The following is a 72,089-nucleotide window of genomic DNA, read 5'->3' as shown; positions in this document are numbered from 1 at the left end:
ATCGCCTACGCCAGCCGAAGTCTACACCCTACCGAACAAAATGATGCAAATTATAGCTCCTTTAAATTAGAACTCTTGGCACTTAAATGGGCAGTGACCGAAAAATTTAAAGATTACTTAACTGGCGCTCATTTTACGATTTATACAGATAACAATCCTGTTGCGCATCTTCAAACAGCTCGACTAGGCGCGGTGGAACAGCGCTGGGCAGCCCAGCTAGCATCATTCACCTATGATATAAAGTACCGACCTGGAAAAAGCAATGCGAACGCAGATGCCCTGTCTAGGTTCCCTGTTCAACCTGTAGGAGTGGCCGTAGTGGAGTTGGCACCGGTGGAGAGAGAGGACGGGTGGGCTGGAGCTGAGTGGCGGGGAACACAGGATCGAGATCCGGACATCCAGATGGTGAAGAGTTGCGTAGAGCGGAGGAAACTGCCTACCCTTATGGAGAAGAGGAGTTGGTCACGGGAAGCCAGGCAAATGTTACGACAGTGGGACCGGTTGCGCATCAGAGACAATGTGTTGTATAGGCAAGTGATTGATCAGCATACACAAGAATGTTACTTACAGCTTGTTTGTCCAGGGGCGCGACGAGAGGAGGTGTGGAAAGGACTCCATGAGGCCTCGGCACACGCCGGAGTGGACCGGACTTTGGCGCAGCTTCGGCGCCGGTTCTACTGGCCGGGCATGGAGGGGGCGGTGCGACAGTTCCAGCGAGGTTGTGTTGCCTGCAGCCTACTGAAAGACAGGATAGAGCCCAGGGCCCCCTTACAGCCATTCGAAGTATCGTATCCTATGGAGGTAGTGGCTATTGATTTTCTCACATTAGGTAGGCCGAATGACGCATGGCAGAATATTCTTGTAGCAACCGATTTATTCACCAGGTACAGTTGGGCTATTCCAACGCGTGACCAAACTGCGCCCACGACTGTCCGTGCGCTTTGGACACATATTATTCAGCCATTCGGTTGCCCGGCTCGTTTCCATTCGGACCGAGGCCCGAATTTTGAATCCGAATTAATGCAGCAATTGTGTCATACATACGGTATTACTAAGAGTCGCACCACCCCTTACCACCCAGCTGGTAATGGGGGGGTGGAGAGGTTTAATCAAACACTGTTAAACATGTTGCGCTCTCTAGATACTGATCGCCAAGGCAGATGGAATGAACACTTACCTGAGTTAGTACACGCTTATAACAATACTGAACATGGTGCGACAGGTTATGCGCCTGCGTACTTAATGTTTGGTCGCCACCTGAGGCGTCCGGTAGATGTAGCATTAGGAGTACCGTTGTCACAAAATCGAATGGGAGTGGGAGATTGGGTGCAAGATCACCAGAAACGAATGGCCACAGCGTATAGGACAGCCGAGAAAAAAATGGTGCATATAGCAGGACAGCGTAAACAGGTCTATGACCGCCGAGCCGGTATGCCACCATTGTTACCTGGAGAGAGGGTGTGGGTACGAAACCGGAACCGACAGGGACAAGGTAAACTGGGCCCATGGTGGGACCCAGAACCTTTTGTGGTATTGGAGAGGGTGGGGGATGCGGGCCTAGTATACAGGATCCGACCTGAAAAAGGAGGGCGAGATAGAACGATCCATAGGAATGCATTAAAAGTGTGTATAGCCCCCAGGTCACCGATGGAGAGCCCCGAACCTGCCCCAGTAGCCGAACCGGTGGGACCAATATGGCCGCCTTATGTAGGGTTTTTCCCCGGTCCTAGGGAACCTGAAGGTCCGCGGCGCTCTGGAAGAGCGAACCAAGGACAGCCACCTGAGAGGTACGGGCATGACGTTTAGAACCAGTTGCCAGGGACTGCCAACGAAAAAGTAGGGGGGAATGTGACAAGGGTGAAATGAGGGGTTCTTAAAACTTTTGTAATTTGTTTTTATTGGTGCTTAATGTGTATAATTGCCTCATTTAACCCCACCATCTTATTATTTTTGTACCAATTATTATTACGCACTGTATTGTTTATAATTGTTTTCCCCATGATCCCCTGGTCACATGTATTGAGAGACATTGAGTGGCAGAGCGGCAGTCACGCGGTCACGCCCAAGGCCACGGTCATGGCCAATGTCCCCAGACAGACTGTCACCACGGACAAATGAAAGAAGAGGGAGGTGTGGTTTGGCAGGTACAAAAGCGGAGGCGGGACCGGTTGAAAGAGAGAACAGAGCACCCAAGTGACAGAGGCGTCAGTGAGGAGAAGGACAGCAGAGGGGAAGGTTGTGCCGAGACACGGAGTAGAGGAGTGCATAGATGAAGTAGACATACCAGCCACCTAGGAGTTTGGAAGCCGAGGTGTGCCTACATTCAAAGGAGAAACCAAGAGGAGAAAGCGATCGAACCGAAGGGGAGGAAGAGGCGAGTGAGACCAGACCATATGAGAGACGAGTGAGACCAGACCATATAAGGAGCGCTGAGACTGGGAAGTGGCGATAACGTTGCATACGCAACCAACTCAGCGCCAGGTGTAAAAACCTGGCTGGCGAGTGAGTATTCGAACAAGCAACGTTGAATCCCTGTATAACCACTGCCTGAGACAACGCAAATGTATCGTGTAAATGCACAGTGAACTGGTCTAGATCTCTATAATTGCAGGCGGAGAGGAAGAAGAGAGAAGACGAAGACGACTGGCCTCAAACCCTTTCCCATCTTACCCCCATATATGGACATGCAGCATTACCCCTGAACAAACCGTGTTGAGTATCTTGAAGCACTTTATTGGCACAGCACTTTACTTGAAAAGTATTTGTTGCACAGAAACCCCCCATGCTAAGGAACCCTTGTGATTAAGCCCTGCGTAATTTGCACAACTTTATAATTTATTTTATAGTTGTTGTGTAGATTAATTGTGTTTTGTATGTTTATATAGGTTTTATTAGTATAGTGTTTATTTGATTGTTTTTAAGGCACAGAAGCCAATGTATTAGGGACCCAATAAATATGACTTACCTTTTTTGATACACTGTATTCGTGTCCAGTTTCTTAAAGGGATATTCTCATGCCAGTGTATTCTCAAAACCAAAAGTATTGAAACTTACCAGTTAACCTCGAACCTGTGAAAGCCTGAAGAAGAAGTTAAAGTGTATTCAAAGGGGACTTCCCTCTATAACAAAAGTGGCGTAGTCGACAAACAATTAGTTCAGATAGGACTCACAGTAATTACGCACCCAGCACTTTATTGTGCATTTATATTTTATTGTTGTGAGTTTTATTCTGGATTATTTATTAAAGGAGAAGAGTGCAATAGTACAAACAAATTGCAAGTCAAATGTGATACAATTTCGGCCCTGTTCACATCAGTGAACTGGATGAGATCCTACCTGGAAGGGAGGGAGCAAGTGGTGGAAGTAAACGGCACCCAGTCCCCCCCCCTCCCAGTGACTTGTGGTGTTCCCCAAGGAAGTATACTAGGACCCTTACTGTTCCTGATATATGTGAATGACATGTCTTCAGCCTGCGACTGCAACCTGTTCCTGTTCGCAGATGACTCGGCCCTGCTAGTCTCGGACAGGGACAGGCTGCAGGTTGAGAAAACTCTCAGCTCTGAACTCAACAAGATCTGCATCTGGCTCTCCGACAACAAGCTCTCATTACACCTGGGCAAAACGGAATGCATCCTCTTTGGGTCCACTCCTAACCTCAGAAAGGCAGAGAGCTTCACGATCAAAGCGGGTGATGAAATCATCAAAAGAAAAAACGAAATTACCTACCTGGGCGCTATCTTGGAGGCTGACCTCTCTGGTGACAAAAATGCTGAAAAAACGATCAAAACGGTCCACAAAAAAACACGCTATTTGCGGAGTATTGATCGTAAAGTCAGTAAGAATACCCTGAAGACTCTTGCAGTGGCCCTCATACAAGGTCATTACGATTATGCATGTACTTCATGGTATCACAACACCTCCAAGGCCTTAAAAACAAGGCTCCAAACATCCCAAAACAAACTTGTAAGGCTACTTCTTGGCCTCAATTACAAAACCCATCTAACCCCTGATCATTTTGATAGGATTGGATGGCTTAGGGTTGAGGACAGAGTACAGCAACTTGCTATGGGCCTGGTCTTCAAGATATACCACAACATTGGGATCCCCCTGTATTTGTCAAAATACTTCCAAAATGTTAATGATGTCCATGATCACAATACCAGAGGCAGTTCCACAAACCTTGTCCAACCCTTTTTTGGCTCAACAAAGGGAAGTAACTCGTTCTCATGCTATTCCTCAAAAATGTGGAACGCCCTACCAAAAGGAGTAAAGGAGTGTAAAACCCTACTCTCCTTCAAAACTGCCCTAAAGATACACCTTCAGGAGGCTATGGCAAGCCGTTTTAACATTTAATCGCTAGACTGGATGTGTATAGTAGATATCTATAATTCAGTTCTTCCTAGTCAAAACTAACGTTTCGGATATCCATAATGACATTCCTCCTAGGAGGAACTGTCATTTGAGATATCCGAAACGTCATTCTTCCTAGGAGGAATGACGTCACTTTTCCCATTCATGTGTATTGGGCTTTTAGTTTTGGATATCCGTAACTGCATTTTGGATATCTAAAACAAACATTCTGGATATCTGCAATAGAATTCTTACTAGGAGGATCTACTCTTTCAGATATCTACAATGCAGTTCTTACTAGGACAAACTACCATTTTAGATATCCAAAATTAAAAAATCATTCCAGACCTCCGTAATTACCTTTAGTATATCCATTAATTCATTGTTACTAGGACAAATGGAATTATGGATATCCACAATTCATATTATTACTAGTAAAAATGTAATTTCAGATATCTGCAATTAGTATTATGACTAGGAACAATACAATTACAGATATACATAAATATGTTATGGATATCTGGTGACAGGTAGATAAGACGCCATTTTAACATAAAAGGGTTGATTGACTATCTACAATTATATTTTAGATATCTCAAATAGCATTTCTCCTAGTAAAAACTGTATTCTTACTAGTCATAATGGTAATTAAATATATCCAAAAGACATTCTTACTAGTAGAAATTGTATTTCACGATATCTAAAGCTGTATTTGTCCTAGTCAAAATTAATCTTGAAATCCTTAAAAAAAAATAAGTAGCCGGTTTAACATTTAATAGCTAGACTGAATATGTATAATAGATATCTATAATTCAGCATGTGTATTGGGCTTTGAGTTTCGGATATCCATAATTGCATTCTGGATATCTAAAACCAACATTCTGGATATCTACAATTGAATTCTTACTAGGAGGATCTACTCTTTCAGATATCTACAATGCAGTTTTTACTAGGACAAACTACCATTTTAGATATCCGAAATTAAAAAATCGTTCCAGCCCTCCATAATTACATTTTGTATATCCAAAATGTAATTAAATATAACCACAATTCATATTATGACTAGTACTAATCGAATTATGGATATCCACAACTGCAATTGTGCTAGGAACAATACAGTTCAATATATCTGTATTTATATTATCGATATCCGTAATTGTAATTCTTCCTATCCATAATGCAGTTTCAGATATCTATAACTGCAATATGATCGCTTTCCTTCCACCTGCAGAGGGCGCTGTTTTCCTTTTTTTTTATGGGTTCCCAAGATCGAATACTCATTGATGCTTCAGTATAATCCTATACGAGCAAATTACCACGCTGATTGTCAAATACATTTATTATGTTAATGTCGCCATTGTCTGAAATTAGTCCAATCCTCACCTTTGTTTAGGGTTACACATGTCCTCTCCATATCCAGATCACACTGGAGCCATGTTGGTTAATTATATCAACTAGACCATACCCGGTCGGCGCATCGCAGCCGTGGGGGGATATGCGCACATGATCTGGCAACCCGGGAGGCAGTTCATCCCATAGCTGGGCAGCCCCGTAACCATGGCGACAGTGTTTGACACAAAAACGCTAATAAGAAGCTGAGATTTGATGAAATTGAAAAACGGGCTTCACAGTTGTGTTCAGATGGTAATGGTCAATGGCTGTGTGCAAAATCAGAGCAATTGGTCCAGCCAGTGAGGAGAACCGGGTATCTTCACATACTCACCTACTCACCACTACAGAGGTTACTAGAATTATAGTAGGATAGTAGGATAGTAGGATTATAGTAGGATGTCAGTTGTTGCCTAGGTCAGTGGTTCTCAACATGAGGTCCGGGGACCGACAAGGGCCATTAAGGGGCTCCCCAGCAAATTGATAATTAAACATGCCAAAATATCATAAATTAACACAATTAGACAATTTAGCCTAGATTAGGAAAAAGGCTCTTCTGATCATACACTGTAAAAATTGAGGCTTTGGATCAAAGTAAAAAAATTGCTTCAACTTGTTACAAGTAAATATGTTACTTTTTCTCAACTTGAAAATTACCCTTCTCCAAAGCAAATATATCCACTTACTTTAAATTAAATAAGTTATCACAACCAATGAATATTTGTTATTATAAATAAATCATTTTTTTAAATTAAAGCAATTTACTCTTTTTACATGAATTAGTTTTTTCACTTTAGTTTAAGCTTATATCTTAAGTTACCGTAAGTTAAGAAACTCCTTCCAACCAATGAACATTTTTTATTTGAACCAAACCATAAATTCTCTTTGAATTAACCTGTATTTTCGTTTTTTTTTTTAAGCTTATATTTTAAGTAACTACAAAGCAAAATTATGTATAAAACAGTATTTTTTAAAGTATTTTTTTCACTTTAACAAAACCTAATGCGTTTTTGTCAACCTGTTACAAGTAAACTAATTACTTTACTCCAAGTTGAAAATTACACTTGAAATTACGAAGAGACACAAATTTATATTCAACATTTATTATGGCGTCTTCCTGAGAACAAATACCATGAATACAAAAATCGGAATTATTTTAACAAAGTGCCACGTGCATGTGCACGATATACATTCACTTCTGAGCCTGGAAAACCCAAAAGAATCTCAGATCCAATAAAACAAAGTGCCACGAGCATGTGCACGATACATTCACTTCCGAGTCTGGCAAACCCAACAAATCTCCAATAAAACAACACTTGCACACAAAGACAGAGAGACTGAGAGAAAGTGAGGTAGAGGCAGAGAGACGGGGTGAGATGGAGAGAGGCAAAGAGATACAGAAATCTTTTGAGGCAAAAGTGCTTTGGTAAAATATTAGCCCTAAACATGGCAACAGTACATTTTCTAAGTGGCAAAGTCATACAGTGCTAGATTAAGACAATACAAAAATATTACACCAAAATCCACATGTCTGTAATTTAACATATAATATCTGCAGTGATAAGACACATTTCAAGGAAAACATTCACAATTGTCATGAGGTCCAGGCAAGGTATTTTACACCTTCACAAATTGCCTGCCAATAACATGAACAAATCTTTGCCATTTGCTAGCTGCCAATGAGTGTTACCTCTACCTTAAAAATAGCAGAGCCTTAAGGCTATATTAGACTAACCCAGTCTGTCTCACAATCAGTCAGTCAGTAATCCTATCAGTCTGTAACAGTAAACAGTCATTAAACCAGTCTCAGAAAATATTGGGAAGCAAAAAAAGCTTGTAAACAGGGACTGAAACCAACAAATACTGTAGCTCCTGCAAGAAGTCAACAGCCACACCAGAGACAAGAAAATCATGCTCCAACTTAACACATTTGTTGTATGTACAGTATATAGCAACATACATTTGTTGTAACGTTTGAAGTTTTTCAGAAAACTTAGGTCAGGACTTAGGTCAGGACTTAGAATCGGCCTCAGGTCTAAATGGGTTAAATAAAACTGAGGCAAATTTACACAATTTTGCATTTCATGGACAGAAGCACTTGACTGACTCATCATCTGAAATATTCTCCTGCAATTCATTGCTTGAATCTTGAGAGGGAAACTCTAAGCAATGCCAGGCTTTAAATTAAATCATTTATAGAAGATGCCTTGTGGCTTCTGGACTTCTGAGTCCTGAAGGCTCCATAAATATTTGTCTTATATGGGCACCCTTGAAAAATACATGTAACAGTTTCAAAATTAGCAAGTCTTTCAAAGTTGTGCTTTGTTTGTATGCACACAAAAGGCATGTAAAAGTTGTCAGTTCAGCCTTTTCAGTGGCAAGTTGAGGGTGGCTCCTTGACAAATGACTCTTAAGGGCATTCCAGGTCTTAAACGAACAAGGGCAGGTTACATATGTGCATGGGTAGGCATGACAGTAGTATAGTAGGGTAAGATTCTAATACCCATTTCTACCGCTAGGGTATGGTATGAAGGCCCTAGGGATACATACAGTATATGGTGCTCCTCGCAAGGGCTTTGTTCACACCTAAGGTGTTTGAGCTATTGTTTTCTCCGCCCACAGCTGCAACCAGGCCTGGAACCCTAAAATAGCCTAGTCTCTAGAAGTAACCAAATGGACCCATGGGTCTTTAATCATGTATGCTCTCAAGAGTTAAATTATTGTCAAAAATCTGCATTACTTAATTAAAGAATTGTTATTTTGATCAATGTTTGCCTATTATCACTCCTATTGGTACCAACTCTCCATCATTTACATTATTGTAGCTAAGTACCCCCTCACTGATTTACATGGTGTTTCTAAAGGGTTAGGGTTTAGGGTTAGGGCCTGCATACAATAAATGTATTGTTCATTAATATTATATATTACGGTTGACCGAGTATCTGCCATTAACCACTTCAGGCCCTTATACATTCAGAACATCTGAAAAATAGCTTATCTAAGGTTTAGTGGTTAGGGGATCGTAAAATAGTGGTCCACTGGTAGTGGGTAACGGGGGATGGTAACATATGGTGATTTTGGGGATCTATCTATCTATCTGTCTATCTATCTGTCTATCTATCTGTCTATCGGACTGTCTATCTGTCTATCGGACTGTCTATCGGACTGTCTATCTGTCTATCGGACTGTCTATCTGTCTATCGGACTGTCTATCTGTCTATCGTTCTGTCTATCTGTCTGTCGGACTGTCTATCGGACTGTCTATCTGTCTATCGGACTGTCTATCGGACTGTCTATCGGACTGTCTATCGGACTGTCCTTGACAGACAGACAGACAGACAGATCCCCAAAATCACCATATGTTACCATCCCCCGTTGCCCACTACCCACTGTCTTTGGAAAAAGACAGAGACCCAGAGATAGAGACAGAGGGAATTAGAATGATAAATGGGTCTTATTGCTAAACCAAGGATGAATTAAATAATGAAACAAATTAAATAATCAATCTGAAATTATTAATTATGGATTAATAATTATGGAATGTCAAAAATGTCAAAATTCTACCTAGCGGTAGAAATGGGTATTAGAACCTTACCCTACTATACTACTCATGACGACGTCCAAAATGTCCATGATCGATTCTGTAATTCTTGAGAAGAATCTATCAAAGTTGTGCTTGTTTGTATTCACACAAAAGGCATGTCATTCTTTTACAAATAAAAACAAATTCAGGGACAGAATGTTTTAACCGATTTAGACCGGAGGTCGATTCTAATAGTGCCTTCTAAATCCTGTCCTGAAAAGTATAGTTACAAATAGGGGTTCACGCCCTAAATGGGTTAAACGAAGTGTGTGTGATTTGTAAGGCTCACATTTAACCTTGCTCCAAGTAAATAGTTTACACTCTTGCAAGGTTCTGTACCCTTTGGACATCTTTTTGCTCTCTGTCCATTTAAAATCTAAAGAACATAACAAAATAATTTGTCCCATTTTGGCTGAGGTTTTACAGGTTGGCTCAAAGGCTCCATCTCTATCCATATAATTCTTTTACAAATAAAAACAAAATTTAGGGACAATGTTTTAAACAGAATGTGTGATTTGTAAGGCTCACATTAACCTTGCTCCAAGTAAATATGTGATTTATAAGGCTCACATTAACCTTTCTCCAAGTAAAGATGTGATTTTTAAGGCTCACATTAACCTTTCTCCAAGTAAAGAGTTTACACAGGATCTTGCAGCTTTGCTGCAAGGTTCTGTACCCTTTTTGACATCTTTTTGCGCTCTATGTCCATGATGATTTTCTGAAAGGCCTCAAAACTATACTTGAGCCCTTCTGGATACTTTAAGTCCAGGGCATAGATAAGGCCAAACAGCATGGCACACGCAGAAGCAACTGAGGACAGCCCACTGAGTACCTCAACACCATCAATAATGATGCCAATTTCCACCGGTTCGCAGAGAGGACCTTGATTTTCACCCAGGACAAACACCCCCATGGTGGTGTTCGCAAGCTCCGTCTCAGCCTCATCCTTCTGGACAACCTGAAGACAGACAAGGAGGGAGAAAGAGAGAACATTAGCATTTGTCACAGTTCATCATCATAACCTTTATTTCAGCTTGGAGTACAGTTGAGGGGCAGGCCCTCATTTTCAATGTAGCCGAGATACAGAACACAGTAATCAACAGGAATAGACATTCACATACAGCAATAAAATACATGAATCAGAATACAGAAAGAACTCAAAAACTAAAATAGTCAAAGAACTAGAACAGATATATCATAATCAAATAATTAAATAAAGCAGTTACAATCCTGAACAAAAATTTTGGAAATCATTTCCCTGAAACTACCTAAAGATGGAAGTGATTTGATTTTCAAGGACCTCTGGAGCTCATTCCAGGCAGATGGAGCACTGACAGAAAATGCTGTCTTGCCTAACACCATCTGCGCAAAAGGAACCTTGAGCGTCAGGAGATCACTCGAGCGGGTCTGGTATGTAATAGGGTTCTGAACCAACAAAGAACAAGGGGAGCATTCCTGATATGGCTTTAAAAATAAATAGAAACCAGTGTTTATCACGCCTCTCAGTTAAAGAGGATAAGCCTGCATTCCCGTATAGTGTACTGTGATGGGTACCATAGGTGTCACCAGAGACCCATCTTAGGGCAGAATGGTACACAGTGTCAAGGCGTTTTAAAATTGATGGAGCAGCAGTTCTATAAATAATGTCTCCATAGTCTAAAACCGAGAGAAAAGTGGCTTCAATAATTGTTTTCCTACTGGATGCAGGAAAGCATGATTTATTTCTATAGAAAAAACATTTTTTTTGTCTCAAGGTTATCAATGTGAAATTTAAAATACAATTTCTCATCTAGCCAGATGCCCAGGTAATTGTATTCCGAGACCCTTTCTATTGTAGCACCACTTGAAGAGGTTATGACTATGTCGCTAAGGTTGGTGGTTTTAACTCTAGTGAACAGCATTAATTTGGTTTTGCTTGCATTTAAAACCAGTCTAAGCTCAACCAGGGCAGCCTGGAGAGCATTGAAAGCAAGCTGCAGCTTCTTGGTGGCAAGATGAGCTGAGTCAGCGACACAGTATATGACCGTGTCATCTGCATAAAGGTGGGCCTTACAGTCATTAAGAGTAGAGATAATATTGTTAATATATAAAGTAAAAAGTACTGGGCCTAAGACTGAGCCCTGTGGGACGCCCACGGAGATTGGCCGAAACCCAGATTGAGAGCTTCCGGACTTCACAGCTTGGTGTCTATTTGTTAAGTAAGTTTGAAACCATTCCGAGGTTTCATTATTATTAATGGTATTTGTAACTAAGGTGACTGCAGTGATTGTACTATGTTTGGCTCTGAAACCGGATTGATTTTCATTTAACGCTGAGAAGGATGAGAGGAATAATTTGAGTTGTGAGTTTATGAGTGATTCCAAAATTTTGGCAAGGCAACTTTGAAATCGGTGTGTAATTATTTAGCTCTTGTCTATCACCACCTTTGTGAAGTGGGAGGACGTGCGCAAGTTTCCAAATACGAGGGAAAATATTTAATGAAATAGAGAGATTAAAAATATGAGCTATGTGCTCTGCAATAAGAGGTGCAACTGTCTTTAAAAATAAAGGATCTAAGTGATCCTCACCAGTCGAGGTCTTATGGTTTATTGTAAGCAAAGCTTCCAGAACAATAGAGGTAGAGAGGTGCTGTATGGAGAACTGAGCAGTTGGGCTAATTCTAAAATTGCTGTAATCCGTTGAAAGTGGGGGTCCACTATAAGTATTACTAAATAAGTGCCCTGCATCTGTAAAATGCAGATTAAAAGCAGAGCATACCTCCAAAGGATCTGAAATTACGCCATTACTACCATTTATTTGAGATGGTAGGGCAGAGGTGGAATTATTATTAAGGGCGTTCACTACTTTCCAGAATTTAACTGTATTTCCCTGAGAGTAAGTTATTAAATTTAAAAAATAATTAGATTTAGCCTTTCTGAGAAAAGACGTGCAATGATTACGAATTTGCCGAAAGCAAGCCCAATGAGCAGGGTCTCCAGAACGCCTAGCAAGCGACCAAGCTCTTTTCCTCTTGTTGAATAGGGTAGCTAATGTCGGTGAAAACCAAGGGGTAACTCTATCCCTGATTCTCAGTTTTTTCACTGGAGCATGTGTGTCTACAATAGCAACAAAGGTTTCTATAAAAAACTCTAGCGCCATATCAACATCAGTAAATTCAGAAATTAAGAACAAGTTACTATTAAAAATGTCACGTAAGAACTCTTGTTCGTTAAAGTGCTTAAAGCGTCTCTTAGAAATCACCTTAGAATCACCTTAGAAATGCCCGATTTTGTAATCGAGCATTTTTTATGCACCCAACCGGGCAATGGTCACTAACACCTAACTCAAAAACACCACAAGCAGAGATCTTGTCAGCCCTGTTAGAGAAGATAAGGTCTATCAGGGTGGATCTTGAATTATCCATTAAATTTGGCCTAGTAGTTTCCAGGACCATTTGTGATAAATTCAAGTAATTTGTAACTTCCTTGAGGTGTTCAGAACCAGCAACCAGTTCTGGTTCCAATCACCTAAAACCAAAAGCTCCCCATCCGAGCGCATGGAGAGCATACTAGCTAAAGTGTCTATAGAACCTGGGTCTGCAGATGGGGGTCTGTAGATACCCACTACAACCAATGATGTTGGTTGTAGTGGAGTGGCTCTCACTGAACCTTCAGTGAGAGCTACTCAAAGCGCTTAGGGTGTGAGACAGCATTTAAAAGTGTAGTGGAAAGATTGGATTTGGTATAAATTCATACCCCACCACATCTACCTGATCTGTCGGCTCTAAATAAATTATAGTTTAAAAGAGACACTTTAGAGTCCTTGATACTTTTTTTGAGCCATGTCTCACCTAACACCAGAATGTCCGGATTAGTCTGCTTAACAAGTAACACTATAAAATCAAAATTAAGGACTAGACTCCTAATATTGTAGTGAATAATCCCCAGCCCTTTCCGATTCGTAAATGTCAATTTGGAAAATGCTGTGTCAGAATTTGGAGTAGGAATGATGACTGATGGCTGAATGGTAATATTGATTAGGTTGAAGTCATCAACAGTATGGACACAGTGCATGGTGTAACTTGAGAATGTAATAGACAGGGGGGTTTTGGGGGAACAGATATATGACACAAAGCGGCTTGATCCACATGGCTAGAGCTAAAAACTGAAGAAGGGGTTAAAACAATTGGAACGCGCCGCGCTTCATATCAAGGATTAATAGCAATGTATTTAATACAATTGTCCCGTAGAGTTGAAGTGCCCCTACTATTTGGGTGCACACCATCTTTCCTGTACATACTATGGATACGCCAAAAGTAATCAAAGTTAGAAACTAGAAGATGTGCTCCTCGGAGCACAGGTCTCCGCCAGTACTGTTCCTGATTAATCCTGTCTTAAGTGTTACTTGATTAATCCTGTCTTAAGTGTTACTCCGCCATTTCTCAGCCATTTTGTGATTACTCCTGTCTTACCTCACTTTGAAAGAGACTAAAACTCTTTCAAAGTGACACATATATTTATAGGCCGCTGATACGTCATGCGTCTCACTAGCCAATCAGAGCACACTCTTTCAACGTATTGTCACGTGAGGCTTGACCAATGTTAGCTTGGCCGAGGGGGGGGGGGGGGGGGACGGAAAGTGAAAACATAGTCTCCTGGCGGAGACAATAAAGTCATATCCTAGGGCATTACAGAAATTCTGAAGCCACAGATGAAAGCTATAGATTCGGCTAAAGTGTTCAATTTTATTGGAAAGTGTTGGAATGGGGCCCGATACAATGCATCGCTTTCCCAGTCTTTCTATTGTGGAGCATAGTAGTTCCATGTCTGTTCGCATCTTTGTGGAATGTCTAGCCATGACGTCATTCGTACCCACGTGTGTAATGACAACAGTGACAGTAGGATGCAAATCAACAACAGCTGGAGCTAGTGCAATCATGTCTGATATCTTTCCTCCGGAGAGGCAGTAGGTAACAGCACCTGGGAGGACTAGATGCCTAACCAGGGAATATAGATAGAGTTATGGCACTAGACCTTTTCTAACGACCGTTGCCCAGGATAGGGGGGCAGGCGAGGATCCAACATCATCCAGGGAAGGCTGTACAATAGCCGCAGCGGCGGACGATGACTGCCGGCTACCCCCGGGTTCGGCGGCGGCCAGGCGGGAGCACAGTGCTGACTTGCAGCAGGAGTCCCTCTATCATCTCCCCGATGGAACGAATCTCCACCTCCAGCTTGGCGACCTCCGTTTGTGGCGCCATTGGCACTGTTAAAATAACAAAGACACAACCAGCGAAGGGACAAGAAAATGGCACCAGGCAGCGGAGAACCAGCGGCAGTAAAGCAGCTGTATGGCAGGAAAGGAAACTTACACGCTCGGGCCCCTTTCGGAGCTAGACAAGACTTTGACTCACCTGTTCTCTCAGATAGATAGCCGGACAAGACTGACAGACTCACCTGTTCTCTGAGATAGATAGCCGGACAAGACTGACAGACTCACCTGTTCTCTGAGATAGATAGCCGGACAAGACTGACAGACAAACCTGTTCTCTGAGATAGATAGCCGGACAAGACTGACAGACTCACCTGTTCTCTGAGATAGATAGCCGGACAAGACTGAGACTCACCTGTTCTCTCAGATAGATAGCCGGACAAGACTGACAGACTCACCTGTTCTCTGAGATAGATAGCCGGACAAGACTGAGACTCACCTGTTCTCTCAGATAGATAGCCGGACAAGACTGACAGACTCACCTGTTCTCTCAGATAGATAGCCGGACAAGACTGACAGACTCACCTGTTCTCTGAGATAGATAGCCGGACAAGACTGAGACTCACCTGTTCTCTCAGATAGATAGCCGGACAAGACTGACAGACTCACCTATTCTCTCAGATAGATAGCCGGACAAGACTGAGACTCACCTGTTCTCTCAGATAGATAGCAGGACAAGACTGACAGACTCACCTGTTCTCTCAGATAGATAGCCGGACAAGACTGACAGACGCAATTAAAGTGACAATCTAACCGGTCTAAACTGGGTTAAAAGATGGCAGTACTTAACTGCCTTAACAGGAACTCTTTGATCAGGCAGCTCACATCTTCACCCAGGTACAAGATGAGGCACTTGAGGAGACACTCTCTTCAGACGTTTATTTCCAGACTCTAGAACAGATGTTTGATTAGACCTGGGGCGAAGGTGTTTTAGGACGAGAGGTGCGCGAGCAGCGCAATGGAGAAGAAGGACCCGCCGATATTTCCTTTTTGCTTGTTATTGTTTGATGGCGAAACAATCATGACTGATACACATGGAAGAAGACCCTTCACAGCTATTATCAGCTAATAGAGAATTTTACATTTTAAGAATCTGTTCAGATTTGAATGAGTATGGCTAGTTAAATGTGAAGCTGTTTCTGCTATAAATATGCATCCACCGTTCTGTGCGCCCCTCGGCTGCGACGTTTCCTTTTTGACACACATCTACACTTCATGGAGTACATTTTTGTACTGGGGTTCTGGGGACTGTACGAGCAAAAAGAGGGACAGGTCAGGATTAAATTCATAAATGTAAGTTCTGGCGCTTCATTCACTATTTCAGGAATAAATGGCCTTGCACAACAATGTTAACTATAAAGATAACGATGTGGCCATCCACATTGAGAAATTGTCTATTCTTATATTCTGTATAATTCTATACCTGCATATTATTCTATGCATGTATATTTTCATCCACGGCTCTGGTCCAGCTGTGTGAGATGTCATAAGTGATCGCGGAATTTGCCGTCGCTTTGAAATGACACTGCTGAGTGCAGTCCGATCCTTTGAGGGCTCCATCATGTTGCCTTTGCTTTGGCCTTGTGCCTCCAACATCTGCAGGTTGTCCTTTTCCATCCTTGTGTGGTACGAATGTCTCTGCATTAATGTTGAGGCCCTTTTCAAAGTAGGATTCCATTCCATTCAATTTCTGAGAAGCAGCACTCCGCACCCTTGAGCCAGAGGTTCTCAAAACATTCAGCATTGCCACCGATGCGGCTATGTCTGCTTCAAGCTGAAGTTGTTCCTTTAGTTTTCTTATGTGAGCTTCCTGTTCTTCTAGAGCATGCTTTTGTTCAAGCAACTTTTGCCGAGCCATTAAAGCAGCCATTTCAGCCTCGGCTTTAACACATGCAGATGCAGTAGAGGAAACCTTTGATCTCATTGAAACATGAGTCTTGTTGCTAAGGTTTGATATGCTGTCATATGGTTGAACATCCTCCTGAGCATCATAAACATTATGTGACTGAAGCACAGTCATTTCCACATTTTCCAAATGTTCCACATCCCCATGTTCTCCATTTTCCTCCTCAGCAGCCTCATGCTGCTGGGGCCTTTCAGTAGGCCTGTTATGAGCCTCTAGCTGGGGTTGGCTTGGTGGTCCTCTGGCTACTGAGAACCAGGCGTTAACATCTTCAATGCATCCATCTTTATATTTATTGACCTTTGAGAACCAGTTATTTTTGCTTGTTCATCAAGTGGAATAATAGTCATTAAAGAATCATGCAGTGCATTGTCATTTTCGGACACTTTCATCAAGGCATCAAGTTGTGCTTTAACCAGTGAAACATTTTTCTCATCTTTCATGAGCTCTTTAATAGAGGTTATCAGAGCTTTTGTTTCCTCCACTTTCTTTTTGCGTTCCTTTTGGATTGATTCGATTTTATTTGCCAGGGCCTTTTCAGTGAGGTTTATTCTCCTTTTTTCCCCATGTCCTTTTTTCCAACATGTGAACCAACTTTTGTTCCACTCATTTTGAATAAACAACGAAATGATCACAGTCAGTGAGAATCCAATACAAAGCCACATAAACAGCCACAGCGATCGCAAAGAGAGCAGCCAGTGCACGTTAATCGTTTGTCTCACACACACACACACACACACACACACACACACACACACACACACACACACACACACACACACACACACACACACACACACACACACACACACAATAAAAGCTTGGCCCGGCGGGCCGCGCACACACATCAGTGTATTCAAGTTCACCACAATGACAGTTTCCACTCAGCAGCAGAACCAGCTCAAACTGTTCCAAACGAACCAACATGGGTCAACAGCAGAACCAAAAACGGGTCGGGTTACGTTACCGCTCGTCCTCCGTGATACGCTCCGTTCCGTGGTGTGTGTGTGTGTGTGTGTGTGTGTGTGTGTGTGTGTGTGTGTGTGTGTGTGTGTGTGTGTGTGTGTGTGTGTGTGTGTGTGTGTGTGTGTGTGTGTGTGTGTGTGTGTGTGTGTGTGTGTGTGTGTGTGTGTGTGTGTGTGTGTGTGTGTGTGTGTCCGCGGCTCCGTGCGTGCCTGCATGCATGTCATTCCATTGTTTGTTTGTTGCATGCGTTGCTCTCTTGCTCCGCGTCCAACGTGTGATTTTTCGTGTCCTTCCGTGGCTCCAATCCGTCTCCTTTGTGTCACTCTTTGCTAACAAATGTATGGCGACTACCAAACATATTTATTTAGTCACCGAGAGGCTATATCGGGGGGAAAGTTTACTTGCCAGACGCGCTGCTTGTCATTAAAATCACTGTTCCAAGGTACTGAGTTTGTTAATTGTATTAAAGTTTAAAAGGTATTTCATTTAGCGACATCATGACATAGTGAATAGTAGGCTATACCGTGCGGTTAGCAAAGTTGGACTTCCCCCATTCACCCCCTCTCCATTTCATTGATAAAAACCGCAGGTGAACAGCTGACTTTACTACCACTGTCTGACTGACGTAGCACCAACACCACGTGACCTCTTTGTGAATGACATGATCAATGAATCAATTAAAACCCATAACAACCCATTATAGCTGCCTGTACCTGTCACCAACAACGGTGGCTCCTTACGGATCGTCACAATATATGCTAAAAACGCACTGTAGAATAAAAAACAATTAAAAAACAAGTTGGAGTTGAAGTTGGAGTTGGTGTTTAATAAAACATGAAAATGACTAGGACAACCTTTTCGATCCCATTAATTTCAATTCTATGTTTTTATAGGCATTTCTGCAGGCTTTGTATAACGTAGTGGTTCTACAAGCAAGCACATCAGTGCAGGTGGTTTCAGAGTTACTTCTCTGAAGCAAGAGTTACAAGGTCTTATACATTTATTGTGAAAAAAATTAAAGCAATTAATTGATGTGAAAAAAGGAAATTTACTTTTACTTTTACTTAAGAATTTTACGTGTTTTTAAAAGCATACTCTTGATTACTTAAGTACATTTAAAAGCAATTACTTTTATCCTCTTACTCGAGTAACATTTTGACTGGGCTACTTTTACTTGTAGTGGAGTAAATTTAACCAAGGAGTATCAGTACTCTTACACAAGTACTGGGGTCGAGTACTCTGTCCACCTCTGTCAATATGAGCTCTCCGGTGCACATGACCTATTAAAATTGATTATTTTTCATAACTGATTAACTGTTGCAGTTGTTTAGTTGATGTATATATATATGACAGTTGGTTTTTGGAACCGACACAATTTATTTTGCTAACAAAATTGCTTATTAGATTGATGCTGCTTGGCCATATTGTTGTTAGTACTCATACATTTTTGTAGGGGGCGCTATAATACCAGCTTTCATGAGGCCTAGAGATTTAGCATGGTGCATTGTTGAACATTTTCTATCAGTTGAAATCTATCTCCGGTTGATAAAGTGACTTTAACCCTGGTGTCCTAATGCATTTTCACACTCATCTCTGTATGGCTTTCTTTTTCTTGACGTCCCTGCAGTGAATGGCAACGTGAAGGAGGAACCCATCGACAACAAAACCTCCCAGCAGATTCAGGAGCTTGTGGCCACGTTGACCAATCAGTCTGGCCTGGACATCATCCGTATCCACAAGCCTTTCCACACAGACAAGCCCAGCATCCAGGGACAGTGGCATCCTTTCACCAACCCACCACCTTCTATGGCCCCAGTTATACCTTATATTGGCCCATTCTATAGGCTCAGTTATACCTTCTATTGGCCCAGTTATACCTTCTATAGGCCCAGTTATACCTTCTATGGCCCCAGTTATACCTTCTATTGGCCCATTCTATAGGCCCTGTTATACCTTCTATTGGCCCTGTTATACCTTCTATAGGCCCAGATGCGCGCGCACACACACACACACACACACACACACACACACACACACACACACACACACACACACACACACACACACACACACACACACACACACACACACACACACACACACACACACACACACACACACACAGAACGTTGACGGTGAACACTGACAAAGTCAGGTATAGAGCAGGATCGCGCCGCTAAAAATCACACCCAGTGTGAAGAGAGTGGTGCCTTTGAAAGTGTAACTGGTTGCATCCTTGTGTTGCAATCAGCAACAATATGTTGTCACGTGACACGTGACAACATATTGTCACGTGTCACGTGAAGCTTGACCAATCAGCCGTGCTCAAATATACGGACGGACGGACATACGGACACACGGACAAAGTCAAATGTAGGAGAGGTTGGCACCACTCAAAAATCACACCCTGTGTGAAGGAAGCGGTGCCTTTGATGAGCCCCGTATTGATGTTGTCATCAATGTTTGTTTATTGGACAGACACACACCCGGACAGACACACGGACACCCGGACACACGGACACACAGACAAAGTCAGATATAGAGCGGTTGGCACCGCTAAAAATGGATGATTAAAAGAATGAAAAGAGAGAAAACTGTACAATAAGGCTCGCCTCCCCTTTAAATGACGTAGTTATGGATATCTAAAATGATGTAGTTTTGGATATCTAAAATGGTAGTTTGTCTTAGTAAGAACTGCATTGTAGATATCTGAAAGAGTACATCCTCCTAGTAAGAATTCTATTGCAGATATCCAGAATGTTGGTTTTAGATATCCAGAATGCAGTTACGGATATCCGAAACTAAAAGCCCAATACACATGAATGGGAAAAGTGACGTCATTCCTCCTAGGAAGAATGACGTTTCGGATATCTCAAATGACAGTTCCTCCTAGGAGGAATGTCATTATGGATATCCGAAACGTTAGTTTTGACTAGGAAGAACTGAATTATAGATATCTAGTGTACATATTCAGTCTAGCTATTACATGTTAAAACAGCCACTTGTATTTTTTTACGGATTTTAAGATATCTGAAATAGAATCTTGACTAGGAGAAATTAAATTATAGATATCTTGAAATACAATTTATACTAGTTGGCATTATGGATATCTTTAATTACAATTATGACTAGTGAGAATACAGTTTTGACTAGGAGAAACGTGTTTTTGGCTATCTAAAACATTTATTGCCGATAGGAGCATGGTTCGATTAAATGTTAAAACGGCTTGCCATAGTAGGCTGCAATTGGAAAATGGCCCCTGTCTAAGTCCTAACCTTACCTACCCCCCCCCCCCTCTCCTTCTTCTTTTGTACATATTTCTCACTCTTTATACCAGTAACCTGTCCTGTAAACTGATTGTATGACATTCTATAGTAGTTGTGTATAACTGTCTGTCTCTTATATGTCACCATGATTTGTGTGCATGGGGAACTCATTTGAAACAAGCTCAGTGCTTTTATGAGTCTTCCAGTTTAGTAGACCTCGTATTGTGAATTTGTACTTCCATGTACTGTTGTTCTCATGTCTTACTAAATAAAGTACATCAATCAATCAATAACTTTCTTATACGGCTCTGGTTTCATAGGCTGTTTGAATAGGGAGCTTTCCTATTGGTCGACCGGGCGGAGGAGGTCCCGCCCCACCAGCCAATGGAGGGAGGTTCTGGTGTGACGTCAACCGCACAAGCGGCCCGGTGATTGGTCCATGTCCTAATCGTGTTGAACCCTGAACCCAGTGAAGGACCAGTCGACCGTTCGAAGCGCGGACTTTAAAATAAACAAACAAACAAACCTGTTTAAAGCTGTTTAACCCTGTTTATAACTATACAAACTCATTATAATCTTTAATTAATAAAGGTTATTTTCCAGAGAAAGGTTCTACTGAACAAGGTAACGTGTCTTTATTCATTTTAACGTCATTATTACCGCGTTAACGGCCTGCTAATGCTAACCGTGCTAACAGTGTTCTGCTGCTTTGCTTGTTTACGGAACGAAGAAAACAGCAGCTGTTTTTTCCATTTAAACTATAATAACGCATGAATAAAACGTCTGAACAGGGTGGTGACGCAGGACGTTAGTATGTAAAATATTACATGAATTGATAAATATTATCAAATAAAAGTTACTGATAAAAAATACAAGTGTTTAAATTCATCCACAAGACGTCGTATGATAACGGTTCCCTTTTTGTACCAAATGACTGTAAATTAGCTCTTATACCATTAACAACCGTACGTGAGGTCTTATGACCATTAACAAACCGTACGTGAGGTCTTATAACCATTAACAAACCGTACGTGAGGTCTTATAACCATTAACAAACCGTACGTGAAAAACCGTACCATTTATAGCCTTAGATCAACACTATCGTAGATGTATTTGATCGATTTTGTCATTTATCTACGTCTTAGCTCCACCCCCCCAGTTTCATCTGGAATGTCACCAGTAAAGCCCGTATTTCTCCAAACATGTACAAATGATAAATATAAGGTGTTTACCCGCTTGCCTCATATGTTAACTAGGTGTCCGGAGTGTTTGTGTAATATATTGATCCATATTATTCAATAAAGAAGCGTTTTAATCCCGTCTGTGGCCGAACGCCATTTTTCCCCCCTCGTTTACTTCCTGTTTACATTGTTGAGTGTAATTCTGGCTTTCACCTGATGCGCCCCGTCACTACCGTCCGTTGGGAACTTCGGACAGAATCGGCCATAGACGGGATTAAAACACTTCTTTATTGAATAATATGGATTAATACATTACACAAACACACCGGACACCTAGGTAACATTTGGGACAATCGGATAAACACATTATATTTATCATTTGTTCATGTTTGGAGAAATACGGTCTTTACTAGTGACATTCCATGACACACTGGGGGGGAGACATATTGTCTTGTAGGTGCAAACAAACACGTTGTCATTCAGCATTGAGTTGTTGTGGGTTTGTAGGTCTGTCTGTTATTTTGGGACATTGTTGCCCAGGTTTGACGTGATTTAAAGGAGTAGTTCACCCCCAAAATGACTTATTGGAGATTGTTTTGTTTTCGTCACATTCCTGAGACAATAATGTGACCATAATAATGTGACCTTGTCATCGTTTAGTAGGAGACTCAATATGGTCATCAAATTATTGTCTCAGGAATGCTACAAAAACAAATACATCTCCATGAATTCAAGGCTTCATGGGGTGTAATTGATAGAAAATACGTCTATTTTGGGTGAACTACTCCTTAAGATGTTACAGTCTCCATAAAGCCATATAAGGTGTTGTCTTTGGAACTAGTCGGCTCACCCATGTTTATTCTATAGTTTCCTGTGCACATGGTTAAAGGGATAGTTCACCCCCAATATTTAATGATTTTATACTTTCATTTTGTTTATTTTTAAAAGGCGGAACATAGCAGATCTACAAGCTTGTAGGTCAGATATTTCAGCATTTATATTTGAAAATGTATGAACATTAATTTCACGCTGTCAGTTCTTTTTCTAATTCCTTTCTTTATAATAGTGGAAATATAGCAGATCCTACAAGCTCACAGTGCATGTGAGCAGACCTGTAAGGGTCCATTTGGTTCCATTTGTACACTCTCAGAGTTACAGACCTGTAAGGTTCCATTTGGAACCTCCTCAAGGAACCCTGAGGGTCCCCGGACCACACTTTGACCACTCTTTTAGATGGTATCAGATCAGTAACGGTACTACTCTGTATCGAGCGGAGAAAATGGTCTAATGTGTGATTTTTGATGTTTCATAATGGTTTCAGGCTGCAGAGCCACCATGGCGTTCCTGAATGAACTGAAGTCCATCTCCTCCATGGTGGACCAGGAGCTTCAGGACTTCATCTCTGAGGTGGACAACGTCCACATGCTGTGGTTGGACGAGATCCAGCAGGAGGCGACACGCATGTTCTCAGGGTAGGTTCATACCGGACTCTCTCTTTTCCCGGTGTTTCACCTAGGTGGGTGTGGTTTTGAGGTCACGTTTAGGCATAGTTTATGTGAGGTTAGGATTAGGCATAGTTTATGTGAGGTTAGGATTAGGCATAGTTTATGTGAGGTTAGGATTAGGCATAGTTTATGTGAGGTTAGGATTAGGCATAGTTTATGTGAGGTTAGGATTAGGCATAGTTTATGTGAGGTTAGGATTAGGCATAGTTTATGTGAGGTTAGGATTAGGCATAGTTTATGTGAGGTTAGGATTAGGCATAGTTTATGTGAGGTTAGGATTAGGCATAGTTTATGTGAGGTTAGGATTAGGCATAGTTTATGTGAGGTTAGGATTAGGCATTGTTTATGTGAGGTTAGGATTAGGCATAGTTTATGTGAGGTTAGGATTAGGCATTGTTTATGTGAGGTTAGGATTAGGCATAGTTTATGTGAGGTTAGGATTAGGCATGGTTTATGTGAGGTTAGGATTAGGCATGGTTTATGTGAGGTTAGGATTAGGCATAGTTTATGTGAGGTTAGGATTAGGCATGGTGAGGTTAGAGTTGGGGTCCAGCAGGTTAGGTTTAGGCATAGTGCAGTGAGGTCAGCACAGAACCAGACTTGATGTTTATAATGTGTTTTATTACAGTGAGGTCAGCACAGAGCCAGACTTGATGTTTATAATGTGTTTTATTACAGGGAGGTCAGCACAGAACCAGACTTGATGTTTATAATGTGTTTTATTACAGGGAGGTCAGCACAGAGCCAGACTTGATGTTTATAATGTGTTTTATTACAGTGAGGTCAGCACAGAGCCAGACCTGATGTTTATAATGTGTTTTATTACAGTGAGGTCAGCACAGAACCAGACTTGATGTTTATAATGTGTTTTATTACAGTGAGGTCAGCACAGAACCAGACTTGATGTTTATAATGTGTTTTATTACAGTGAGGTCAGCACAGAACCAGACTTGATGTTTATAACATGTTTTATTACAGTGAGGTCAGCACAGAGCCCGATTTGATGCCGAAGACGCCGTCCCAAAAGAGGCGTGCTCGCCGGAAGCGTGTGTCCATGGCTCAGGAGGAGACCCGACCCAGGACTCGGCGGTGAGCTGCTTACATGTTATATAGAGTAATAGAGTTATAGACTTCTGGAGATTAGTAGTTTAGTTCCCTACCTGTGTTGAATACACCTACTGTAAGTCACTTTGGATAAAAGCGTCTGCTAAATGACTGTAATGTAGAGTCTGGAACTACACCTCCTGAATGTTATATAGAGTCTGAACTACACCTCCTGAATGTTATATAGAGTCTGAACTACACCTCCTGAATGTTATATAGAGTCTGAACTACACCTCCTGAATGTTATATAGAGTCTGAACTACACCTCCTGAATGCTATATAGAGTCTGAACTACACCTCCTGAATGTTATATAGAGTCTGAACTACACCTCCTGAATGTTATATAGAGTCTGAACTACACCTCCTGAATGTTATATAGAGTCTGAACTACACCTCCTGAATGTTATATAGAGTCTAGAACTACACCTCCTGAATGTTATATAGAGTCTGGAACTACACCTCCTGAATGTTATATAGAGTCTGAACTACACCTCCTGAATGCTATATATTCTCAAAACGCCCCGATTTTACGACATGAAGACGAACCAGAATACGACCAAAGACATGAAAAGCCAATAAGAAATAGCTTCCCCCGATCGCCTCGACACACGCACCTCTCTCTCTCTCACACACTCATAGCCTCGCGTGGCCAGACAATATCACACGACACACTGCGTGGATATTAGTCTGGTCCCTATCAACGATAGATTTTTTTCCAAGGGGCGGTTACAAAAAGATCCAAAGTGCGATGCAATTTTGCAAAGGCAGATTCCAGGCTAACACACTCACACACACACACACGCGCCCGCCTGTGTTTTTCATGTAATCCGCAGCGGTATCTTTGTCACTTAGGATTGTAGCCTGTATGAATGACAAATTATGATAACAATCACATCGCCATGAATGGAATACGTTTGTATATTAATTTATTTACCCCATACCGAGCAGTGCGCGTTCAAATTACACTAAAATAAAGCAGTCAGACTCGGCCAGGCTGCAGTGATTCCGTGGCGCCACGTTAATAAGAGATTGGAGCGTCGTGTTTATATCCTTAACCCAGCCAGGTTGTAGTCTTCATAACTCTCTATGACATAACGCCATAACATAGGACAAGCTACTGTAAGTTTGTAGTCCATGAAATGATCGTCGGGAGTCCCGAAAATGCGCTCGCATGAAGCGCTGTATATTTTGAAAATAGCAGATCTACAAGCTCACAATGCGTCGCGTTGTGAGCTTGCAGATCTGCTATTTTAAAATAGCCAATGCAACCGAATGACTGTTAAAGCAGTTTGTTTAAATTACTTTATAAAATGTTATATTTTCACAGGGATTATTTATTAGTGTAGATATACATTTTGGAGTGGATATATGTGTCCAGATGTCTGTCAGACCGTCAGACAATGCTGCTCCTACGCCTGCGCCCTTCACCGGGTATGGTCTAGTATTGATAGATGCCGAAAGGTGCGGTGATCTCGCCGTACGCTCATTATTCGGGCTGCACCGCGTTGATAAATGAGGGCCAATGTGTGTATTTCTCCCTGACCAGCGAGGACACAGAGCTTTCAGAGACACGGAGACCCATGCAGCGTTCAAACTATGAGCCATTTTTATCATTTCAATAAATAAGCATAAACGCACTACTTCACATGAACGATGTTGGTGTAACTAAGAGATTTAAAGGGGAATATATATTTTATATACACAGATTTACAAAGGTCACTTCCTCTTTGTTCTGGTCTGTTTGATGAGTGTGAGACATAGATATAGAAACCTAGATACCTCATTGGCCTCTGCAGTCCGTTGGAGCGACCTGTTAGGTATGCTGGCCGCCATATTTCCGGGGGACGGGGGGGGACGGGCACTGACCAATCACAAGCGCGTCCGCCATACACACGCTTCAGAGCCAGAGGAGGCGTCTACCTTTATATGTCTATGATGTGAGAGGCCGGCTCAGAGCAGAGCTACTGCTGCAAAGGCCAGATCAATCTGTGACACGCCCCGCCCTGTTTTCAGAGAGACCCCCCGTGACCTACAGCGTTGGTTCTCAAAGTGGGGTCCGGGGACCCCCAGGGGTACTTGAGGGGGTTCCAGGGGGTCCCCAGCAAAATGTGTTAAATATAGCATCACAATATTTATGACCTTTTATACTTTGGCTATTCAAAAATAGCAGATCTACAAGCTCATAGCGCGGCACCGAGTGCCGCGCTATGAGCTTGTAGATCTGCTATTTATGAAAAATCGTGAAAATGTGTGCAAAACCTTTGAATATATATATATATTTTTAAAGCAAACATTTGTATCTCAAATCTTTGCTTCTGGGGGGTCCCTGGAACACAATATTTTGAGATGGGGTCCGCGGCCAGATACAGATACATATCATTTTGGGGGTCCTTGACATGAAAAAGTTTGAGAACCACTGACCTACAGTATCTAATATGATATTTTCTGGCCAGATGGGTGGGCCCTGATCCAGGAAAGGTTGAGAACCACTGCTTGTAAAGAAAAAAAACATTTTGTCATGTCAAAGTGTAAAAAGTGTCTTCTTTCACAGAGGGAAGCGACACAGCTCAGTCGTGGCAAAGAGACTAGAGCTGGTCTTTGAGGAGGAGGATGACGGCGAGCCTCGGGCGTCCACGTCTTCCTCGGGCGTCGCCCGGCAGACCCGGCCTGAGACTGAGACGGAGCAGCCGTCACAGAGCGCCGTACAACCACAGCCCTTCACCTCCACCAGGTAGGCCTGTCACTGTCACAGTTATTACAGAGCGCCGTACAACCACAGCCCTTCACCTCCACCAGGTAGGCCTGTCACTGTCACAGTTATTACAGAGCGCCGTACAACCACAGCCCTTCACCTCCACCAGGTAGGCCTGTCACTGTCACAGTTATTACAGAGCGCCGTACAACCACAGCCCTTCACCTCCACCAGGTAGGCCTGTCACTGTCACAGTTATTACAGAGCGCCGTACAACCACAGCCCTTCACCTCCACCAGGTAGGCCTGTCACTGTCACAGTTATTACAGAGCGCCGTACAACCACAGCCCTTCACCTCCACCAGGTAGGCCTGTCACTGTCGCAGTTATTACAGAGCGCCGTACAACCACAGCCCTTCACCTCCACCAGGTAGGCCTGTCACTGTCACAGTTATTACAGAGCGCCGTACAACCACAGCCCTTCACCTCCACCAGGTAGGCCTGTCACTGTCACAGTTATTACAGCATCGCCTACGCATGGTGAATGATTTGAGATAATCCATGAACTGTGTTTTTTACATGAGCGTTTGATTGGTTTCCATGTTGGAACATGTTCATGTATATATTCAAACATTGAAAAGAATCAGAAATATCAGATCTACAAGCAAGGCAGTGGTTTTCAACCTCTTTCATATGGAGGACCATCAGTTAGCTGGCATTAGAGCCACGGACCACCATTTGATGACATTTAGCCTCTCAGACACAAAACGTGTTATTGTTGGATAAGATCAATACTCTATTGATGTGGTAGAGATAGATCAATACTCTATTGATGTGGTAGAGATAGAGATAGATCAATACTCTATTGATGTGGTAGAGATAGATCAATACTCTATTGATGTGGTAGAGATAGAGATAAGATCAATACTCTATTGATGTGGTAGAGATAGAGATAACAGATCAATACTCTATTGATGTGGTAGAGATAGATCAATACTCTATTGATGTGGTAGAGATAGAGATAACAGATCAATACTCTATTGATGTGGTAGAGATAGATCAATACTCTATTGATGTGGTAGAGATAGAGATAACAGATCAATACTCTATTGATGTGGTAGAGATAGAGATAACAGATCAATACTGTATTGATGTGGTAGAGATAGAGATAACAGATCAATACTCTATTGATGTGGTAGAGATAGAGATATAACAGATCAATACTCTATTGATGTGGTAGAGATAGAGATAAGATCAATACTCTATTGATGTGGTAGAGATAGAGATAAGATCAATACTGTATTGATGTGGTAGAGATAGAGATATAACAGATCAATACTCTATTGATGTGGTAGAGATAGAGATATAACAGATCAATACTCTATTGATGTGGTAGAGATAGAGATATAACAGATCAATACTCTATTGATGTGGTAGAGATAGAGATAAGATCAATACTCTATTGATGTGGTAGAGATAGAGATAAGATCAATACTCTATTGATGTGGTAGAGATAGAGATATAACAGATCAATACTCTATTGATGTGGTAGAGATAGAGATATAACAGATCAATACTGTATTGATGTGGTAGAGATAGAGATATAACAGATCAATACTCTATTGATGTGGTAGAGATAGATCAATACTCTATTGATGTGGTAGAGATAGATCAATACTCTATTGATGTGGTAGAGATAGAGATAGATCAATACTCTATTGATGTGGTAGAGATAGATCAATACTCTATTGATGTGGTAGAGATAGAGATAAGATCAATACTCTATTGATGTGGTAGAGATAGAGATAACAGATCAATACTCTATTGATGTGGTAGAGATAGATCAATACTCTATTGATGTGGTAGAGATAGAGATAACAGATCAATACTCTATTGATGTGGTAGAGATAGATCAATACTCTATTGATGTGGTAGAGATAGAGATAACAGATCAATACTCTATTGATGTGGTAGAGATAGAGATAACAGATCAATACTGTATTGATGTGGTAGAGATAGAGATAACAGATCAATACTCTATTGATGTGGTAGAGATAGAGATATAACAGATCAATACTCTATTGATGTGGTAGAGATAGAGATAAGATCAATACTCTATTGATGTGGTAGAGATAGAGATAAGATCAATACTGTATTGATGTGGTAGAGATAGAGATATAACAGATCAATACTCTATTGATGTGGTAGAGATAGAGATATAACAGATCAATACTCTATTGATGTGGTAGAGATAGAGATATAACAGATCAATACTCTATTGATGTGGTAGAGATAGAGATAAGATCAATACTCTATTGATGTGGTAGAGATAGAGATAAGATCAATACTCTATTGATGTGGTAGAGATAGAGATATAACAGATCAATACTCTATTGATGTGGTAGAGATAGAGATATAACAGATCAATACTGTATTGATGTGGTAGAGATAGAGATATAACAGATCAATACTCTATTGATGTGGTAGAGATAGAGATAACAGATCAATACTCTATTGATGTGGTAGAGATAGAGATAACAGATCAATACTCTATTGATGTGGTAGAGATAGAGATATAACAGATCAATACTCTATTGATGTGGTAGAGATAGAGATAAGATCAATACTCTATTGATGTGGTAGAGATAGAGATAAGATCAATACTCTATTGCTGTGGTAGAGATAGAGATAACAGATCAATACTCTATTGATGTGGTAGAGATAGAGATAAGATCAATACTCTATTGCTGTGGTAGAGATAGAGATAACAGATAAGATCAATACTCTATTGATGTGGTAGAGATAGAGATAACAGATAAGATCAATACTCTATTGACGTGGTAGAGATAGAGATAACAGATAAGATCAATACTCTATTGCTGTGGTAGAGATAGAGATAACAGGCAAACTTTGATCAAAGTTACCATTCTTCTATATTCTCTAATTGTATAAACGTCTTAATTAAGTAATGCAGATGTTTAACAATAATTTAACTGTTGAGAGTGTAAAATGAAACCAAATGGACCCGTAAGGGTCCATTTGGTTTCATTTTACACTCTCATCAGTTACAGATCTATAAGGGTCCATTTGGTTTCATTTTACACTCTCATCAGTTACATATCTATAAGGGTCCATTTGGTTTCATTTTACACTCTCAACAGTTACAGATCTATAAGGGTCCATTTGGTTTCATTTTACACTCTCATCAGTTACAGATCTATAAGGGTCCATTTGGTTTCATTTTACACTCTCAACAGTTACAGATCTATAAGGGTCCATTTGGTTTCATTTTACACTCTCATCAGTTACAGATCTATAAGGGTCCATTTGGTTTCATTTTACACTCTCATCAGTTACAGATCTATAAGGGTCCATTTGGTTCCCTGACTAGCCATCTTTTAGCTGGGGACCACCTGGAACCCCCTCAAGGACCACTGGTGGTCCCCGGACCACTGGTTGAAAACCACTGGGTTTAAGGTATAAAATGATTCAACGTGTCAGTCATTTCTTTGTATATTTAAGGTATTTGTGATATCTGCCTTGAAGGATAACCTAAATGTCATTTTAGTCTCACGTTACCAGACTGTTGCTTCCCACAATGTTCAAATGTTTGCGGTCATACAGTCTGGGACTCTGAAGCTCTGATCATGATTAGAATATAAACAGGATGTGGAGCCTCCTCCACACTTCTGTTTGGTCTTTACAGTCGCACAAATGTATCCTAATATAAATACAAATCATCTAAGTATACATAGCTTGCTGCTTAGCAGAAATGGAAATTAAAAAAGTAAAATGTAAAGATATTGTAAAATATATTTTCGTGAACGGAAGTGCCAGCTTCCTCTCTGGGATTTTGGGAGTTGTAGTTCCAGACTCTATATAACATTCAGGAGGTGTAGTTCAGACTCTATATAACATTCAGGAGGTGTAGTTCAGACTCTATATAACATTCAGGAGGTGTAGTTCCAGACTCTATATAACATTCAGGAGGTGTAGTTCAGACTCTATATAACATTCAGGAGGTGTAGTTCAGACTCTATATAACATTCAGGAGGTGTAGTTCAGACTCTATATAACATTCAGGAGGTGTAGTTCAGACTCTATATAACATTCAGGAGGTGTAGTTCAGACTATATAACATTCAGGAGGTGTAGTTCCAGACTCTATATAACATTCAGGAGGTGTAGTTCAGACTCTATATAACATTCAGGAGGTGTAGTTCAGACTATATAACATTCAGGAGGTGTAGTTCAGACTCTATATAACATTCAGGAGGTGTAGTTCAGACTCTATATAACATTCAGGAGGTGTAGTTCCAGACTCTATATAACATTCAGGAGTTGTAGTTCTAGACTCTATATAACATTCAGAGATTGTGGAATAGTTGTCTGGCTACGCGAGACTAATGTCATTTCTATCCACATGTTCCAACGGCAGAAGCACAATTAAAGCCTTAATTGCAATTCATTGTAAGACAATTAATCTTCATCTTAAATGTTTGTCCCGGTGACACAGCCCCTCCTCCACCACTAGGTGGCCTGAAGCCTCTGTGAGGATCTCTGGCCCCGACCGCCTGTCTGCCCAGGCCGCCGTGCCAGCGCCTCCACCAGAGCCTCAGCCTGCCGCCGCCACGCCAGAGCAGAGGTAGGCAGCCTCGGGCACGGGCGCCAACACTGGCCTAGTAGAGCAGGGTGACCGCTGGCATGAGTGTGAGACGGAGGATTTTACGCTTAAAAAATGTAATATTAAAAAAAGTGTAGTCCATTAGATCAGGGGTCTTCAACGTTTTCAGGCCAAGGACCCCCTAGCTGAGAGAGAAATGAAGCAGGGACCCCCTACTCTATATTGTATAAAATTGTTTTTCAGATTAAAGTTTTTTTTTTTTACTTAGTCTGCTTTTTTTTCCCTCTACACCTATAGCTTGTTTGCCAAAAATAGCAGATCTACAAGCTCTCAATGCCTCGCAGCGCGAGGCGTTGAGAGCTTGTAGATCTGCTGTTTTCGGCTAATGTTCCCCTCAGAAAAGGAATTCTAGGGTTCAAGTGGTTAATGTAAAAAAAACTAAATCCTATCACACAAAGATTTGGCGGACCCCCTGTAGTAGCTCTGAGGACCCCCGAGGGGTCCCGGACCCCCTGTTGAAGACCCCTGTTTTCACGTAATTCTACATTCATTCAAACTCTGAACTCTGCCTGGGGAGATAGGTGTGGTCTAATGAAAAAAAAAAGGTTGCTGTATTTATGTAAAATGGGTTGTAAATATTGTAATTTGTTGTGGTGTTAATGTTGATATGACACTAGGGGTGTGCCGATACACTCATTTCACGAAACGATACGATTCGATATTGGGCTCACAACTTTCGATACGATACGCACTTTTTTTATTATGAAAATACATGGGGGAGAAAAAATGCAAACAAATAATTCTGTTTTTTCATTATTCAGACATGCAAACTTGTAGCTTTTCAGCTACAATAGCCGTTTTGAATCCAAATAGGGCAATAGTGAATAGTAATAGACACCTGACCTGAAAAAAAAACAACATGTTGTCACCCTTTTCACCTAGGGGCTGTTTGCATGGCTGATTGTGATTTTTTTTTTTTTTCAAAACGATATTTTTTTTCTCCAAAACGATACATATCGTCACGAAAACGTATCGCGGGAAGATATATCGGCACACCCCTATGTGACACACTGACTAGCAAGACTATAAAAATATGGCCCTTCGTGTCAAACAGGTTGCTGACCCCTGACCCAGAGCCTGTGACCCCTGACCCAGAGCCTGTTGACGTCACTCTGTCTAAAGCGGTGGTGGAAATCTCCACCGCAGACCGCCGCTCGGCTGAGACGGCCCGGCGAGCGTCGTCTCACCGGTTGCTGACCTCTGCGCCGGAGCCTGCGGCCCTCGTCTCCCCAGAGCCTGTGGCCGCCTCCCCAGAGCCTGTGGCCGTCTCCCCAGAGCCTGTGGCCGCCTCCCCAGAGCCTATGGCCGCCTCCCCAGAGCATATTGACGTCACGTCAGAGCCTATGGCCGCCTCCCCAGAGCCTGTTGACGTCACGTCAGAGCCTGCGGCCGTCAGGCTGCCCAGAGCGGTGGTGGAAATCTCCGCTACAGACCGCCGCTCGGCCGAGACGGCCAGGCGAGCGCCGTCACATCGTGGCCACGCGTCCACCGAGACGCCGGCCGCCGCCGCCGCGGCGGAAGCGGGTACGAGGCAGAGCGTCTCCCTTAAGCTGCGTCACTCTGTGGCCGGCCTGCGGGTCCTGGGCTCTGTGGGCGGAGCTTCCAGGAAGTCCCTGATGATGATGATGAGGAAGAAGAAGAGCGTCACCCGGGCGACTCTCCAAAGGTCCATCTGCACCGGTACGTTTACACATGGAATAGGATGTTTGCTAGAAGATTGTAGCTTTGATGTTTTGTGTCGGGGGCGGGGCGATTGAAAATGTAAGTTAAAAACAATGTGGGCTGTGAAATTATTTTTGTCAAATGTAAAAAGAAGAAAAAAAGTCCACTGTGCACACAGCAGTGTTCAAGGTCTTTATTAATGTCCCAGAAGGGCAATTAGGTTTACAACCAGAGAAGTGCTTTAAAACATACATACAGTACAGGACAACAACAGACATGAAACACCATAGCATAAAACAAAAGTCTGGGCACATCTGGTGCAAGAGATAAAAGAAGGCTACATTCAGAACTATAAAGTGCCAGTATAAGGTGCTTATTTCATCATCAGTAACGTGCAAGAGATAAGAAACATAAAAGGCTACATTCAGACATAAAATGCCTTCGTAAAGTGCTTGATTCATCCTCATCATCATTGTCAGTAGCATTATCCTCTACCGGTCACTAGCAGCATTGATTGCCGGCACAAAGGAGTGCTTGTATCTATTGTTTTTGACACCAGGGGCACCTAGACGACGGCCAGATGGCAACAGCCTGTACTCTGGCTCGAGTGGGTGTGCACTATCTTGCCGAATGGACCTGGCCTTCATAAACAGCTGTCTGTTATAGAAGGGGTCGAGGCTCTCCAACTGAATGCCAGTGATTTTGGAGGCAGTTTTCACTATCCTTCCAAGAGAGTTTTTATCTTTAATGGCGAGGTTACCATATCAACAGATGATAGAGAAGGAGATAACAGAGTGTACATAGGCACTATAAAACAGTTTCATCAGGTCTCTGTCGACATTAAATCTGGCTAATTTCCTTAGGCAGAAAAGGCGTTGCTGACCTTTCTTACACAGCATGTCAGTGTTTACATCAAATTTTAATTTGTTGTCAATAATCGTGCCCAGGTATTTATAACTGGATACGATTTCCACTGGCTGGCCACAGATATGTAACGTGTTGTGGGCTTGTAGATCAGCTATTTAGGGGTCCTTTGCCTGGAAACGTCTGGGAAGCCCTACTGTAGACTGTACTGTTTGAAGTTTCGCTTAATGTTGTCTTTCTATTGCAGAGACAGACGATGGAGAGGACGAACAAGAGTGAGTTTTTATCCAATTAAAACGGGGAAAGTATCTGTCATTTTAGTCGTTGGCTATTCAAAAATAGATCTACAAGCTCACAACTTCGTGCCGCGCTGTGAGCTTGTACATCTGCTATTTCTGAACATTTTAGAAAAATCTTAAGTGTTTGAAAATCTTATTGATATTTAAAGTGTAATTCTAATAATTAAAAACGTTATATTTTAAATGAATGGAGAGCATTTCAAGTGCTCGTTTTAAATGGTATGCATGCTTGAACCTGTTCTACACCAGAGTTCCATATAGTGTACACTCATGCTTGTAGATCTGCTATTTTTGAAAAATCTTAAAAAATGTGTGCAAATCTTTGAATATGTATTTGTAACTCAAATCTTTGCTTCTGTGGATTCTTCAAATGTCTACTGAATCCTAACAGTTTTTTGAAAAATGTTCTCAAACTTTCAAAGGACTCCCAGAATGACATGTATTTGGCTGCGGACCCCCATCTCAAAATATGTTGTTCCAGGGACCCCCCAGATGCAAGGATTTGAGTAAAAAATGTTTGCTTTAAAAAAAAATATATGTACATTCAAAGATTTGCACAAACTTTCACCTTTTAAAAAACAAAATAGCAGATATACAAGCTCACATGCTATGAGCTTGTATATCTGCAATATTTTTGAATAGCCCAAAGAAATCTAAAACATTACACAGATGCGTCAACAAAATGATTGAATGATGAAGAAGATGGATGAAGCCGTAGTTCTAAGATGTAAATCAGTGGAGCTCTATCTGTTCCTAAAGCCCTGCTAAACCCTTTGTCTTTCAGGATAGAACCAGAGGTCTCTGCAGAGGGGACTGGACAGACACAAGAGCCAGAGGTCAGTCTGTTGACATCACATAACAAGTAGGCTTGGTAACATGACTGTAACAATTGAATTTTAATACATATATTAGTCATGTTATCAAGATTGCCTTCTTCTTCCATCTGAGAAATATTGCATGAATTAGAGCCTGTCTATCGCTGGACGATGTAAAAACGTTGATCCACGCTTTTGTGTTCTCTCCACTTGACTACTTTTTCTGGCCTGCCAAAGAAAACAACCGACAGATTACAACTAGTTCAAAATGCAGCAGCCAGAGTTTGAACTAAAACTAAGATGAGAGAACATATTACTCCAGTTTTAGCATCATTACATTGGCTCCCGGTCTGGCACCCTCCTACCTCAAAGACCTCCTCCCTAAATACGTCCCAAACCGCCCCCTCAGGTCTGCTAGTGCAGGCCTACTCCAAGTGCCTGAAATGTCATATAAAAAACATGGTGAAGCAGCATCCATCACACATCAGACAGGCAGCCTCTGTGGACAGTTTTAAAACACAGCTCAGCCTCTGTGGACAGTTTTAAAACACAGCTCAGCCTCTGTGGACAGTTTTAAAACACAGCTCAGCCTCTGTGGACAGTTTTAAAACACAGCTCAGCCTCTGTGGACAGTTTTAAAACACAGCTCAGCCTCTGTGGACAGTTTTAAAACACAGCTCAGCCTCTGTGGACAGTTTTAAAACACAGCTCAGCCTCTGTGGACAGTTTTAAAACACAGCTCAGCCTCTGTGGACAGTTTTAAAACACAGCTCAGCCTCTGTGGACAGTTTTAAAACACAGATCAAGACACATGTTTCTTCACTCTTGCTTTTAGTTGATTTTTCTTTTTTTCTCTTCTAAAATCTCTGTGTTGTTATTCATGCCTCACTGCCTGTTATGTATCGTTTTAGCCATTCATTTTACGCCATTGTTTTTTGCCTCTGTTTTATTGTGTATTTTATACATGTTTCTTTGTTTTGTGTTTTGTTTTGCTCTGTAAAGCACTATGAGCTGCATTTGTCATGAAAGATGCTGTATCAATAAAGTTTATTATTATTATTTGATGTGACTGGATTAGCGCTCGTGCTTTTACACAATGAATGGTTTACCAGCTTGTTTTTCTTTCTTTTTTTTTTTAAACCAGGGGGCAGTAGAGAGCAGGAACCTGGTGACCAGGGCCAGTACTAGGTCCAGTACACGCTGTGCTGCTGCCACCTCTACCCCACACAGACCTGGTGAGCTGGAAAGGACTTTAAATGCTTCTTTTACTTAAGTACTACCAACACCCTGTGTTGAACGACTAAAGGTGAAGGACACTGTATGTGTTTAGATGGATGCCTTTATTGATCCTGCGGGGGAATTTCAGTCGCCCAGAGGCAGCACAGCAGTTAGAGTTACAGAGTCATATATACATATAACCATAAGAAGCATCAATACAGTACAGAGTGATGACACTTTGATGATGTAGAGCATTGGTTCTCAAAGTGGGGTCCGGGGACCCCCAGGGGTACTTGAGGAGGTTCCAGGGGGTCCCCAGCTAAATGATGGATAGGAACCAAATGGACCCTTATGGTTCTGTAACTCTGAGAGTGTACAAATGGAACCAAATGGACCCTAACGGGTCCATTTGGTTCCATTTGTACACTCTCAGAGTTACATTAACATTGATTTTATAATATAAATTCGGGTCCCAGAGGTATAAATGCCATTAAATGGGGGTCTGTAGCCCTAATGCATGTTAAACTGGGGGTCCTTGACGTTAAAATGGTTGAGAATCACTGCTAGAGAGCCGTATAAATCTTCCCTTATGGGGGTCCCTGGCTTATCTTTTCAAAGGGGGGTCCGCGGGCTAATAAGTGTCAATTTGGGGGTCCTTGACATGAAAAAGTTTGAGAACCACTGGTGTAGAGGGTCTCTATATACTCACTCCAGAGGAACACATTACATATACTGTCTGACAGACACCTCTTATCTACGTATTACGTAAATGAATGAATGAATGAATGCCGTACTTCTCCATTCTATGTCACACAAAAGTAAGTAAACCACTGATGCAGAGGGTCACTATATTTCCACTCTCACTCCAGAGTGACACATTACATATACAGACATAGAATGGCAAAGAAAATGTAAAAAAAAAAACATCTGGATTCAAATTGAGCTTGTAGATCTGCTTTTTTTGCTATTTGTTTTATTGGAATCCTGAAAAGTAAATGTTTTATTTAATTTCAAATGCATGTAGTTATACTTATGTTAACTTTATGAACTTAAATACTAATACATTGGACACATCCGATACATCCACCGAGATGTATTTCATTCAGTCTGACCAGACGCTGGCATAAAACATACACACCAGATATACACATTCATTACCGGGGTGGGGGGGGGGGGGTGTATCAAAAGCAGAGGCATGGATCCCCCCCAGAAAACCACCTCTGGGTGTCTCCGTCTTGTCATGAACACTTACACTGTGTGTGTGTGTGTGTGTGTGTGTGTATGTGTGTGTGTGTGTGTGTGTGTGTGTGTGTGTGTGTGTGTGTGTGTGTGTGTGTGTGTGTGTGTGTGTGTGTGTGTGTGTGTTTGTATTACTGTACTTGCGAGGACCAAGTAGAGGTAGAATTTGAAGAAATATACATTGTGAGGACCGTTTTTCTGGTCCTCACAAGACAAATGGTTGTTTTATAGTTAAAAACATTCAGGTCAGGATTAGACATTTAGGTGTCTTAGAGGTTAGGTTTAGGGATTGGAATTAGAGTTAAACTTGATTTATTCTTAGTTGCGCGCCATGTGTCATGCACCGAAAAACAGCCGATCTATAAGCTCACAACGCGTCGCAGCGCGACGCGTTGTGGGCTTATAGATCTGCTGTTTTTCGGCTTTAGGCTTACGGTTAAAAATGGCAATTATTATGTTTAAATGGCATTCATAACATGGCTGTCCTAAAGTGTTGATGTCCTCACAAGTATAGTAATACAAACCTGTGTGTGTGTGATGTACAGACCAAGTGTGATGTACACAGTGATTCATTTACATGTGTGTGTGTGTGTGTGTTTGTTTGTTTGTAGATCTGTGTGATCTGTCTCCAGTGAGGTGAGTACTGTTGTTTACATGGTTTCTGGATGTTATTGTCAGTAAAATGTGTTTACTGAGTGTCTAGTCTCGTGGCCAGACTGTTGTCTCCCACAATGTTCAAATGTTTGCGGTCATACAGTCTGGGACTCAGAAGCTCTGATCATGATTAGAATATAAACCGGATATGAAGCCTCCTCCTCACTTCTGTTTGGTCTTTACAGTCACACACATTTATCCTAATATAATACAAATCATCTAAGTGTATTTAGCTTGATGCTTAGCAGAAATGGAAATAAAATGTAAAGATATTTTAAAATATTTTTTCGTGAACGGAAGTGCCAGTTCCTCTGTTCCAGACTCTATATAACATTCAGAGATTGTGTCAGTTGTCTGGCTACGCGAGACTACTGAGTGTCTAAACAAAACAATGTATATGACTACATTAAATGAACAGATGAATGGTGGATGAATGGTACATTTATTATTTAATTAAACTTCTCTAGAACATCAAGGAGTGCCAAGCGCAAGGCGGAGGAACCTGCAGAGAACACCGTCACTCGAAAGAAGTCTGTGGTGAGATGAACATGATGAACATGATGAACATGATGAACATGATGAACATGATGAACATGATAAATGCCTTCTAAATCACTAGTTCTCACACTTGCAAGATTTTTCAAAAATGTAAAAAAAATGGCAGATGCACCAGCTAGCGGCACAAAGTGACACGCTGTGAGCTTGTAGATCTGCTCATTTTGAATAGCCAACGCTTAAATCTAAAATGACACGGACCCTTTCCCGTTTTTTTTAATGGGTTCAAGGACTTGAACTATGGTGTAGCACCCACATTTAGAACAAACATGGGGAGATGATCATTCTACTAAACTGTGGAATGCCCTGACGCCCTCCATTACAGGATATGTAACACTGGTTTCTTTCTAAATTAATTGATTGAATTCTTTATTAGGCAAAAGAATGTGAAACAACACAGTTACATTTATAATGCTTTTGTCTAAAAGGTCCGACCCAAAAGGTCCTTGCCGACTTGTTTCCGTTGAGGTCCTTGAATTAATGTCATAGACATATATAGTAGCAACCAAACAGTTCAAAAATGAACATAGAAATACAGAGAAAAAATACCACTATGTACAAAAAAAAGCATGAAAAATATATACAAAAAAAGGGGAGGGGGGTCGTCTGTCTACAGGGAAACTGGTACTACCTCCTCTTATGGCCTCCAGAAAGATGAGTTTTTAGGGCTGTTTTAAATGAGCTCAGCGAACTGCATTTTTTAGAGCGATGGGGTTAGACTATTCCATTCCTTGGTGGCTGTGCTGTAGAAGGAGAATTTGCCCATGTTTGTTTTATGGGTGGGTGGTACCAGATTGTTGTTTACGCTCCCTCTAGTTTCGTGACTGTGGGTGTCACTAACTATCAGGAGACCACAAGGAGAGATGATATAATCTTCCATCTATTTTGTACATAGTGTTTTGTATTTATCAAACTGAATACATATGACATAAATCCCCAGGTCTTGCAAGTATTGAAATCAATAAACAATAAAAAAAAGCAGCATTGTGTGTATGAGAGCTGATCTACAAATGTTAACCTGTGTTTCCCAGATGAAGCCCAGTGTGAAGTCCTACCTCCACACTGTGCAGAAGAACCAGCTGTTGATGAAGACCCCGGGCTCTGTGGGTCGCACAGCAGTGATGAAGAGCTTCATTAAACACAGCACTCCTCTGAAGATGGACTTCATGGTCAGTCAGCACCTTCACCTTACAGGATTACTTTCTGAGAAAAGTAACTCGTCACATTACAGGATTACTTGCTATTTTAAAAGTATTCTGTTGCCTTATATGATGGATTACCTGCTGAGAAAAGTTACTTGTTAGATATTTTTTGCGTTAAAGAGGATTAAAACCTCTCTGTGAGGAAGTTTGGTAAACATAAAGTCAAGAGTGCAGCCTAGCGGAGCGGAGAGAGCACCAGTGTTGTGGAGCTCTGCTGGGCTTCACCAAGACCTTCTCCTCCTTTCACCAAGTAATCCAAACATAATGTGAATTGTGAATACTTCCAAGTATGTTGTCTTCTCTCAATCTCTGCCATGTTGCACAGGTGTGACAAATTGATAAAAAAAACAAGACCAGTAATGCAGTCAGCCGTGTGTCACACCAAACGTGGTGACCCATTGAATAGACTGATTATACAATCACCACAAGGTGACTGCAAGGCATCGGTCACCGATGCTCGTGTAACATCCGTGCAAGTCTCTGTTGACAGAGACGAGCTTGTTCATTTATCAGGAAAACGGCGCAAATGCGTCGGATGGATTTTCCTTTCCTTCCAGAACAGGGAAATGTACTCTAATATAATGACTTTACTCAATTACAAACCCATTAAGACCTGAGGCGATTCTTAAGAATGCTTTCTAAATAATTCAGTTTTGAAAAAAATCTGGAAAAGATTTTTTCAAGATGTTTCAAAAATAGCAGATCTACAAGCTCATAGTGCGTCACTCTGTGCCGCGCTATGAGCTTGTAGATCTGCTATTTTTGAATAGCCAAAGAAATCTAAAGTGACACAGATGCGTTCCAGGTCTTAATGGGTTAAGACTTACATTAGGTTACTCCGTTATTAAAAAATGCTGATCAGATTACAGTTAGAACATAACACTGGTCAGCACAGCTCAAACTCTGTGTCCTCTGCTACGGCACTGGAAGGATAACAGTGTTGTATTGTTAAAGGACACGTCCAGACTAAATAACATATAGACTCATTTTCCTACTGATATTGATCCTAAGTGACTGTCCATGGGGTCCAGTGTCCTCACAGCATAGAGCAGATCCATAAGCATATCACTACTAAAACTATTTGATACATTCAAAGGTGATTTATTTTTATGAATCTGTTAGTTGTTACACATGCATCCATGCCTTGGTTGTTCCACACGAGCCACCGTAGTCTGCTAAAGGGATGTTATGTGTTTTGCCAAGTCCCCGGAAAAGACGCGCTGTGATTGGCCAGTACAGTCACTTTGAATGACAACTAATGACACTTGACAAAAAATATCATAAGTAGTGATATGCTTATGGATCTGCTCTATGATATGAGGAGTAATATATATATATGTATGTGGAGAGAGAGAGAGAGAGAGAGAGAGAGAGTCTATGATATGAGGACAGACAGTCATTTGGGATCAATATATAGTAGGAGAATGAGCCTATATGTTATTCAGTCCTTTAAGACCAAGTAGAGCCACATGGATTTCATCCAATCTGAAACTGTTGGTCAAATACACATCTTCTGTTCTGCTTTTTTATTCATCAACACCAAACTCTAAGTGCAGAGACAACTCTGGTCCAGTTTAGTCTAGAGGAGAGACTTAGTAAACTGGATGTTCTGGATCTAGTCTAGAGGAGACTGCTCTAAGTAGTTCTGGGTCTAGTCTAGAGGAGACTGGTTTAATTGTTCTGGGTCTAGTGTAGAGGAGACTGGTCTAAGTAGTTCTGGGTCTAGTCTAAAGGAGACTGGTTTAATTAGTTCAGGGTCTTTGGTAAAGTCTTTGGTGTGACTGCTTGGTAATCTGTGTGTCTCTCTCTCCTACAGACTGAGGGAGTTGTGGTAAGTGTGAGTCAACACAACATGTCAGTCATTCCTATGACCGTGGAGTTAGGGCTGGTGATCAAACATCATAATATAAATACCTCTATTGATATTGTGACAAATAATACATTTGCTTTACATTTTATAATGCTTAAAATCATCAGCATTTGGCAATTTTTGACAATTGTTTGGAGAAAAAAAAGAATGAATATGGGCGTAAGTGATATTTAATATGGATGTATTGCCCAGGCCTAGCTTGAATTATCCAAGAACATAGAAATGTCTTCAGTCACACGGTGTCTTCAGTCACACGGTGTCTTCAGTAACACGGTGTCTTCAGTCAGGTTGGGGTGAAACTGTTCTTTTCCACCTGGGGAGCTGTGAGATACTACGGCGTGTGATCTCAATACACTGATTCTCAGTGGGGTGCAGGGACCCATAGGGGTCCTTGGGGGTGTTCCTGGGGGTCCCCAGCAAAATATAAGATCAAGATCAGTTTAACCGCTTTAAACCTATATTCAGTACATTCATGGCTCTGTGAATATAGCAGATCTACAAGCTTTGGCTATTTAAATATAGCAGAACTACAAGCTAGCAAGCTTTGTAGATTTTTTTCAATTTGCAAACAAAGCCTTGACATTTTAACACAAATCTTGCATGTGGATCCTGTGGCACAACGTATTTGTACATATACAACGCATCTGTGTCTTTTTTTAATTTCTTTGACTATTCAAAAATAGCAGATCTACAAGCTCATAGCGCGGCATAGAGTGCCCTGCTATGAGCTTGTAGATCTGCCATTTTCTTTGTGTGAAAAAATGTGTGCAAATCTTTGACTATATATATTTTTAAAGCCAACATTTTTAACTCATATCTTTGCTTCTGGGGGTTTCTACTAATGTCTTCTAAATCCTAAGTTATTTTTTAATAAACGTATGTTGCTATAAATCAATGGTTCTCAAACGTTTTCATGTCAAGGACCCCCACAATTATATGTATTTGGCCGCAGACCCCCATCTCTGAATATTTTGTTCCGGGGACCCCCCAGAAGTAAAGATTTTAGTTAAAAATGTTTGCTTTAAAAATATATACATTCAAAAATATGCACATTTTCACTATTTTTCTAAAATAGCAGATCTATTGAATGAATATTCAAAGATTTGCAAAAATCAATCATTCAAAAATGGCCAAAGTCTAAAATATTGGTTTAAGGGTTACAGATGCGTTCCTGGTCTTAATGGGTTAAAGTGATGTATTTAATGGTGGGTTAAAGTGATGTATTTAATGGGTTAAAGTGATGTATTTAATGGGTTAAAGTGATGTATTTAATGGGTTAAAGTGATGTATTTAATGGGTTAAAGTGATGTATGTTTGTTTATTTCAGGCCAAAGAGCTTCAGAAACATGAAGCTCTGAAGAAGAAGCAGCAGCAAGAGGAGGAACGAGAGAAGAAACGTGAAGAAGAGAAGAAGAAGAAACAGGAGGAACTTAAAAGGTAGAACAGTTTCATCTGGTTGGTTTAAAGGTCTGTTTCACTTCCTGAAACACTTCTGGCCTCATTTTAACCCATTAAGACCAGGAAACCATCTGTGATTTTAACCATTATACTTTGGCTATTAAAAAATAGCAAATAAACAAGCTCATAGCACGGCACCGAGTGAACAGTAATACAAACACTTTTTTTATGACAGCAGTCGCCGCGGGCCGCCTATTGGGGAACCCTTTAATCTGAACACTTGATGTGTTTTTCTGTGTGTTCAGGAAGAGGGAGGAGAGACAGAGGAGAGCGGCGGAATCGAGGGCAGAGAAAGCAGAACAGAAGGAGGAAGAGAAAAAGAGGAAGATTGAGCAGAAAAAGGCTCAGGTTGATGAGAAGGTGAGAAACTTCAGCCTTTGCTATGGTAAGAAAGAGGGAGATGTCACTTGATTTATTAAACACAGCACAATGTTTCAGTCCACCTTCATAGCATCTATATTCTGTATTAAGTACATGTATATAGGATATCTATATTCTGTATTAAATAATAAACGTATGCAGCTCAAAGTGTTTTACAGAGCATGAATAAAGTACAAGTGCTTTACAGAAAAGGTACACATCATTTATCAAATCAAAAAAAGTAAAGTAGGGGGCTCGGTAGCGCTGTCGCCTCACAGCTAGAAGGACCTGGGTTCGATTCCCGCCGGGGACGCTGTGGGCGCTGGGGGCGTGTTCTCTCCTCCGCGTCATCAGCGCCCATACCCTAGGTGGGGTTGGCGAAAGGGCCTACTCTGTGTGGAGTTTGCATGTTCTCCCCGTGTCTCCCAGGGTAGTTAATACCCTCACAAAAACATGTAGTAATCCTGGTCTCTATACTGCCTCCCCCTGGTCAGCCGGGGCGCCTGATGGAGGGGAAAGGAACTGGTTGGAATAACGTGTTCCTTCCACGTGCTACGTCCTACCGGGGAAACCCCCCCCCTGTCAGGTGATAAGAAGCTACGTCCTACCGGGGAAACCCCCCCTGTCAGGTGATAAGAAGCTACGTCCTACCGGGGAAACCCCCCCCTGTCAGGTGATAAGAAGCTACGTCCTACCGGGGAAACTCCCCTCTGTCAGTTGACAAGAAGGTCAGTTGGCTCTCATGCATTGAAGGAGGCATGAGCTCGGCCCTGGCCTCCCTAGCAGAGGGAGTGTAGTGCCCCAAGTTCTCCCACACAACTATCCTTCTCCGTTCTCTACACTGGCTCCCCGTAGCAGCTCGGATCCAGTTTAAAACCCTGGTGCTAGCCTATAGGGCAGTGAAAGGAACAGCTCCTTCCTACCTCCGGGCTATGGTTGATGCCTACACCCCTGCCCGACCACTTCGGTCTGCCACCTCGGGGCGACTAATTGCCTCGTCACTCAGGGGTCCTTCTGGTCGATCGACACGGTCACAACTTTTTTCTGTTCTGGCCCCACAGTGGTGGAATGAACTTCCCACTGCAGTCAGGACAGCAGACTCACTGATGTCAGGACAGCAGAGTCACTGCCCATCTTAAGCCGCAGGCTGAAAACCCACCTCTTCAGGAAACACTACCCTTCCTCTTTGCCTGGCCTACTTGTTGTTAACTAGTTGTACGAACTCTTGTTTTAGTTTTGTATTGTTTTATTGGATCTTGTTTAGTCGATACACTTATTTGTCTGAGCTCGTGCTCATTTGATTTTGCTATTTTGTCTCATCTGTTTAAGACAGTAGGTAACTGATATATTACACTTTTACCTTAGCGCTAGGTATACTCTTGGTTGCTTGTTTTTTGCAGGAAATGCACTTCAGACTTCTGGTGATTAGTAGTTTTCGTTCCCTACCTATGTTGAATACACTTATTGTAAGTCGCTTTGGATAAAAGCGTCTGCTAAATGACTGTAATGTAATGTAGTGCCCAGGATTACACGCTTAGGCATTGGCACTGGGTGAAATAAATAGGGGTTACAAAATCGTGGGATAAAAATGTAGTTATAAAAAAAAATAATAATAAAGTAAAACATTAAAATAAGGCTGTCTGTCTGAGGAGTAATGGGAGTTTATTCCAAGCCGTAAAACAAACAAACAACATTTATATGTGAAGAGTGTTCAGGACTTTAACTAAAGCCTTTCTCTCCTACGCGTCTGTCCTGGTAAGCAGGTTGTGTGCTAGAGGACTTTCTACTAACTTTGTGTCTTTCGCTATAAAACAAATCTCTTTTGACATTGTCCACCTTCTACATCGTGAGGACCGTTTTCCTGGTCCTCACGATGCAAATGGTTGTTTCATAGTTAAAGAAACGATTTTTAGAGATAGGTTTACAATTAGAAAAACATTCAGGTCAGGATTAGACATTTAGGTGTCTTAGAGGTTAGGTTTAGGGATCGGAATTAGAGTTAAACATGATTTATACTTAGTTGCGCTCCCAGTGTCATGCACCGAAAAACAGCCGATCTATAAGCTCACAACGCGTCGCAGCGCGACGCGTTGTGAGCTTATAGATCGGCTGTTTTTCGGCTTTAGGCTTACGGTTAAAAATGGCAAAATATATATTCTTTTTAAAATGGCATTCATAAAATGGCTGTCCTAAAGTGTTGATGTCCTCACAAGTATAGTGTGTGTGTGTGTGTGTGTGTGTGTGTGTGTGTGTGTGTGTCTGTGTAGCTGCGTGCGGAGCGCCTGGCGGAGGAGAAGCTGAAGGAGGAGGAGGTGGAGAACAGGAGGAAACGGGAGGAGGAGACGAGACTGAAGAAGATTCAACAGGCTGTAAGTTGACAGTACTGTGTCTATCTAAAGACACACATTAAACAGACTGTAAGTTGACAGTACTGTGTCTCTATCTAAAGACACACATTAAACAGACTGTAAGTTGACAGTACTGTGTATCTAAAGACACACATTAAACAGGCTGTAAGTTGACAGTACTGTGTATCTAAAGACACACATTAAACAGACTGTAAGTTGACAGTACTGTGTATCTAAAGACACACATTAAACAGGCTGTAAGTTGACAGTACTGTGTCTATCTAAAGACACACATTAAACAGACTGTAAGTTGACAGTACTGTGTCTATCTAAAGACACACATTAAACAGACTGTAAGTTGACAGTACTGTGTGTCTATCTAAAGACACACATTAAACAGGCTGTAAGTTGACAGTACTGTGTCTATCTAAAGACACACATTAAACAGACTGTAAGTTGACAGTACTGTCTCTATCTAAAGACACACATTAAACAGACTAAGTTGACAGTACTGTGTCTATCTAAAGACACACATTAAACAGGCTGTAAGTTGACAGTACTGTGTATCTATCTAAAGACACACATTAAACAGGCTGTAAGTTGACAGTACTGTGTCTATCTAAAGACACACATTAAACAGACTGTAAGTTGACAGTACTGTGTATCTATCTAAAGACACACATTAAACAGGCTGTAAGTTGACAGTACTGTGTATCTAAAGACACACATTAAACAGACTGTAAGTTGACAGTACTGTGTCTATCTAAAGACACACATTAAACAGGCTGTAAGTTGACAGTACTGTGTATCTATCTAAAGACACACATTAAACAGGCTGTAAGTTGACAGTACTGTGTATCTAAAGACACACATTAAACAGACTGTAAGTTGACAGTACTGTGTCTATCTAAAGACACACATTAAACAGACTGTAAGTTGACAGTACTGTGTATCTAAAGACACACATTAAACAGGCTGTAAGTTGACAGTACTGTGTGTCTATCTAAAGACACACATTAAACAGACTGTAAGTTGACAGTACTGTGTCTATCTAAAGACACACATTAAACAGGCTGTAAGTTGACAGTACTGTGTGTCTATCTAAAGACACACATTAAACAGACTGTAAGTTGACAGTACTGTGTCTATCTAAAGACACACATTAAACAGACTGTAAGTTGACAGTACTGTGTCTATCTAAAGACACACATTAAACAGACTGTAAGTTGACAGTACTGTGTCTATCTAAAGACACACATTAAACAGGCTGTAAGTTGACAGTACTGTGTCTATCTAAAGACACACATTAAACAGGCTGTAAGTTGACAGTACTGTGTCTATCTAAAGACACACATTAAACAGACTGTAAGTTGACAGTACTGTGTCTATCTAAAGACACACATTACAGTACTGTGTGTCTATCTAAAGACACACATTAAACAGGCTGTAAGTTGACAGTACTGTGTGTCTATCTAAAGACACACATTAAACAGACTGTAAGTTGACAGTACTGTGTCTATCTAAAGACACACATTAAACAGGCTGTAAGTTGACAGTACTGTGTCTATCTAAAGACACACATTAAACAGACTAAGTTGACAGTACTGTGTCTATCTAAAGACACACATTAAACAGGCTGTAAGTTGACAGTACTGTGTCTATCTAAAGACACACATTAAACAGGCTGTAAGTTGACAGTACTGTGTCTATCTAAAGACACACATTAAACAGACTGTAAGTTGACAGTACTGTCTCTATCTAAAGACACACATTAAACAGACTGTAAGTTGACAGTACTGTGTATCTAAAGACACACATTAAACAGACTGTAAGTTGACAGTACTGTGTCTCTATCTAAAGACACACATTAAACAGACTGTAAGTTGACAGTACTGTGTCTCTATCTAAAGACACACATTAAACAGACTGTAAGTTGACAGTACTGTGTCTATCTAAAGACACACATTAAACAGGCTGTAAGTTGACAGTACTGTGTCTCTATCTAAAGACACACATTAAACAGACTGTAAGTTGACAGTACTGTGTCTCTATCTAAAGACACACATTAAACAGGCTGTAAGTTGACAGTACTGTGTCTATCTAAAGACACACATTAAACAGGCTGTAAGTTGACAGTACTGTCTCTATCTAAAGACACACATTAAACAGACTGTAAGTTGACAGTACTGTGTGTCTATCTAAAGACACATTAAACAGACTGTAAGTTGACAGTACTGTGTATCTAAAGACACACATTAAACAGGCTGTAAGTTGACAGTACTGTGTCTATCTAAAGACACACATTAAACAGACTGTAAGTTGACAGTACTGTGTCTCTATCTAAAGACACACATTAAACAGACTGTAAGTTGACAGTACTGTGTGTCTATCTAAAGACACACATTAAACAGGCTGTAAGTTGACAGTACTGTGTCTATCTAAAGACACACATTAAACAGACTGTAAGTTGACAGTACTCTGTGTCTCTATCTAAAGACACACATTAAACAGACTGTAAGTTGACAGTACTGTGTCTCTATCTAAAGACACACATTAAACAGACTAAGTTGACAGTACTGTGTCTATCTAAAGACACACATTAAACAGGCTGTAAGTTGACAGTACTGTGTCTATCTAAAGACACACATTAAACAGACTGTAAGTTGACAGTACTGTGTCTATCTAAAGACACACATTAAACAGACTGTAAGTTGACAGTACTGTCTCTATCTAAAGACACACATTAAACAGACTGTAAGTTGACAGTACTGTGTCTATCTAAAGACACACATTAAACAGGCTGTAAGTTGACAGTACTGTGTCTATCTAAAGACACACATTAAACAGACTGTAAGTTGACAGTACTGTGTATCTAAAGACACACATTAAACAGGCTGTAAGTTGACAGTACTGTCTATCTAAAGACACACATTAAACAGACTGTAAGTTGACAGTACTGTGTCTATCTAAAGACACACATTAAACAGACTGTAAGTTGACAGTACTGTGTCTATCTAAAGACACACATTAAACAGACTGTAAGTTGACAGTACTGTGTATCTAAAGACACACATTAAACAGACTGTAAGTTGACAGTACTGTGTCTCTATCTAAAGACACACATTAAACAGGCTGTAAGTTGACAGTACTGTCTCTATCTAAAGACACACATTAAACAGGCTGTAAGTTGACAGTACTGTGTCTATCTAAAGACACACATTAAACAGACTGTAAGTTGACAGTACTGTGTCTATCTAAAGACACACATTAAACAGACTGTAAGTTGACAGTACTGTGTCTATCTAAAGACACACATTAAACAGGCTGTAAGTTGACAGTACTGTGTCTATCTAAAGACACACATTAAACAGACTGTAAGTTGATAGTACTGTGTCTATCTCAGAGATGCTCATAGGCCTGCGTCCTGCGTCTCTGACGCACCATATTGAAAAAGGACGCATTCACGGCACCCTCGTTGCGTCCATGGGACGCACTACAATTTAGCGGAAATTACCGCGGATTTGAAGGCCATCCGTGGATTTCAAAGCCGTCCGCGGATTACAAGGCATAGTGCAGAAAACAAGAAAAATCTCGGTAAAACGCCGCCGTATGGAGAAGTATTCTCTCTCTGTCTCAGGGCATTGCGAGCTGCTGCTAGAGGGAGAGAGTGAAAGTGCTGCGCAACTTACAGCCCAACTTCAAAGCAAGTTAACGATGGCTCGTTGACCCCAATTTGACCACTAGGCAATCAACACTGAACAGCACTAATTAATGGCAGCTGTGATTCTTGTGTCTTTCCGTGCAGCCAGATATCAAATAATTCCCTGTAGAGCAGGGGTCTTCAGTGTTTTCAGGCCAAGGACCCCCTAGTTGAGAGAGAGATGAAGCAGGGACCCCCTCTATATTGTATAAAATTGTGTTTCAGATAAACTTTTGCTGCTCTTTTTTCCCTTTACACACCTATAACTCCAAAAATAGCAGATCTACAAGCTCACAAGTGTGAGCTTGTAGATCTGCTATTTTTGGCTAAAGTTCTCCTCAGAAAAGGGATACTAGGATTCAAGTGGTTAATGTAAAAAAAAAAAATCAAGTACTACAAGTACTACAAGTACTAGTTGTCGGATTTGGAATTGTGTACTTTTCTTTCAGATACATGTTCTACATGAATATAACCATATAAGATGAAACACGAGTTAAACGCTGTGCATTTTTGTGGGACCCATAAAATGTCCCTGGGACCCATCTAAAAGACCACCCTTGCATCCCAGGACCCATTGCATTGAAAACCTAGCAACATCACTGCTATCTAAAGACACACATTAAACAGACTGTAAGTTGACAGTACTGTGTATCTAAAGACACACATTAAACAGGCTGTAAGTTGACAGTACTGTGTCTATCTAAAGACACACATTAAACAGGCTGTAAGTTGACAGTACTGTGTCTATCTAAAGACACACATTAAACAGACTGTAAGTTGACAGTACTGTGTGTCTATCTAAAGACACACATTAAACAGACTGTAAGTTGACAGTACTGTGTCTATCTAAAGACACACATTAAACAGGCTGTAAGTTGACAGTACTGTGTCTATCTAAAGACACACATTAAACAGACTGTAAGTTGACAGTACTGTCTCTATCTAAAGACACACATTAAACAGGCTGTAAGTTGACAGTACTGTGTCTATCTAAAGACAGACATTAAACAGACTGTAAGTTGACAGTACTGTGTATCTAAAGACACACATTAAACAGGCTGTAAGTTGACAGTACTGTGTCTATCTAAAGACACACATTAAACAGGCTGTAAGTTGACAGTACTGTGTGTCTATCTAAAGACACACATTAAACAGACTGTAAGTTGACAGTACTGTGTCTATCTAAAGACACACATTAAACAGACTGTAAGTTGACAGTACTGTGTCTATCTAAAGACACACATTAAACAGACTGTAAGTTGACAGTACTGTCTCTATCTAAAGACACACATTAAACAGACTGTAAGTTGACAGTACTGTGTCTATCTAAAGATACACATTAAACAGACTGTAAGTTGACAGTACTGTGTGTCTATCTAAAGACACACATTAAACAGGCTGTAAGTTGACTACTGTCTCTATCTAAAGACACACATTAAACAGACTGTAAGTTGACAGTACTGTGTGTCTATCTAAAGACACACATTAAACAGGCTGTAAGTTGACAGTACTGTGTGTCTATCTAAAGACACACATTAAACAGGCTGTAAGTTGACAGTACTGTGTCTATCTAAAGACACACATTAAACAGGCTGTAAGTTGACAGTACTGTGTCTATCTAAAGACACACATTAAACAGACTGTAAGTTGACAGTACTGTGTGTCTATCTAAAGACACACATTAAACAGGCTGTAAGTTGACAGTACTGTGTCTATCTAAAGACACACATTAAACAGGCTGTAAGTTGACAGTACTGTGTCTATCTAAAGACACACATTAAACAGACTGTAAGTTGACAGTACTGTCTATCTAAAGACACACATTAAACAGACTGTAAGTTGACAGTACTGTGTCTATCTAAAGACACACATTAAACAGGCTGTAAGTTGACAGTACTGTGTCTATCTAAAGACACACATTAAACAGACTGTAAGTTGACAGTACTGTGTCTCTATCTAAAGACACACATTAAACAGGCTGTAAGTTGACAGTACTGTGTCTATCTAAAGACACACATTAAACAGACTGTAAGTTGACAGTACTGTGTATCTATCTAAAGACACACATTAAACAGACTAAGTTGACAGTACTGTGTCTCTATCTAAAGACACACATTAAACAGACTGTAAGTTGACAGTACTGTGTCTCTATCTAAAGACACACATTAAACAGACTGTAAGTTGACAGTACTGTGTCTATCTAAAGGCTCACACCGCATAGATCTGTCACCATTACACATTTAAGTAGACCATTAATTGTCACACAAATAATTGTACAGGGTTGAAGTAGTTTAGAATGTTCTCCTGGTGCTCAAAGTGGTTTACAATGTTCTCCTGGTTCTCCTGCCCCACAGGAGGAGGAGGAGAGGAGTCAGCGTGCGCTGCAGGCCAAGAGGAGGGCTGAGGAGGAGGAGCAGAGGAGGAGCAAGCTGGAGGAGGCGCGGCGAGCTCAGGAGGTGAAGAAGGAACATGAGAGGAGGGAGCGGCAGGCTGCTGCCCAAAGGTACACACTTTACTACACTACACACACTGACTACACACTTTACTACACACTGACTACACACACGTACTGACTACACACACTGACTACACACTTTACTACACTACACACACTTACCACACACTGACTACACACTTTACTACACACTGACTACACACACGTACTGACTACACACACTGACTACACACTTTACTACACTACACACACTGACTACACACTTTACTACACTACACACACTGACTACACACTTTACTACACACTTACTACACACACTGACTACACACTTAGTAGCTTGTAGATCTGCTATTTTCAAATAGTCAATGCAGATCTGCAATCTTATGTGAATGACTGTTAAAGCAGTTTGTCTAACAGAGTGAATGAAGCAGAACATGACTTAACATTTCAAACAGGCTGTTAGACTTTAATTGCTTGTCATTTGTCACTTGGTAATAAAATAGGCTGCATGTCCATGTATGACTTAGTTTATAAAACGTATTTTTCACAGGGTTTATTTATTAGTGTGATAGATATACATGTTGGAGTGGATACATGTGTCCAGATGCCTGTCAGACATGCTGCTCATCAGGTCTAAGATGGAACAAACAGGTTCAGACAAAGTCTACACGTCCTCAGACTTGACATGAGATCTTAGCGGGCCGTTACTGAAGTCAGAGTCACCATAGAATGATAAATGCTGAAAACTGGTGATCTCACCGTACACCCATTACGTGTTGATAAATGAGGGCCAGTGTGACAGTTTGTAATCAGATCTGTTGTCTCACAGGTTTACAGCTGAAAGCTTTGTCGTGCTCCATCGTTTATAGTTTTAAGGGAGGGAGGGGGGGCGGGGGGGCAGAGAGAGACAGAGGGCAAGGAGAAAACATGGAAAGAAACGAGACAAAAGAGACTAAAGTCTAAAGGTCCTTACATACCGGCGAATATAGCGAATATACGCAAAATTCGGACTCGTTCCGAATAATTAAAAGGCGCTTTTTCGCTTCGCTTTTTCGCTCCATGTACGGAGCCATTGACTTTATAAAGTTTAAAAAAAAAACGCATTATTCGCACGAAAAAATCGCCCCGGTATGTAAGGACCTTAAGTCTAAAATATGTTGTACATGCAAGTAGCTCACAATGCGAGCACTGCCAGCTTGTAGATCTGCTATTGTTGGTGGATGACACAGCCACGCCCTGTAGTAATAATGTCTCAATGTTGTGAGATTTGTTTTACTTTAATCTTTAATAAAAGTTCATTAATGAATGTTTTGTTCTCAGGGAGCGAGCGGAGGCTGAGAAGGCTCTGGCTCTTCAACAGGAGAAGGAGAGGAGAGAGGAGCAGGAGAGATCTGCCAGGGACAAGGAGAGGAGAGAAGCAGAGAAGAGAAAGGAGCTGGAAGAACAGAGAAAGAAGGTAAACGATCAGTTTGTAACTCTTCACATCAGTATAGTAACTCACTGTATTCATGATGTAACTCTTCACATCAGTATAGTAACTCACTGTATTCATGATGTAACTCTTCACATCAGTATAGTAACTTACTGTATTCATGATGTAACTCTTCACATCAGTATAGTAACTTACTGTATTCATGATGTAACTGTTCACATCAGTATAGTAACTCACTGTATTCATGATGTAACTCTTCACATCAGTATAGTAACTCACTGTATTCATGATGTAACTCTTCACATCAGTATAGTAACTCACTGTATTCATGATGTAACTCTTCACATCAGTATAGTAAGTCACTGTATTCATGATGTAACTCTTCACATCAGTATAGTAACTCACTGTATTCATGATGTAACTCTTCACATCAGTATAGTAACTCACTGTATTCATGATGCTAAAACAGTAGAGAAATAGAAATGAGTACAACACTTAATGTCATTCATAGAATTTTTAAAAACACATAAATAACCAGCGTTCTTGAATGTTGACGAGCAACGTCATGTTATGAAGTCACTTCTCCACAATGGTTTCTGTGATCTGCATTTACTCTAACACATTTAGAGGCTGTACAATATATCCATCATATCTGTAACAGCTTATTATATAATAATGTGTTCTCTTATCGGACAGAGGTTAGTTTAGCTTGACACAGTAATACAATGAAGTATAAAATAGAGCATTGATTTATTTTTTACCAGACAGACAGTGATGATAATGATTGTAAGGTTACAGACAGACAGACAGTGATGGTAAATGGTGCATTTATATAGCGCTTTTATCCAAAGCGCTTTACATTGATTGTGCCATTAACCCATTCACACACACATTCATACACCGGTGGCGGAGGAAACCATGCAAGGCACCAACCTGCTCATCAGGAGCTCAATTAGTGAGCGTCTTGCTCAAGGACATTTCCACACTAACTCTGGGGTAGCGCCTCAGCCCGGGATCGAACTGGGAACCTTGCGGTTTCCAGTTCACTCTACCCGGCCACTCTACCCCTGAGCCACTGCCGCCCCATGATGAGTGATGATAATGATTGTCAGTAACAGTCCTCTATGTCTGTAGGAAGAGCAGCAGAGACTGGCTTCAGAGGAGAAAGCTGCTCAACAGAGACAGGCTGAAGCAGCATCTAAGATGCAGGTTAGTAATACACACAATCACATGTATTACAGTGTTTCTGAAGCATCTAAGATGCAGGTTAGTAATACACACAATCACATGTATTACAGTGTTTCTGAAGCATCTAAGATGCAGGTTAGTAATACACACACAATCACATGTATTATAGTGTTTCTGAAGCATCTAAGGTGGCATAATGGCATTAATTGGCGTTAGGACTAAATTAGGGAGAAAAAGAGGTAGAAAAAAGTGTCATTTGAGCACAGCTTGTTTTAGTTGTTTAGGTAAACTCATCCTACTCAGGATTCCTCTTGTTGTTTGAACCATCCTATCAGATTTCAGACTAATATTCACACGGTTCTTTCCTCACAGCAGAGTGCAGCAAAGCAGCCGTTAAAGCAGACTGCAGCCGGCCTCAACGTGACCGTGAACATGGAGGTGACATGTTATCTTTATTAAATATGTTCTGTAGTCATCTTTGCTGCCTGGTGTTGGTTCAGTATTAGTAAACAGAAAGTCCATCTTCAGATGCTCACCAGATGAATGCAGTCAGGAGGGAGAAGGCGTTAATCAGCTTCAATGTGATCCTGTTCCAGATCTCTAACATTTCACTGGTTTATCCTGGATGAGTCCTCACTCCTGATCCAATAGAATTGTGTTTAGTAAAGAGCTGGATAGAGACTAGCCTGGTAAACCCTCCCTCCGGAAATCTCATTTCCATTTGATATCTGGAGTGAGTCTGGCATGATCGCCCATTCTGCAATATTGGCTGTGGGCTGGAGTTGGGCGGGAGTAATACCGTTGACTGACAACCCCTTCAGCCAATGATCGTTTTCCCCTTCAGCCAATCAGCAGTTCATTTTTACCACCTCCAGACTATGTGACGCAACGGGACTTTTGAGACGGCCATGCCCAAAATAGGTTGCCTTATTGGGATACATGCGTGTCAATACCCGCCCCTGCCGGTTCTCTAAATGTTTATTTTTAAATAGGCTCTGTCATGATTAATTGACCACATATATGAAGTTAAACAACTACATTCTATCCAAGCGATATCTTAAAAGTAAATTCCGTGCCTCAAAAAAGAAGATTGAGAGCGTTTTAAAACCGAAAGTAAAAAGTGTAACTGGCCGCAGAAACAATGGCGGATCGTTCCATTTTTGTCGGCTGCACTCGGTCCCATTCGGGCTCACTCGTACTCGCCACCTGATTGGCCAACTGTCGCTGTCAATCACAGAACGATGAGCGACGACGCTGATAGGCTCGGTTATTTGGTAATGCACTAGAAACCCCCACAATGGGCGTTCAGGCCAGACTCACTCCAGAAATCAAATGGAAATGAAATTTCCGGAGGGAGGGTTTACCAGGCTAGATAGAGACCTCTTACTGAACACTCTGAAGACGTGTGTGTGTGTGTGTGTGTGTGTGTGTGTGTAATCTCTATCTCAGCTGTTGCATCATTAAAGCTGGGCTCAGACTAGAGGAGTAATTACATCTTACACACTATAGCAGGGGTCTTCAACAGGGGGGGGCGGGACCCCTAGGGGGTCCTCAGAGTTACTACAGGGGGTCCGCTAAATCTTGTTGTTATGATTTTTTTTCTTCCCTTAACCACCCGAACCCTATTCATCCCTTTTCTGAGGAGAACATTAGCCAAAAATAGCAGATCTACAAGCTCATAACGACTCGCAGCGCGAGGTGTTGTGAGCTTGTAGATCTGCTATTTTTGGCACAGAGGTTTAGGTGCAGAGGGGAAAAAAGAGCAGACCAAGTAAACAAAAAAAGTTTAATATTAAACACAATTGTATCCAATATAGAGGGGGTCCCTGCTTTATCTCTCTGTCAGCTAGGGGGTCCTTGGCCTGCACTATAGGATAATCACTCCTGACCATCATCAAATGATCTGTAGTGAGCTCATGGTTATGATAGAACAACTTAGTTTATCCTTTTGAATCTCTTCATTCCGTCTTCAATTGTATCAGCAGAAACATGGCTGTTCTTTGGCGTTCACAAAACAACATGTTTCTCTGATTGGTGTTTTAAGTAGTCTCTCGTGGTCAGACTGTTACCTCCCACAATGTTCAAATGTTTGCGGTCATACAGTCTGGGACTCTGAAGCTCTGATCATGATTAGAATATAAACCAGATATGAAGCCTCCTCCTCACTTCTGTTTAGTCTTTGCATAGCTTGATGCTTAGCAGAAATGGAAATTAAAAAAGAAAAAGTAAAGATATTTTAAAATATATTTTCGTGAACGGAAGTGCCAGTTTCCTCTCTCGGATTTCGGGAGTTATAGTTCCAGACTATAACGAAAAAACATCACATGGATGCACCTGGGACGTATCATCAGTGTTGTAGCCTGGGGTCATAGGATGTTTCGGGTCTCGCAACAACATACACCCTCGCCCAGGTGACCCAGCCAGGGTTGATCAAGTCCCGACTTACGTCCCAGGTAGCTACCCACGGTCAGTCCTAAATAGGGAAAGACAGGGCCACTCAATACGCTTGTCCAAAACTACTCTGCCAGGAATGGGGGAGAGGAATTGCTGGTACGTGGAGGGGCTAGGCTCTGTGGATGGCCTCCTGGCCGGGCTCCTCCTCCGTCTCACCAGGTCCAGGACCTGTGCGTTGCACCAGGCTCCCCCGCTCCAAACATTTCATTCTGGTGTGATGGTGTCTTGGCCCGTGGTGGTACTGCAGGCTCCCTTAGCGGCTTGCTTGAATGGCCCTCCTAAAGGCCTCACCGTGGATTTGTTGGGCTTCTTCCTCACGGAAGACACAGACTGGGGCGCCGACTCTATATAACATTCAGAGATTGTGGAATAGTTGTCTGGCTACGTGAGACTATGAGTTAACAAACCCTTCTCATCTGCTGATCTATAAGACCTCACATGATCTGATCTGTAACACCTCACACTAACTGCTGATCTGTAAGACCTCACATTAATATCTGCTGATCTGTAAGACCTCACATTAATATCTGCTGATCTGTAAGACCACACATTAATATCTGCTGATCTGTAAGACCTCACATTAATATCTGCTGATCTGTAAGACCTCACATTAATATCTGCTGATCTGTAAGACCACACATTAATATCTGCTGATCTGTAAGACCTCACATTAATATCTGCTGATCTGTAAGACCACACATTAATATCTGCTGATCTGTAAGACCTCACATTAATATCTGCTGATCTGTAAGACCTCACATTGACGCCTGCTCTCTCTCTCCTGCAGAGCTCTGTGATGAAGACTCCGGTGGGGAAGGGGATGAAGGCTGCTGGGCTCAATGTGACCATGGATGTTGAGGTAAACCCTGCATGATGTGTAGATCTACTACCATCAATAAGTACCTGACAGGACGTCCGAATATGGAATTAAAGATGTTTCTTTATATGAGAAAAATACAGAATGCTACAAACCATCACTTTCATTCATTCACTCTGAGCTAGTATGACTCATCATCACTGAATAACAACCACCACAATGTATAGTATGGTATAATATATAGTATGACTCATCATCACTGAATAACAACCACCACAATGTATAGTATGGTATAATATATAGTATGACTCATCATCACTGAATAACAACCACCACAATGTATAGTATGGTATAATATATAGTATGACTCATCATCACTGAATAACAACAACCAGAATGTATAGTATGGTATAATATATAGTATGACTCATCACTGAATAACAACCACAATGTATAGTATGGTATAATATATATAGTAGAGTCAAAAATGGAGGTTCCGTGACCATCCTTTGGCAAGTAAGGTTTGACGATTGATTTGACCTCTATGGACCCTTTAGAAAAGATTTAGCCCCCAGGTCCCTCCCAAAAATCCTGGCATTTTTTGCTAGACAGCCAAATTCAAAATGGCGCCCGGCGCCATCTCTAAAAATTAACTTTTGATCTGAATGACCTAGAATCATGTATGAAGGCACTTTTCCATACAAGTCAACCATGAGGATTCCAAATCTGACACAATTTTAATTGTAAGACCTTGTTTTGACTCCGAAATTCAAGATGGCCGACATCCAGTAGAGTAAAAACTTATACCCAGGGGGCAAAGGGGGGTATGCTGCATTTGTCCTGCCATAAAAGGTTGGCCACCAGAAATAATATCTATGACCCAGTAGGATCACAACCTATATGGACAACCCGGTCACCTTGCTGCTGGAAATCCAATATGGCCGCCTCAATATTATCAGAAAATAGCTTTGGCAATAACTTTTGAACCAGATGGGCTAGAAATAAAAACTTGGTGTCTATTTCATGGTTTCAGAGCATGAGAAACTCAATGGAATACTTATCTTTATGATTGGGTGTGTCTGGACCTTTCATTTGCATATTTCCAAGATGGACGCCACTCGAAAATGAGTTTTTCTTTTTTTTTTTTTACAGCAAAAAGTCTGCTTTTTAAGCAATATGAACACATTTGGTCAGTTTGAGCTTTAATTTATATGTTGTCAATATGGCTGCAGTCATAAATAATGTATGGTATTACATTTCCCCTCAGATTTATTGATTTATAGATCTATAGTTGTGGGGATGATTGCAGAGAAAATCGGAGAAAAAGCCCACAACGTATCTTATGTATCATTTTAATAAACTAAATACAATATAAACCGACACATGCACACTCCAAGACTTGCCATAAACTTCAACTTTAGGGCTATACAAATTAACATAGTGGTATGCATTCAAGTAACATAACAAAAGATAGACTACTTAGTGACAAATAGAGTAAAGGCGGAATTGAGGTTGCCTACAAAAGGTTCATTTTGACCTCTATGGTGCTGTCTTGCCTGCTTCTAAAGCCAATGATACTATGGTACAATGCTATTCACTGTCACTGTTGTCATGTGTTGCACTGATCCTGCTGCATCGTGTCTCCAGTCCCTGGCAACGGCATCCTAAGTAGCATGGAATTGCCTTCTTTGCACGGGAACAGTTTTTTTTGGCAGCCTTTGATACAGCTGCATGATATTGCCTTGTTCATTGACACAGGCCAGGCTGGCTCGGTAGATGCAAGGGGGACTGCATTGCTAGCACTGAGAGACAGCTCTTCTCAGGTGCAGGTCAAAGGCATTCTCTGTCGGGGGCAGCAGCTTTAAGAGGGTTGATCTATTATTGAGGAACTTGTACACTCTAAGCTTACTCAGGTCAAAATCCTCCTGGTGGTCCTCTTTGGATGTATATACAGCAATTGTGAGGTCTCGTGCCGGATTTATGGACGTCATCTGAGAGGGAATCATAAGAGTTTTCACCAAACTCCTCAAGTGCAGAGATCCAGACGCATGATGGCCTTGAACCATGCCTTCTTCCCAGTGAAGAAGGGATAGCTGGTGGTACAGTATCTCTGCCACTTAAACTATGGATAAAGGGCAGGGCACGACACTGTGCGAGCCCCAGTGCTGATACCATTTGATGGAGAGGAAGGTATGAATTTTGCTCTGTTCTCACCCACAGCTCTGGAAGGCATCTGAGATGGGTTGCTGCATAGTAAAGGCACATGATGATGTTGTCTGTGTCATTGGCATGGATGAGAACTCTGTCAACTTTGTCATTCTGGACGCTGTACAGGGTGTGGAGTATTATTCTTGTATCAGCCTCCTGTTGTGTGGATTCTAGTGCAGGGACATCTTCAATAGACCCCTCATTGATCACCACACTCCTTGTCTCTTCTTTAACCCCCCCACCCAGGTAAAGATGTGTTGGACCAAGGGCCGCCTTAAGTTTCTCATTTTCACACCATTCGTCACAGAGGAAACTCAATAGGTTTGCCTTGTTAGCTGACACAGCAAAAAACTCCTGAGGATCTGGAGCTGTGTAATGCATACTGACTTCATATTCTTTGGCAGGTTTTGGTCAAGCATATCTGTGTTCTTGCTCAGCTGTCTTAAGACTAGGTCCACTGTACCGGTCAAAACAGAAGTGAATGATCTCTGTGCCAGCAGGCACATCATTCAACAGCAGACGTTGGTATCGTTCAGCGATTGTTCCAAATGCTTCACCTTTCAGGAACGACCAATGGCGCATGGCATACATGGCATCAATAACTACTGCTGTTTTTATGTCTTCTGTAGGCAGGTCAGGGATGCATGCAACTTTGGTCTCCTCTTTCAGGACCTTAACAAGGCTTGCCTTGGTACCTGTTCTCATCCTGCCATCTTCCTGGAAGAGGGAAGGGGGGAAGTCACTGCACTCGTGGTTGCCTATAAAGACAAGGTTGAGTTCTCCACCACTGGCTATGATTTGGGTCATGCGCAGGAGGGCAGTAATTTCATTGCTCTTGCCAGGTGCTGAGGTTTTCCCCTTAGATATTTTAGATGATGTGTTTTGAGTGTAGAAAGTGTTAAGCTTCATTATGCTTGTCTTCTTCTGTTCACTGGACAGTGACTCACACAGTGCCTTCAGTGCCTCCCAGTTCTTTCACACTCATCAAGTCGTCCTTGACTGTGGAATCAGCACACTGTCCTGTAGATATGTTGATCATGGGTTAGTCTCCACTGCTGCCATGACCTTGACTACCATCTCTGTGTCCCGGATTACACGACTCTGACCAGACTCATGGTGTGGGTCTGCCATATGAGTTGAGTTTCTCATGCTCTGAAACCATGAAATAGACACCAAGTTTTTATTTCTAGCCCATCTGGTTCAAAAGTTATTGCCAAAGCTACTTTCTGATAATATTGAGGCGGCCATATTGGATTTCCAGCAGCAAGGTGACCGGGTTGTCCATATAGGTTGTGATCCTACTGGGTCATAGATATGATTTCTGGTGGCCAACCTTTTATGGCAGGGCAAATGCAGCATACCCCCCTTTGCCCCCTGGGTATAAGTTTTTACTCTACTGGATGTCGGCCATCTTGAATTTCGGAGTCAAAACAAGGTCTTACAATTAAAATTGTGTCAGATTTGGAATCCTCATGGTTGACTTGTATGGAAAAGTGCCTTCATACATGATTCTAGGTCATTCAGATCAAAAGTTAATTTTTAGAGATGGCGTCGGGCGCCATTTTGAATTTGGCTGTCTAGCAAAAAATGCCAGGATTTTTGGGAGGGACCTGGGGGCTAAATCTTTTCTAAAGGGTCCATAGAGGTCAAATCAATCGTCAAACCTTACTTGCCAAAGGATGGTCACGGAACCTCCATTTTTGACTCTACTATCACTGAATAACAACCACAATGTATAGTATGGTATAATATATAGTATGACTCATCATTACTGAATAACAACCACAATGTATAGTATGGTATACTATATAGTATGACTCATCATTACTGAATAACAACCACAATGTATAGTATGGTATAATATATAGTATGACTCATCATCACTGAATAACAACAACCACAATGTATAGTATGGTATAGTATATCGTCACCTTGCTAAACTAATGGCCTAAGTAATTTTTTTAGGAAAATGATATTTTTGCCTAAGTCAGCTCCTCATGACACTGGCCACCTCTGGTAAAATGGCCTATCTCCTACTTGAAAAGGATCATGCTGTTCACTCCCCTTTTAGTATAATGGCCTCTCTAGTGTGACTTAGGCCAAAATAGGCCTTTTTTTTTGCCTAAGTCACTTGTTTTTGTGACTTAGGCCAAAAGAATTGGCAAAGGATTTTGACTTATAAACATTTTGGGTGAAATGATCCTATAGTTTTGTTTTGGATCAGTTTTTAATTTTTCCTGAAAAACTGACATGAGCCATTAGTTTAGCTAGTTTAGCTCGTCGACAATAGTATAGTATAGCTATACTCTGCAGCAAAAAAAAAACATCATTTTGGGGTCCTTGACATGAAAAGGTGTGAGAACCACTAGCATACGCATACCGACTTTTTTTTGATACGATGCAGTCATACAGAAAAAGCTAAAAATCAATCAGAGTTCTTGTCCCGCTGTCACACTTTCAACACAGAGTGAGTGAGTCTCATTGCTGCTCTGCAGTGAGTGGGGGGGGGGGGGGGGTGAACACAGACAAGACTAGTGTGAGAGTAGATGTCAGATCATAATACATTTAAGAGCATACCAACGTGGTCACTAAAATGTCAACTGTAACGGATGCGACCGGCCACGGATGCGTTCAGATGTACTGAAACGTGGCACAGTTAGTTTGTAAGTGATTGTAGATCGGCTATTTTCACCAAATATGTTTACGTAGTCCATAGTTAATGAAATGAGCTTATTCTTTGATGATCTAATTTAGAGATAAGCTGCTCTTTGATAACTTTATCAACACTTTAAACATTATTGCTTCATGTTTGAGGCATTTTGCATAATCTAGTCCAATGGCACCGAACCAAACGGTCTTTAAAAGTTCAACTTTGTCACATAATCACAGCTTTAGTTAGTTGGCGCCCACTCTCCACTCTTCATCCTGCTTTGTCCAGCTAAGACAACTAGCAAAGGTCAGGCCTTTCCTTACAGCTGCAGACCTAGAAAAGGTCATTCACGCTTTTATCTCCTTGACTTGACTATTGCAATCAATGCTCTTTATTCAGGGATCAGTAAGAAAAATGTTCATAGATTGCAACTGATACAAAATGCTGCTGCTAGGCTCCTGACCCGCACAAAGAGAGGTGAGCACAATAACCCAGTCAGTACCAACAGTCAGTGATTCAGTCAGTACCATTTAAAAGTACCGACTTCAGTGCTCAACCCTGGTTGTGTCTCTCCTCAGTCCTACTGATCAGATTCATCAGGGTGATAGTTATGGTACTCATCATTGTATTTTATATAATAAGGTTGGATGGCTCTCCTTGGCAGAGAGATGAGAACTGCACTGGCATCTGTTCTTCTATAAAGCCATACTTGGAGATTGTCCTATAGCTACATCTCATCATGTTTGGAATGGGCCCCCGCTGGACCCTATCACACCCGTTCAAGTAGTTTTCTCACATTTAAGGTGCCCACGGTCAACTCTGAATTTGGTAGATCTGCTTTTATCCTCTGTGGTCCTACCACATGGAATGACCTGCAGACTACATTGAAATGAACCACTCTAGTACCTTCAGTCGTTTTAGAATTTCAAATTTTGAAAAATGTTGTCTTGATTTCTTTTTGTAACTTTTGTAACTAACCATCTCACATGTACTGTATGTCTTTTATTTTACAATTCCCAGTTGCAATGTATTTTTAAACTGTGATGTTGTTGAATTTGCACTGTATTGTATTACTCGACGACACTGCAAATGAGTTTAATTAGTGTAATTTTGAGAATAAATAAATCTTGAATGAATGAATGAATGAATACTGATAGTTGTCATGTGTTGTGTGTCTACAGCAGTCTCCACAGTCATACTGATAGTTGTCATGTGTTGTGTGTCTACAGCAGTCTCCACAGTCGTACTCCATCACCCCTAAAGGTGGAAACAAGCCGGTGAAGTTGAGCTCCAACCCAGACGACTACGGGATGGACCAGAACAGCGACGACTCCACCGACGACGAGTCAGCGCCACGGAAACCCATCCCGTCCTGGGCTGAAGGTACGAATGAAGACTCTTAGTTTAGGAAGATAGGCCCAACCCACGCCTCGCCATTAGAGGAGGAATGGTACACACATGGTGTCCTGCGTGAGTCTCTTTTCCCCGTGTTTGGCCCAGGTGGACACGGGTTTTGAGGTTAGGTTTAGGCATCATTTCTGTAAGGTAGGGGTTAGGGTTAACACATCCACTGCCAGGCCCGTAGTCCTACGGGCCGTTAAATCCAACCGTTAACTGCCGTTCCCGTAGTGACGTAGTCCTACGGGGCGGGTGTTTTCCCATGTTAAATCGTGCAGGTGCAGATTCCGGATTTTTTTTGCACTTCCGGTCTCGAAGGGGGCGGACCGGAAACGAAATAATACTGTTTCCGTTTTTTCTCCCGCCTCCGTTTCCTGTCTAGCGGTCAACTTTGGACGCCATTATCTCTGGCTTGTTGTTTTTCTCACCACATCCACCATTTTAGCGTTTTCCTCTCGTTCTCCAGAATGCAGTGTCGGATCGCCGCACGGTTTTCAGCGTTTTGTTCGGTCGGGTCCCGTGTTTGTGTCGAACCAAATGAACGCGGATTTTAAACGGATTTAGCGGGGCCTATGACGGAATCAAAAAAACAAAAAAGGTAAGAAATAGCTTGGCACTACGATGGACGTTCTGAGATTAGCCGATGGCAGTCAATGTGTTAAGGTAGGGGTTAGGCATAGTGTTTGTGAAGTTAAATGTTAGGGTTTAGGCCAGGGGTCATCGTCACGCTGGCTTGTAGTGGACATTTTTGTAAAAATTCTATTTTTGCCACAAACATTCAAAATGAGTGGACAATAATATTACAGGAAACACATAGAGAACTAGCCCTGAATGACCGTATCGTACACATTTGTACACTCTCAGAGTTACGGAGGTCCTTGCAAATAAAACATTAGAGAACCACTAGTACTAGTGGACTCCTTTGTACCATAGTCGTAGTAAATCATACTTTGAAGAAAACCTCAAGACCAACATTCAGTGATTAGGTCTTGTGATCAAAATAAGAACATTATAATGTTATGTAAAATAACAGAATCTAAAACTATAACACGGACAAGAACAAGTCTTGCCACAGACACGTGTGTCCATGTAAGGACATATTGATGACCCCTGGTTTAGGACACAACACCAATGAAAGAAGCCTGACCATCTAATAGCCTGACCATCTAATAGCCTGACCGTCTAATAGCCTGACTGTGCGATCTTTAGTTCAGTGACCATGGAGCTAAAGAACAGTTCAGAAGCTGTGTTCACGTTCACTCTTCTATTGTAATGAATAGACTCCAAGCTGCTTCTGCTCTCCTAAAGAGGCAGGCCACCTACATCACACAGTGACTGAATGAAGAACTCTGTTTACTAGTAGATGTCTGTAGGGGCTACGGCTATCCATTTTCTTACAGATTATTGTCTCCGCCAGGCCGAAAGGCATGGCGAGAGAGTATGTTTTTACCCCCTGTCCGTCCGTGTGTCCGTCCTTCTGTCTGTGACCAGCTAATCTTCGGCACCGTTGGCCCGGTCGCTGCGAAACTGTGCACACACACTCCCTGGATGCCAATTCAGAACTCTGCCCCACATTTTTCACATGGGCCTGTTATAGCGTCAGTAGGCCGATTTGTGCAAAACCCATTTTTGAATATTACTCCTACAGATTTCTAGATAGATCTCTATAGTCATGTGATCAAGAAGGATCTGTCCGATATTTCATATTCCATCCTGACTGGCTAAGGTTGGCTTCAAAAGTTTGCAGGATTGGTCAGTTTTGAACAAAATGCCCCAAATCATGAACGTAGTGTGCGATTTGCATGAAGATTTGCACATTCCCACTAGGCAGAGGAAGAAATGCCACCCTTTTCACATTGGCCTGTTATAGCACCACCAGGAGGCCACAATAACCTACCTGACCTGTCACCTGGCGGAGACCTGTACTCCGAGGAGCACCTTTTCTAGTTCTATCAATGGATTGAATAACCTAATAAGTACTTTTAGTTTTTCCATGATGTATCTCATGATTTTACTAAGTAAAAAGTTAAATGAGTAAATCCCAGAACTGTCTCTTGTTTTTTCCTCTCAGGTCCAAAGCTGCAGCAGACTCTCCTCAAAGAGTACTTCAACCCGCCGGACCTGCACTCCCTGTTCGGCCCCATAGAGCCTCCCAACCTGCAAGCCATCTTCCACACCAGCAAGCCTCGCTTCAACAAGCGCACCAGCTCTGCCGTCTGGCACAGTCCTCCTCACTAGCAAATTTTTTTTTTTTTTTTTTCAAAAAATAGCAGATCTACAAGCTCATAGCGCGGCACTCGGTGCCGCACTATGAGCTTGTAGATCTGCTATTTTTGAATAGCCAAAGTGTAAAATAACCGTCATAAGTGGTTGCACAGATGCGTTCACTAAGTAAAGTACACTCCTAGTTTCCTGTACACTTCCCGTTTGCTTCTTATAATTTACAGTCCGTTTTGTCAAAACACACTTTCATTACATTACATTACAGTCATTTAGCAAACGCTTTTATCCAAAGCGACTTACAATAAGTGCATTCAACATAGGTAGGGAACGAAACTACTAATCACCAGAGGTCTTAAGTGCATTTCCTGTAAAAACAAGAAACCAAGAGTATACCTAGCGCTAAGGTAAAAGTGCAATATATCAGCTACCTACTTTAATAAACACATGAGATAAAATAGCCAAATCAAATGAGCACGAGCTAATAGATCCAATACAACAATACAACAATAGTTCCTACAGCTAGTTAACAACAAGTAGGCCAGGCAAAGAGGAAGGGTAGTGTTTCCTGAAGAGGTGGGTTTTCAGCCTGCGGCGAAAGATGGGCAGTGACTCTGCTGTCCTGACATTAGTGGGAAGTTCATTCCACCACTGTGGGGCCAGAACAGAAAAAAGTCGTGACCGTGTCGATCGACCAGAAGGACCGTTGAGTGGCGAGGGAGTCAGTCGCCCTGAGGTGGCAGACCGGAGTGGTCGGGCAGGGGTGTGGGCATTGACCAAAACCCGGAGGTAAGAAGGAGCTGTTCCTTTCACTGCCCTATAGGCTAGCACCAGGGTTTTAAACTGAATGCGAGCCGCTACGGGGAGCCAGTGCAGAGAACGGAGAAGGATAGTTGTGTGAGAGAACTTGGGGCGGTTGAACACCAGACGAGCCGCAGCTTTCTGAACAAGCTCCAGAGGTCTGATGGCAGATGCCGGAGCACCAGTCAGGAGGGAGTTGCAGTAGTCCAGGCGGGAGATGACAAGAGCCTGGATGAGCACCTGGGCTGCCTTCTACGTGAGGAAGGGGCGAATCCTCATGATGTTGTAGAGGAGGAATCTGCAGGACCGTGTCACTGATGCGATGTTAGCCGAGAACGACAGTTGATCGTCCAGGGTCACACCCAGATTCTTCGCAGTCCGAGTTGACGTCACCACAGCGTTCTCAATGGTGATGGCCATGTCTCGGTGAGGACAGCCCTTCCCTGGGATGAACATCAGCTCGGTCTTGTCCAGGTTGAGCTTCAGGTGGTTCGTCGACATCCACTCCGAGATGTCAGCCAGACAAGCAGCAATGCTCCCAAAACAGACTATTGTGACACAATGTGACCAAAAACGTTTGCTGTGACGGGGGTCTCCTTCACGCCATTTAACGCCCGTCCCACTCACCACCGCTTCCGTTCCGCACTCCAGGAAAGCGGAAGTGAGCGTTCTCAAACCAGAGACGTGGACGGGTGACGGCTCCGCTAAAAAGAAAAAAAAAACGCAGCGCCGTCTGAAGTAAACTTTAGTCACGAGAGGCGTGGCGGCGGTGAGTCGAGCGAGCGAGTGAGGCCCCGTGTCGAACGTGGACAAAGTCCGCTTCAGCAGACAGGCCGCCGTTCCAGTTACGTCCCGATGGGGACAGAATGGTAACTTATCACCGTCCCGTCCCGTCCCCTCGAGTCAACATGTGTGGTCCCGTCCCGTCCCCTCGAGTCAACATGTGTGGTCCCGTCCCGTCCCGCCCCCTCGAGTCAACATGTGTGGTCCCGTCCCGTCCCGTCTTGGGAGTGAGAATGTGTTGGTCAGAGCAGTAGAAATGTAACTTAAGGTGAAACAGGCCTGTTATTTAATTAAACATTAAATGTGAATCAATTGGCTGGAAGTTAAATGTTCAAAGAGTTTACAGGAGCTGGATGTGAGGTGTTCAGGTTAAAACATTTGTTGTTGCTGTTTTTTGTTCAAAGTTGAAGTTCTGTATATTTTGTTTCGTTACTGTCTAATGATTTATGTTCATCTTTTTATAGTTTAAATCTTTTACTGAAATAAAGATGTCTTTGAATAACATTTGTCTTCGTGGTGTAAAGTGTTGCTTCAGGGAAGACATGAAGAGTTACTCCAGGGAATACATAATAATAATAACTTTATTTATATACTTTAGCACCTTTCAAGAACAAGTTACAAAGTGCTTTACAATAACAACATAAATACAATCAGACATTCATTTCATAAATAGTACAGCAATTCATAATCTAGGAAAAAACTGTGCGATAAAAGTGAATTCTTAGAAGAGATTTGAAAGAGAGGACACTGTTAAACTGTTAAATGTTAAACGTAAAGTCACTGCAACCTCCATCATGTCTTCAAACTGTCACTGTAATACAGTGGTGTTTGGCTGCCACCCTGTGGCTTCAAAATGCACTTGCAGTTATTTTGAGTGTGAACATGACCAGCCTCACTAACATGCTGAACATCCTGAAGTCTCCAAGCTCAGAGCAGAGTTAAAGTCATCTTCTGTCTGTCTGATGATTATTATTATAATAGCAGAGTTAAAGTCATCTTCTGTCTGATGATTATCATGATAATAGCAGAGTTAAAGTGATGTTCTGTCTGTAATATACTGAGCAACCAGCCTGTCAATAATCAGTTACACTGATTTCACTTTAATAATAAAGGGCATACAGTACGTACATGCGTTCAACAGTTACTCAGTTAATCCAGCATTTAAAATGTGTTGTTTTGACTGTTATGACAACACAATACTGTATATGATAAACTTATCCTAAATGTTGGTGAACCCCAATAAAATCAATGTGAGATGTATGTGATGTGAGAGTGAGGTCTGACCAACTCTGGACTCCTGAATCACTGTCCTCCTCTATCTCCTCCTCTCTCTCTCCTGTCTAACATCAGGGTCTATAACTCTACAGTGTTGTCAGCTCTGCTGTCACACATCAGCGTAGGTGGTGCTTCTCGCCTTTCCTGGCTTTGTCCTGGGTTAACTCCATAAATGGTAAATTTGTAACATAGATTTACATAGATTGTGCATTACATTAACCCATTTACACACACATTCACACACCGATGGAGGAGGAAACCATGTAAGGCACCAACCTGCTCATCAGGAGCAATTAGGGGTTCAGTGTCTTGCTCAAGGACACTTCCACACTAACTCTGGGGGAGCCCCCCAGCCCGGGATCGAACTGGGAACCTTGCGGTTTCCAGTTCACTCTATCCCTGAGACACTGCCGCCCCATAGTGTCACATGTCCTGGGTTAACTCCATAGTGTCACATGTCCTGGGTTAACTCCATAGTGTCACATGTCCTGGGTTAACTCCATAGTGTCACATGTCCTGGGTTAACTCCATAGTGTCAGTGTGTCCTGGGTTAACTCCATAGTGTCACATGTCCTGGGTTAACTCCATAGTGTCACATGTCCTCGGTTAACTCCATAGTGTCACATGTCCTGGGTTAACTCCATAGTGTCACATGTCCTGGGTTAACTCCATAGTGTCACATGTCCTGGGTTAACTCCATAGTGTCACATGTCCTGGGTTAACTCCATAGTGTCAGTGTGTCCTGGGTTAACTCCATAGTGTCACATGTCCTGGGTTAACTCCATAGTGTCACATGTCCTCGGTTAACTCCATAGTGTCACATGTCCTGGGTTAACTCCATAGTGTCACATGTCCTGGGTTAACTCCATAGTGTCACATGTCCTGGGTTAACTCCATAGTGTCACATGTCCTCGGTTAACTCCATAGTGTCACATGTCCTGGGTTAACTCCATAGTGTCACATGTCCTGGGTTAACTCCATAGTGTCACATGTCCTGGGTTAACTCCATAGTGTCAGTTTGTCCTGGGTTAACTCCATAGTGTCACATGTCCTGGGTTAACTCCATAGTGTCACATGTCCTGGGTTAACTCCATAGTGTCAGTTTGTCCTGGGTTAACTCCATAGTGTCACATGTCCTGGGTTAACTCCATAGTGTCAGTATGTCCTGGGTTAACTCCATAGTGTCACATGTCCTGGGTTAACTCCATAGTGTCAGTATGTCCTGGGTTAACTCCATAGTGTCAGTGTGTCCTGGGTTAACTCCATAGTGTCAGTGTGTCCTGGGTTAACTCCATAGTGTCACATGTCCTGGGTTAACTCCATAGTGTCACATGTCCTGGGTTAACTCCATAGTGTCACATGTCCTGGGTTAACTCCATAGTGTCAGTATGTCCTGGGTTAACTCCATAGTGTCAGTTTGTCCTGGGTTAACTCCATAGTGTCACATGTCCTGGGTTAACTCCATAGTGTCACATGTCCTGGGTTAACTCCATAGTGTCAGTATGTCCTGGGTTAACTCCATAGTGTCACATGTCCTGGGTTAACTCCATAGTGTCACATGTCCTGGGTTAACTCCATAGTGTCAGTTTGTCCTGGGTTAACTCCATAGTGTCACATGTCCTGGGTTAACTCCATAGTGTCAGTTTGTCCTGGGTTAACTCCATAGTGTCACATGTCCTGGGTTAACTCCATAGTGTCAGTTTGTCCTGGGTTAACTCCATAGTGTCACATGTCCTGGGTTAACTCCATAGTGTCACATGTCCTGGGTTAACTCCATAGTGTCAGTATGTCCTGGGTTAACTCCATAGTGTCAGTATGTCCTGGGTTAACTCCATAGTGTCACATGTCCTGGGTTAACTCCATAGTGTCACATGTCCTGGGTTAACTCCATAGTGTCACATGTCCTGGGTTAACTCCATAGTGTCAGTATGTCCTGGGTTAACTCCATAGTGTCACATGTCCTGGGTTAACTCCATAGTGTCAGTATGTCCTGGGTTAACTCCATAGTGTCACATGTCCTGGGTTAACTCCATAGTGTCACATGTCCTGGGTTAACTCCATAGTGTCACATGTCCTGGGTTAACTCCATAGTGTCACATGTCCTGGGTTAACTCCATAGTGTCAGTTTGCTTGCCTCTAGTTCCAGGTTCCTGTCACAGTGCCTCATCCTTCTCTCTCTGACCTTAAGGTTATTATTTATGTACAAACATTATTTAAATGTGGTCTTAATGTATGTAATATTTAATATATAATATATTTAAATGTGGACACATGTTATTTATGTACAAATAGT

General features: G+C 41.7%; 1 protein-coding gene across 2 annotated transcripts; it reads left to right on the top strand.

Moving 5' to 3' along the window:
* The first annotated feature begins 21,196 nt into the window (after positions 1 to 21,196).
* Positions 21,197 to 66,959, top strand: LOC311037053 (uncharacterized protein). Of its 2 annotated transcripts, XM_084046115.1 has the most exons (23): positions 21,197 to 21,331; positions 23,210 to 23,360; positions 24,372 to 24,482; positions 27,049 to 27,228; positions 31,704 to 31,832; positions 32,926 to 33,551; positions 34,645 to 34,672; positions 35,481 to 35,532; positions 36,656 to 36,746; positions 38,580 to 38,604; positions 39,090 to 39,159; positions 40,209 to 40,346; positions 42,196 to 42,210; positions 43,577 to 43,686; positions 43,953 to 44,067; positions 46,335 to 46,436; positions 52,470 to 52,618; positions 53,891 to 54,026; positions 55,137 to 55,211; positions 55,563 to 55,628; positions 58,432 to 58,503; positions 64,549 to 64,702; positions 66,789 to 66,959. In XM_084046115.1, exons 2-23 carry the CDS (start codon positions 23,224 to 23,226, stop codon positions 66,953 to 66,955), a joined length of 2,748 nt encoding a protein of 915 aa, XP_083902241.1. In that variant the 5' UTR covers positions 21,197 to 21,331; positions 23,210 to 23,223; the 3' UTR covers positions 66,956 to 66,959. The 2 variants fall into 2 exon arrangements, with proteins under 2 accessions (XP_083902241.1, XP_083902242.1); XM_084046116.1 differs by lacking the exon at positions 42,196 to 42,210.
* The last annotated feature ends 5,130 nt before the right edge of the window (positions 66,960 to 72,089 follow it).

This window comes from Gymnoscopelus microlampas (assembly GCF_963454915.1).
Source record: "Gymnoscopelus microlampas genome assembly, chromosome: 21".
In the NCBI taxonomy this organism is placed as follows: Eukaryota; Metazoa; Chordata; class Actinopteri; order Myctophiformes; family Myctophidae; genus Gymnoscopelus; species Gymnoscopelus microlampas.
This window is presented reverse-complemented; position numbering and strand designations above follow the sequence as displayed.

What these genes read in the sequence shown, in the direction of transcription:
- LOC311037053 (XM_084046115.1), top strand. Translation starts at nt 23,224, where the DNA reads ATGGCGTTCCTGAATGAACTGAAGTCCATCTCCTCCATGGTGGACCAG. An exon ending in CCAAAGGTCCATCTGCACCG is followed by an intron (nt 33,552 to 34,644) that starts GTACGTTTACAC and finishes TTTCTATTGCAG; the next exon opens with AGACAGACGATGGAGAGGAC. An exon ending in CGGCAGGCTGCTGCCCAAAG is followed by an intron (nt 52,619 to 53,890) that starts GTACACACTTTA and finishes TTTTGTTCTCAG; the next exon opens with GGAGCGAGCGGAGGCTGAGA.